This window comes from Callospermophilus lateralis, unplaced genomic scaffold (genome assembly GCF_048772815.1).
Source record: "Callospermophilus lateralis isolate mCalLat2 unplaced genomic scaffold, mCalLat2.hap1 Scaffold_169, whole genome shotgun sequence".
Lineage (NCBI taxonomy): Eukaryota > Metazoa > Chordata > Mammalia > Rodentia > Sciuridae > Callospermophilus > Callospermophilus lateralis.
The window spans coordinates 2,429,240-2,501,328 of NW_027512767.1; the positions used below are offsets into that span (position 1 = coordinate 2,429,240).

At 38.1% G+C, this 72,089-nt stretch overlaps 1 pseudogene; it reads right to left on the reverse strand.

The window, feature by feature from the left end:
* Positions 1–18,571: 18,571 nt before the first annotated feature.
* Positions 18,572–20,185, reverse strand: LOC143387204 (protein FAM98A pseudogene; annotated as a pseudogene).
* Between the last annotated feature and the right edge of the window lie 51,904 nt (positions 20,186–72,089).

Below are 72,089 nucleotides of genomic sequence, written 5' to 3' on the forward strand. Positions count from 1 at the left end.
TATAAGAAACCTATAATAAATGATGAGTATAGAAAAAAGTCAATTTTAAAAAATAATTTAAACCTTTTTCTCTTTTTTGAAATCAATCTCTAGCTGCATTTTTGGATCCTTTTCTCATCTTGTAAGCCAAAAATATATACAAGCCAGAAGTTTGAACTTCAAATTTATACATGAGATATGTTTATTAACTATAAAAATTGAAAATCTTTAGAAAGTTAAGTAATACAAAATAAAAACCCATAATGGGAAAAATTAATTAATATTGATGAACATTTAAAAAATTAATAATCACTAACTCAAAAGGAGTTTAAATTAGTATTTATTTGTGAAAACTATTTTGCTGTTGAATATACATGATACTCCCCATCATAGACTTACTGAAATTAGAGCATATGTGATCATGATAACATGTAAGTATGCAATGGTACTCACCAAAATACTTGAAGCCCAAGGGCATGGCTCAATACAATATACATCTTTGAAGAGATAAATAATAATCTTTAGGAAAAATGGTCACTGGGGCCAGTCACATTTCATAATATATCCAGTTTAAAAAAGAGCATAAAACACTATGTATAATTTTTACATAGGTGCCTTATGCAAGTGGTATTTCACATGTGTAAATTTTTAGAAACAAAATATGTAGAATTTATGAGAAAATAAAAGTCACAAAAAGCACATAAAAGACAGAATTATACATTCCATGTAAATAATAAAACATCATTAGAAAGGTGATAATTTCCACCAAATTAACCAACAATATATCTCACCAATACTGCTATGTAGAAATATGAATATATCACAGTGAAGTCTACTTTTATGTGTATTCTATGAAGCAATAATTTAAAAAAAAACTATAAATAAATGTACAATAGAAAAAAGTAGGAGAATAAGGAAAGGGGAACTACTGGATACTGAAGGGGAGAAAATTATATTTCATGTTCTATGGTTATGTCAAAATAAACCTGACTATTAAATACAACAATAATGCAATAATAAAACAAATCATCAACCTTTACTTTAAATGAAGTAAGAAACCAAAGCATAAATTTTTAAAATTCATCTACAAAGTTATATGTAACTTTAGCCAAAAACCTTTTCAATTATAAGAGCAAAAAAAAGAACTTATCATGGCCTACTACTCATATATACTGTGAAAATATAATATTACAATAATAAAGAATCACAATATAAATAAGATCCCCATATGAATACATATGTATGTAAAAACAGTATGCTTTATTGCAATAGCAAATTATAGATAAATCAAACCATAACAAAAATAATCTCAGCAACTTAGCTACAGCCTTTCTCAAAATAAATTTAAACCTGTTAGGGCTGTTTACAGGTGAAGAGTCCTTGCTTCCCCAATGCTGAAGTATAATACCAGAGAAGTATGCCAAGGCATGTTTAGAGTGGAAAGTAGAAGCTTTATTAAAGAACAGTAGAAAAGACTTCTCCCCAGAAGAAAAAGGGGACCAAAGATGTAGAATCCTTGAAAGGGATTTTTTTTAAACTAAGGTCTTTTTAGCATTTTTATAGCTAAGGTCTTTTTAGCTTTTTTATAGCTAAGGTCTTCTTTCAGATATCCCACATTCCTGCCACATTGGTGGAATGTAGGTGGGAAGACCCAAAGTGTGGAGGACAGGTGGGCTGAAGGAGTATTCTGGGCAGGAAGGGCTTTTGGATTAGCATCTCCATGTTTGCTGTGAGCTGCTTCATTAAAATTTCCTTGGGATGGGATCAGGGCCTTGGGGACATTTTCAATTCCCCTTATCCTGGACCAATCCTCAATACGGTGTTCATTCTTGATTTTACTGGATATTACACCCTATTTACCTAAGTACACTAACTACCTATCTGTAAATCTGGCTCCACTACCAAGAATATGGCTAAGTAGTACAGTATCCCTGAGTTCACCTAACTTTAACAAAATAATAATAATAAAGAAAGTAAAAATAAAAGAATGTCAAAATGAAAATTAGCTAGCTAAAAGCAAAATTAGGTACCCCAAAATGACAGCTCCTTTCCTGCAAGAAAATGGACCTTTGAGATTTTATTCTGATAATTATTCCACCTGTCAATCTCCAGCATCTGGTAAGACACTGGGCTGCAAGAACACACCTGCCACATAGTATTTTATGCAAATGCTGAGGATGCCCTTTGAGCATAAGGAAGGCAGCAAAGAGTCTCTGCCACTGACATATTCCACACCTGGTTGGCCAGTAGGACTGAGGACATAGTGGCCCAGTGGTGGAGTTAAGCCTGCAGACTCCAGAGACTGCCCAGAGTCCTAATCTGCTAGCTCTTGTTTTCAACACAGCCAGTCTTATGGTTCCAATAGTTTTCCTCCCCCAGCCTCCCTTGCTAGGCCAATGCACACTCACCATTTCCTGGTTCTCAGGAGTAGGGCTACTTGGGATCCTCAGTTCCTGCACAGCAGAACAACCCGTGAATCTGAAGTGTGAGACTACAGATGGCAAAAATGGAGGACTCAAGAGACAAGAAGTGAAAGCCCACTCTCCTCCTCTCTGATGACACACATGATTGGACAGTTCCCACAAAATGCTCTTGATTGGAAGGGCTTCAGATCATGAACATTGAATTTGAGAGAAATGAGCCGTTTTTTTGAGTGACAGGGAATATTATCCAATCCAGCCATGAATAAGGGCTAGAATCTCAGGTAATTGAATGCTGTGTTTTTTTTTTTTTTAATCTGAGAAATGTACCCCAGAGTCTCAGGCTGCTGTTATTTTAAGGCAAGGTTGTTTTCCAATAAGTGGGAACTAACCCAACCAAAAGAACATTTTCATTTAAACTTACATATAAAGTCATTTCAGTTTATGGATTATATATACTTGTATATTATTCAGGAATTAATATAAAATAATGATAATAAGTATCCAATTTTATTTAAATTTATTTTTGATCTATGTTCTTTTTAGGTGGCAGATTAAACTTTGAACTGGGAAGAAAACCCCTAAAGTAAAAATGCCCCAAAAAAACAACACATAAGGGGCTGGGATTGTGGCTCCGCAGTAGAGTGTTAATCTCCCATGTGCAAGATCCTAGGATCAATCCTCAGTACCACATAAAAATAAATAAGTGAAATAAAGGTATTGTGTCCAGCTACAGCTAAAATAATACATAAAAAAATAAGGTACAAAGTGAGAAACCAGCCTCTACCTCAGAACAAAGACTGTCCAAGGAAGGAGGCATGACTCTTGTCTTTGGAAAGACACACAGAGTACTCCTAGGCTCATACCCACCCTGCTGAGTTGTTCATCTACAAATAACAGGAGAGATCTGCTGTGCCTGGTGTCCCTGACTCAGTCAGGCTAGGTGGGCATCCATAGCAGCCCCCTAGCAGCCACCAATCTGCATGAGACAGGGAAAATTTCTGGGATTCCAAATGAAACTTCCAGTACTTTATGGTGGTTGACAACATTTTGGGAAACCATATAGTTCAGCATATACTCCCCTCATGGCCTAAGCCAATCTGTTCAAATGAATCCCCATCTTGTACTAACCAATCACGCTTACCCAACTTGTTCCCACCAGTGAATGTGCTAATCATGTTTTAGAGTTGTTTATGATTTTCCCAAGATGTGTGATGATTTGCTAAGAGATGCTATGATGTATGTGAGGTTCCTGCCTTCCCCAAAGAGTTATAAAACTGCTGCAAACCCCAGGATCAGGGCCTCTAAGCCACCAGTTTCTGTGTGTGTGGAGGACTGAGCTAGCTTGCAATAAATACCTCTTTGGTGCTTACATCAATATTGGTCTCTGGTGGTCTTTTGGAAGTCCTGCATTTGAGGATAACAGTCTCTCCTGAAACCCATGGGAAAAGAATTCAGCACTCCAGTTCTCTAGGACTGTAGTTTCATAGCACAAAAATTTACAAAAGGGGAGTGACTTAAGAACTTACACGAATAACAAGATTTTCACAAGCATAATAGAAAGACACGTAGTAGGTTAATGGTCTAAATGGTTTAGCATGTAGGAAGTAAATTTAGATCACAACATCAGAATTTATGATGCACCACTAAAGTTTCAGAGTGAGTTGTTATTTGGTCAGGGAAAGCCACAATTTATGAGTCATCACTAAAGTTTCAGGGAGGGTTTTTAATCTCATCAGGGAAAACCAGACATGAATGAGTTCAAGGCACTGGCAGGCATTACAAGCAAGTTTACAAATCACAGTAATTTATAATGAAGCAGAAATTAACTTTTCATGCCTTTGTGATGAGATGGCTCCCAATCTTAAAAGGAAATTAGGCTGGATTTTTTCACTTGCTATAGCCATAGCTTTTAAAGTATATGTTTCATACGTTAACAAGCATGAGAATTAAATTATTAATATTAATTACTACTAATTTTTTAAAAGACTGAATAAAATAGGAAATTAGATATTTGTTATTAAATGCATAAAAATTTTGAATAATATATTGATAACATAAACATGGAAAATTTTGACAATGATAAAAAGACATTTAATATAAGAAATTCAATATTATAAGTCCCTCATGTTCAGGGGGTCAGTCCTTCAATTATTTTTTTTCATTTTTTTTAGGTTATTTTGAATTACACTACTGCAAATGTTTGTTAAGTATACAAATTTAAGATTTTTGTATTTTGTAAAGTAGAAAAATGGCAAATTTGAGCTCCTTTCAGGATTTTAAAACTTATAAGCCATGTGGGGCATCTTAGCATTTTTTTTTCATGTTTGCACACAGTCCAATTCTAGAGAAGAATGAGTTGGAGATATAGTCTAATGTTCTGAGCAAAAGAGAAATTGCCTTGGGATATTTCTAAAGCTTTTAACTTTTCTAAAATTTAGAATTAGAATTTTTGGTGATTTGAAAAAAAATATTTATTTAAAGAAATGAATTGGTTGAAATTAATTATTTATCTTCCCTGCATTATTTTTCACTTTCATTAATTTTTTTAGAAGAACTAACAGAACAGAATTCCAAAAGTGTTTCATGTAAATTTAACGGTATGTTTTTTATGATCAAGATAGAAAGCAGAAGCAAAACATCATCTAGTTTGGTGGTTCTGCCTCAAACTAAAGAGTTACTTATTTATTTCTACTATTATTTACTAGGTTCCTGAGGTTGCAGAAATCACCAAACAACACAGAGAAAAGTCTTTTTAGTTTGTTTCTCACAACCAATTCAAGCTACAATACACTAGTATCACTGTAGTTTCAGACCAAAGGGTGTTTCTAAATAATAAAAATATGTATACATAAATATATAAAAATATATAAAATAAAATATAATATTAGATAGATTTTTTTCCTGGATAATCATTTTGTACATATTTCGCTTTAGACACACTTCTGGGAACAAAGTGTCACAAATAAGACATAAATCCTACATTGCTACACATAGTAATTAAGGCACATACTAAGACCTTGGTATAAAACTTGGCATGGAGACATAAATAACTAAAGAACATCATAGAAAATTATACCTAAGTGCTAAATAGCAAATTTATAGTTTAAATAAATTTATAGACAAGTTATCATACCAAATTTTATAACTCAGTTGCTGCTAATATACAGAGATAGAGATATTTATTAAGAGATGGTTTTATGCAGATTTTTGGTTTAAAAAGGAAAAGATCAACTAATGGAGGTGATTTAAACATGAGCAATAATATTTTTCTGCATTCAGTACCTTTTTCACAGATATATGAATTATAATTAATTCCAGCCAGTAAAATGCAGAAATAGTACAAAGATTATTCACTAAGAGTAAAACTACTTAAAAAGAGAACCAAAACTTCCATTCCTGTCAAAATGGGTATTCCAGACAAAAATACTGCTTCTTTTGAATTATTTTTGTAGATATGATTTTTTGTAATGAATATTTTGGTGATTTTTTGCATATTCCTTAATATATTTATGCTTCACATTTTCTCTTTTGTCCTATTTTACTACCTATATTCTGAAAGAAAAAATTTCTAATTCCTAAACTCCCTTGATATTTGAGATATTTATTTGATTTTCAAGCTTATATCATTTCTATAATGAATACTGTGATTTCAGTAAAGAATGACTGTTTTTATGCACCTGGATCATTTACAGGAGTTTTCTTGTGTACTTTGGTTTTATTTACACTGAAGTAAAAAAAAAAAAAGGTTAATGTTAAACCAAAACACAAAGAAAAGACCACAAACTCAAATTTTTAAATCAAGATTGTATTGTGTACACGAAATCTGGCCAGGTCTGTCTCTTACAAGATTCCATGCTAGAGATCATCCCCCTGATCTTCAGGAAAAAGTTTTTACAGCACAAAAAGTTACAAAGGACGTGGGTGTCTATGGTACATACAGCTAAAAAGATTTTGACAATCATAATACAAAGGAAAATAGCAGGTTAAGGATCTACATGGTTAACATTTCAAGGTAGAAAATAAATTCAGCTCCAGACACTAGAATTTATGAGCTGCCACTGAGATTTAGAGAGAATTGGTACTTGGTCAGCAGGAGTCAGAATTTATGAGGCACCAGTAAGGTTTTAGAGAGGGTTGTTATCTGGTAAGGGATAGCCAGGCATTGGTGAATTCAAAACACAGGTAAAAATTGCAAGCAAGTTTAAAACATCAAAATAATGTCATGCCAAAGAGAAATTTTAGTTTTCTTACACAAAACAGAAATAAACTTTTTACCTCTAAAATCTCTAAGATTTAATTTTTTTGTATTTTATCATATCTAATGGCTTCTGGCATTCCTTTGTTCATGACCATAAATGCTTCTCTTGTGTGTTTATGGGGCTTCCAAAACAAAAAATATAGATAAGCCCTTCTCATAGGGAAGATGTTTCAAACATAGCAAGTAACTGCCCTTTAACCCACAGGGTCTGACAACCATATTATAGGATATGAAAGACCCTCCAATATGCTTGTTCTTCCAACCATTGTTTGCAAAGATTGACAAAAGTCAATTCATTGCACAGAATAAGTGAAGTGGGTCTCTGCTCTGCAGTCCAGAACAGGTGGTAAAATAGCCCCCAAAGTGAGTTTAAGACAGGGCTGTACATGACAGAGCTGACAAAATCCTAAAAACAAAAGAAAACATAAATTCAGAGAGAACGATACCCACATAATCTCATTTGACAGAATCAAATTCATAAGAGGAAAAGAGGACAGAGGTAAATCTAAAGGGATTTAACTTTATTTTTGTTTTCTAAATTGCTATAAATGTCTCCCAGGATTATAGAGTTCTGGATCTCCTCAGCTACTACTTTATCATTACCTTCAACCTACAATGCATGAGGCACACTGAATTTACCCTCATACTCATATACTTATCACTTCTTTTTTCTATAGTAATGGATATGTATATGAATATATTTTTTTCCACATTTCCAAGATTCTACCCTGAAAATTTCTGTGATATCACTTCCCTGAAATGCATTTTTATTATTTCATGTCAGTTCATCTAAGTACTCCATATCATGTGTTGGAAAAGTTGAGACAACTCTAAGGCCCTTCTTATTTGACTATAAACTATAATTGAAAGTCAACCTCAGTACCTCCAAAGAACTTAAGTCCCATTCACCTTTCTCATTCATAGTGCTTTATTTTTTAAGTAGGTAGCAGAAATTTTATTTTGAAAAAGAGTAAGTGATTTGAAGCCATTCAGTGTACTTTAGAGGATCCCCAAAACCTATGGTTGTGGTTCTTAAACAACCTTACCACTGAAAGATCTGGATTACACTCCAGATTGGACACTGATACTCGGCTTCCATGGGAAATGGTTTCTTGGTTGTGAATATTGTCTTTCCCTTTCCCCTGTAGTCTTGGAAATGTGTGGATTGTGTGAAGTTTTAGAATCACTATTTTCAACACAGTTAGCATGGACCCATTTGATAAAAGAAGACATCTATATTCCAAAAAAAAGACCCTTCACCAAGCCCTAAAGAAGTGATAAAGTAATCTCTGGAAAAAATAACAGTCATCCATTAGATTATTTTTTAAAAATACTAAGAATAAGTTTAGTTAGTAATACATTACTGTACTAGGAAAAGTGATATAAATGCAATTTTAATTTTTAAAGTTGTTTCTGACTACTACAAAGAGAGTATAAAAATCTGGGTACATGGGCTGGAGTTGTGTCTCAGTGGTAGACTACTTTGCTAGAATGTGCAAAGCACTGAGTTTGATTCTCAGCAATACATATAAAGATTTTTTTGTTGTTTCATTTTTTTAAATACATGACAGTGGAATGCATCACAATTCTTATTACACATATAGAACAATTTTTTATACCTCTGTTTGTATATAAAGTATGTTCAAATCAATTCCTGTCTTCATATATGTGCTTTATTTTTTAAAGAGAAAGAGAGAAAGAGAGAGAGAGAGAATTTTAATATATTATTTTTTTTTTTTTTTTTTAGTGTTTGGCGGACGTAGCTTCTTTGTTTTTTATGTGGTGCTGAGGATCAAACCCCAGCCGCACGCATGCCAGGCGAGCGCACTACTACTTGAGCCACATCCCCAGCCCCATATATGTACTTTAGATAATAATGTCTATCACATTCCACAATCCTTGCTAATCTTTACACAACACTCCTACACTGGCTACTTCACATAAACTTGCCTCAGAGATTTAATGCATTAATCAAATAGATTTTATTCAGCCTATTCAGTACTGTTGGAATGGCCATTATAAAAATCTAAAATTGTCATGTGTGGTGGCATATGCCTGAAATTCTAGAAGCTATGGAAAATGACACAGGAGAATTGTTAGTACAAAGACAGCCTCAGTAACATAACAAGGCTACAATCAATTTAATGAGAACCTGTCTCAAAATATAACATAAAAAAGAGTGTGGATGTATCTCAGTGGTATGCACCTCTGGGTTCAATTCTCAGTACCAAACCATACAAAACCAAGCAAATATTTCATAATTAATAGGAATTCCAGGGTACACAAATATGTAAAAATATTGGTGACAATATAAATTTAATAAATATATTTTTATAAAAGTGTTAAGGTTCTTTAAAAGCCCCAAATAAAAATGACACAAAATCCACTAGTAATAATTTGGGGTAACAGTGCAAAATCATACATGCCTGTACTCCCAGTGGCTCAGGAGAATAAGAGGTAGAAAAACTAGGGATTTATTCTCAAGTTAAAGACCAGCCTCAAGAACTTGGCAAGGTCCTCTGAAATTCAGTAAAATCCTCTCTCAAAAATAAATAAATAAATAAATAAATAAGTGTTGGAGACTGGTTATGTAGCACACTGGTAAAATGCCCTGGGGTTAATCTCCAGTATTTAAATAGATAAAAAAATATATAAATAATAATTCTCAGTAAAAAAGCCATACAATCCAGTAATAATAACTCTGGGTATATATGTAAAAAATTTGGAATCCTTTTGCTAAATATATTGCCACACATCTATTTTTATTTTACCTTTATTCACAGTATCAAATAAAAGGAAACAAATAAAGTACATTTTAAATAGAAAGTATATCAGAAAATGCCTTCCAGCTGCAAAGCATCCAATTAGTCCATCCCATCAGAAGCTACACACTTAAAATTCAAAGTGGTCCCTAGAAGACAAGACTCAGAGAGTGGTGTTTTCTAAATACTCCAAAAAATTTTGAATCTCTGGAAACCTTGTTTCAGATATTCTAAAACTCAGTACTAGGTCATATGGGAGGTCAGAATAAGAACACAAGACATAGTAAATTCTTTAATGGGGAATCTTAACTCAGACACTGACAACCAAAAGCAGTGTTGGAGATAAAAAATAGATTCTGTTTCACTGATTTCTGGGTTATGGATTCAAATCAAATATATTTTAGAAAACAAGTTTAAGGCTACTGGTTAAAATCTACGTAAAACAGGTATTAAAAATGTACCAGGAGCTGGATGTGTTGGTTCAAGTCTGTAACCCCAGTTGCTGAAGAGGCTGAGGAAGAATTATCAAAATTTCAAAGCCAGCCTTAGCAGAAGAGAGGTACTAAGAAACTCAATGAGATCCTGTCTCTAAATAAAGTAAAAAAAAAAATATATCCTGGATATTTGTCTTAGTAGTCAAGTGTCGGTGAGTTCAATCTCCAATATCCCCCATAAAAAAATGTACCAGGAGGTCGGGGCTAGGGCTCAGTGGAGCTCACTTGTCTGGCACATGTGAGGCACTGGAATATAAGGTCTATCAACAACTTTATATATATAGTACCAAGATATTGGCATGGACTCTGATCTAATTTGCATGTACTTTAGCCCTTAAGATTGAAGTTGTTTGGGGCTGGGGATGTGGATCAAGTGGTGGCGCACTCACCTGGCATGCATGCAGCCCAGGTTCAATCCTCAGCACCACATACAAACAAAGATGTTGTGTCCCCCAAAACCTGAAAAATAAATATTAAATAAAATTATCTCTCTCTCCCTCTGTCTCTCTCTCTCTCACAAACACTCTCTCTTTAAAAAAAAAAAAAACATTGAAGGCATAGTGGTGCATGCCTGTAATATCAGCTGTTTACAAGGCTGAGACATAAGGATCATGAATTCAAAACCAGTCTCATCAATGGTAAGGCACTAAGCAACTCAGTGAAACCCTGTCTCTAAGTAAAATACAAAATAGGGGTAGAGATGTGGCTCAGTGGTAGAGTGCGCCTGACTTCAATCCCTGGTCTCCCCCCCCCAAAAAAAATGGGGCTGAGTAAATAGCTCAGCTTGTAGAGTGCTTGCCTTCTAAGCATGAGGCCCTGGGGTCAATCCCCAGTACAGAGAGAGAGAGAGAAAGAGAGAGAGAGAGAGAGAGAGAGAGAGAGAGAGAGAGAGAGATTGAAATTGCATGTAATTTAAATTCAAGTTAGTCCCACTTTTATTTTTTTCCTGCCACACTAGAATAAAAGAGTTTCCTGAAATATTTGGAATGTTTCTGTGAGTTATTTATTTATTTATATATTTATTTATTTATTTATTTTTATGTGGTGCTGAGGATCCAACCCAGGACCTTGCACATGCTAGGTGAGTGCTCTATCACTGAGCCACAACCCCAGATTGTCTGACCATAAATAAGTAAACAAGCAAATTACTAAATAAATAAACCCTCAATTGATGACCCATTACAGTTTTTAAAAATCTTTAATTGGGACACATAAACCTCATTTAGGAGAGATTCATTCTTTTTATTTTTTTATTTATTTTTTTTAGGAGTTCTTAATGTTTTTAATAACATCTTGGTTGGTTGGCTAGAAGATTAAAGTAACATTTATTTTGAACTTGATAGATTTGTGAGTAGTGCTTTCAAGAGTAATGATGTTGCATTCAAATACTAACATTTTCTCCCCAGTTAATTTAGTAACACAAAAAAAGAAGTTATTTTTTTCCTCCCCTTCTTTGGGGCCATAACTCGCTTTCATTGACATACTTGTTTCTCCTGCATTTGAAATTTTTATTATTGTAATTAAATGGTACTTTATTTTTTTTGGTTGTTCAAAACCTTACAAAGCTCTTGACATATCATGTTTCATACATTAGCATACATTAGCTTGAAGTGAGTTATGAACTCCCATTTTTACCCCAAATACAGATTGCAGAATCACATCAGTTACACATTCACATTTTTACATAATGCCATACTAGTAATTGTTGTATTCTGCTACCTTTCCTATCCTCTACTATCCCCCCTCCCCTCTCCTCCCATCTTCTCTCTCTACCCCATCTACTGTAATTCATTTCTCACCTTCTTTATTTTCCCATTCTCCTCACAACCTCTTATATGTAATTTAGTATAACAATGAGGGTCTCCCTCCATTTCCATGCAATTCCCCTTTTCTCTCCTTTTCCCTCCCACCTCATATCTCTGTTTAATGTTAATCTTTTCTTCCTGCTCTTCCTCCCTGCTCTATTCTTAGTTGCTCTCATTATATCAAAGAAGACATTTGGTATTTGTTTTTTAGGGATTGGCTAGCTTCACTAAGCATAACCTGCTCTAGTGCCATCCATTTCCCTGCAAATTCCAGGAATTTGTCAATTTTAGTGCTGCATAATACTCCATGGTGTATAGATGCCACATTTTTTTAATCCATTCATCCATTGAAGGGCATCTGGGTTGGTTCCACAGTCTAGCTATTGTGAATTGTGGTGCTATGAACATCGATGTGGCAGTATCCCTGTAGTATGCTCTTTTAAGGTCTTCATGGAATAGTCTGAGAAGGGCAATAGCTGGGTCAAATGGTGGTTCCATTCCCAGCTTTCCCAGGAATCTTCATACTGCTTTCCAAATTGGCCGCACCAATTTGCAGTCCCACCAGCAATGTACATCCTCGCCAGCACTTCTTGTTTTTTGACTTCATAATGGCTGCCAATCTTACTGGAGTGAGATGGTATCTTAGGGTGGTTTTGATTTGCATTTCTCTGACTGCTAGAGATGGTGAGCATTTTTTCATGTACTTGTTGATTGATTGTATGTCCTCCTCTGAGAAGTTTCTGTTCAGGTCCTTGGCCCATTTGTTGATTGGGTTATTTGTTATCTTATTGTCTAATTTTTTGAGTTCTTTGTATATTCTGGATATTAGGGCTCTATCTGAAGTGTGAGGAGTAAAAATTTGTTCCCAAGATGTAGGCTCCCTATTTACATCTCTTATTGTTTCTCTGGCTGTGAAAAAACTTTTTAGTTTAAGTAAGTCCCATTTGTTGATTCTTGCTATTAACTCTTGTGCTATGGGTGTCCTATTAAGGAATTTGGAGCCCAACCCCACTATATGTAGATCGGAGCCAACTTTTTCTTCTATCAGACGCAGAGTCTCTGAATTGATATCAAGGTCCTTGATCCATTTTGAGTTAACTTTTGTGCATGGTGAGAGGAGGGGGTTCAGTTTCATTTTGTCGCATATGGATTTCCAGTTTTCCCAACACCAATTGTTGAAGATGCTATCCTTCCTCCATTGCATGCTTTTAGCCCCTTTATCAAATATAAGATAGTTATAGTTGTAACTTTGTGGATTGGTCTCTGTGTCCTCTATTCTGTACCAATGGTCCACCCGCCTAATTTAATTCTGCTTTATTTTCCTGTGAAAATCTCAGAATGATAAATTAAAATGTTTTAAAAGTGCCCTCCAGTTCTTGAAGAAAAACATTGTAAATGATGCATACATTTAAAATAAAAAAATGGGAAAATGATTAATAATGCTGAAAGTGGAGTTTTGAGATGAACCAAAATTTCTCAGTTTGCATATTGAATCTGGGTTCTTGTCTCATAAATTTTGAAAAAAACAATCTATTTAAGCAAGAAGAAATAGAACACCCACCATGTGGTATGAGAAATGATACCAGAAAAAAAAACTCATTTTTGTGCTATCTTAGATATTTTCTGATGGTTTTGGGCAGAACAGGAAGCATAATGCATTTAGAATAGGCTTTGGAAAAGGCATCCTGACTACCATATGAGTTCACATTCATTCTTTCTGTGACCCATCCTTTTTTCTTCAAATTCAATCAGGAATCACCCCTGGGACAAAGGACTTTGTTGAAGGTGTTTCCACAAGTGGGCTTCAAGGTCTTTTACATTTGAAACAGGCCTTAATGGTGCTCATTAACATCTTTCAGTTAGCCACCAGGTGTGTTTGAGTGAGGCCCATTATCCGCATTACATGGTCTTTATACTATCTATTCTATTTTATATGTATTCTCTGTGAACAGAGAACCCTAGTTTTGGATATGTGAACAGAGAGCTAGAAAACTAGGGGTTTATTCTGAGACCTATGGAGAGCTAAACTGAAGTTCTAAATTTCAGATTTTTGTTTTGGATTTGAGATACTGCTTCTGCTACTTTTAGAAATCTCAGGACTCAGGAAGGGAATGAGTTAAAAGCCAGCATTATCAAATTTCTGAGGCCCTAAGAGACTCAAAGGGACCCTGTCTCTAAATAAAAATATTAAAAAAGGGGTGGGAATGTGAATCAGTGGATGAACACCTCTGGGTTGAATTTCTGGTACCAAAAAGAAAACAACACATGCACACAAAAATAACAATAATAGTAATAATAATAATAATATAATAATAATAATAATAATAATAATAAATAAATAAACAAACCAACCAACCCTCATGAGTAAGAAGCCCTAAAATTAACAGCCTCTCTCATGCAAGAATTCAATAAATGGATTTGGAGTTCTCTCTTGATAATTATCTCAGTCTTCACCATGTAATCTGGAGACATGCTGGGTTCATGGCACATGGAAGCCCACAAAGGGCTTTAGAAAGAAGGTGAAAACACCATACAATTATGGAACAAAATGCCCAGATTTTCAACTGCTGATCTAAGCCTCACTAGACTTGTCAGAGGGAGGTGAAGGCTAAGCTACCACAGAGAGACCCTCTGGCCACAAGACACTGGAGAGGACCAGGAGGAGTCCCTAGGCATGACTGCCAGTTTCCACCATTGCCACTCCTGTCAGCTTTAAGCCACCTTCCTACGCAGTCTCAGTATAACAAGGCACTCTTACCATTTCCTGGATCTCAGGGTTCTCAGCATTCTCCCTGTGGTTTGTTTTCAGATTCTGCATAGCACAGACACCTGAGCTCCAGATCCAGGACAGAAGCCTACAAAAAAGATTGAAAAAATGGCGGGCTCCAGACACCAAGGGAACAGAAGATTGTGGAATCCCGCCCCCTCATCACCGGCTTTGTGAGGATTGTACAGTTCTCACCTAAGTGACTGATTGGTCAAGGCTTCTGGCACCTCCTCCAACCTGAGCCAAGTGGGCACAGAATCAAAGTCTGAATGACAGGCTGCTCCATTGTCATTGTTAACCGACTACAGATGAGGTCTGAGATTGTAGCTTAGTCAGTAGAGTGCTTGTTTTGCTGATATAAGGGCATGGATTCTATCCCCTGCTCTACATGAACACACTCTCCCCCCCCCACACACACACACACAAGATTAAGTAAAAGACTTTGGGGACTAGGGTTATGAATCAGTGGTAGAGAACTTCCCTAGCATGCATGAGGTACTGGGTTGAATACGAAGCACCACATTAAAAAGCCACCCAAGAGGGGGATGTGGCTCAAGTGGTAGCACACTTGCCTGGCATGTGGGAGGCCCAGGTTCGATCCTTAGCACCACATACAAAGATGTTGTGTCCGCCAAAAACTAAAAATAAATATTTTTTTAAAAAGCCAACAAACAAACTACTATTGGTACTGTGTCCATCTACAACAAAAAATATTCAAGAAAAAAAAGACTGTGTATTGGACTTGTGCACCCTCACTACAGAACTCATAAATACTTTTTATAAATAATATATACATATATGTCTTCAGACAGTGTATAAAATTATCCTGTGATGTCTTTTAAAGTAACTTATATTATAGGTATGCTTCACAACCCTAAAATCCTCCCCACCTCAATTATTATTATTATTATTATTATTATTATTATTATTATTATCATTTGAGGTCTGTTAATTGCATTAAATGTCTCTGTATGGGGTTATTTTAAGGCAAAGTTTTCTTCAAATAATAGGACCTAGCCCAGACAGAAATGTATTGAGACTTATAACTGTTTATAAGGTTAAAGCAATTTGTGAAAAAAAATATATATATATATATTATAATATATATTAATATATATATTATGAAAATGGTTACTTTAATATATATTTTTAATTACTTTAATATATATATTTTTTAAATTTTACATTCTTTGTCTCATAAAAAAAACAGTTTGAGCTTTAAACTTATTAGAAATGTGCTTATATCCCTTCCCCCAAAAAAGTGACTCACAAGTATGATTCAAATTATTGACTCATAAATTTTTGATCCTTTATTTTAACTAGTGAAGTCTAAAGATTTTCTTTCTATTTTCACCTTTAAATGAAGCCCAGTTTTATAGCTTTCTTGTTGTGTAACTGATCTTTAATGTTCTGCAAATTTTACCCCCATTCTGATCACTTTGGACTATTGATGTTTTGATGGAGGGGATCTCAAAGTGGTTATGCACAACGTAGGAAATGGATATAGTAAGATATAAGACTGGAGATTGCTGAGTTTGTAGATTTTGCTATACAAAATAAGTATTGGTGGATGATATGGGGGTAGGGAGAAAAACAGCAATGAAAAAAAGAGGAAAAACGAACAGTAGAGGGGTTCACATGCTACAAGTCTACAATGATAGTGTGAATATAGAGGGTAGTGTTCTTGGAAGCAGCAATACAATTTGAGGGAAGGAAATAGGTAATTTTTTGCACAGTTCCCAAGTGAGAGAGACAGGTGAATGGGTTCTGTGTTCAACTCTTCCCACCTAGGAGTGGAATTTATAGTTCATAGGGTATGTCTCAGTAAGTAGTAAAACACCATTTCTGTGTACCTTTACACTTTTTCATGGCTACAAGCTGACTTTGACAATTCCAGTCACATTACATCTTTGCACTTGTTAGCTATTCATTAATTCATTCATTCATTACATTATTTATTTGTTTTTTATTAATTCACTTTTTCTTTAGTTGTCATTGTTTTTACATTACTGGTGATTACATAATTGCATGAATATTCTCAATGTTGACTTTTTGTTAAGTATTGTTTTATGTGTTTATTCATACATTTACTTTTCATTGAAATGTTTTTCCTTTGCCAAGCCTGATTTATATTAGACCTCAGTCTTCATTTATGAAGACTAGATAAAATCACATTATTCCAAATAACTCAAGGATTTATCATCTTGGCAGAACCCTAATCAGCCACTAAAGTTGTCTGGGTCAACTAAAAGCTGTGTTAAAAGTCCTCTTTTTTCTTATATACACTTTAATAAAGAATTCCTCTCTCATTTTTATATTATGGAGAGTAGACTAACTTCCCAAGCAGTAGTTAATAACCTAGATAATTTTTCCAACTAGCTCACTATTACTTTTATTTATTTTATTTATTTTTTTAAAACAGAACTTAGAACTTTAATGATGAAACATTTTGAACATTTTAGAATGGCATCTGTTAGCTGAAAAACAGGCAGGTGAAATTAACAAAAGGATCAATGAGGTCTTTCAAAGATGGTTTTAGTTATTAGAAGTTCTTAGCAGTTAAGTAAAACATTTTCAATGGTAAGACATGATTTTTCTGAAAGTTGGTTTTTCGTTAAATAAATGTATTTTCAATCCACTTCGTTTTAAGACCCCCCCCCCCTTTTTAGGAAGAATGGAGAAAAAAAAACTCCCAAGATTAGAGACATTGATTTATCTTAGGTATGGCAACAGCTACACCTAGTGGCTGGAGTTGCATAATGCATTTTTCTAGCCCTATTGTTATAAAAGTAAATTCAGAAATGATCATTTTTCAACTTATTTAGGGTTTTAGGATAAGTGTGACATTTTACTTAACTATGTTTTAAGGAAATACTCAAGAATCTTTGGGAACAAAATCTTTGGCTCATAAGCTTGACCCAAGTATCCAGAATTTTTAGTATTCAAAAGTAGCTAAAATAAAACTCAAACCAAAGAGAGAACATACACATACTTTATTGCTCACCTTTCACACAAAGCACACCTCCAGCCATTTTCTTTCACAGCTTGACAATGTTTATGTATACAAAAACCCAGCAAGAAGCATCATGGCATGTAGATTTCAGTAAAGGAGAATGTAAAACATCAACTCAGCTAGGCTTTTGTTTTCTGCAGCAATAATAAAGGGCCTCCTGCACTAAGCAAAATCTACCTTACTTTGTAGTGCATTTCTTCTGTTACAAAAAAAAATCTCCTGCCCGAAGCAAACTAACTTGTATTTGCTGAGCCAGTGGTATTAACTCGTGCATAAAACAAATTTCGGTTTGCTATTTCTTCTAGCAGACTTCAAGTAAAAACAAGGTTGAACAAGGAACTTGTTTTGGATGGATGCAGGTCAGCTTGAGTTGCTATACTTAACTAAATGCCTAAATGTACTATAGGTTCACAACTTAGTTTGCTTTTATAGTCTTTATGGAATTTGGCCGTGTTCAAGGTTTTCAGAGTTGAGCATATGGTACAGTATTCCATCAACTGAATAAGGCTACTGAATGTGCTATCTGCAGAAGAGCTCATTTAATAGGAACTGACCTAATGGGTCTATCATGAAGCAAATGTGGCACAACCTCTCTGAATAAAATGCCAATCAGGGCAGAATTGTGCTCAGAAAATAGGCATTACAATATTTTACACAAAACACATATAAATGGATTGTTAATATGAGGACGATTTTCTAGTAGTAAATCTAAAAATGTCTAGGTGAATCCTCATTTTCAAAACTGCATTTTAAAAACTACTTAATTCAAGTAATTTCTTCAAAAAAAGTATGCATGTTCTGACTGTGGAATTAGTCTACTGGTCAATTAAAGACAACTTTAATTACCTTTTAAAAACTTTTTTTCATAGAAAGGAGAGATGTTGTATGTGTTTCTCAAATAAACACCATTATGTAAGTCCATTAAAAACAACAACAACAATAACAACAACAACAACAAAAAAAGCAGAATCAAAGGAAGACCTACAATGTTTATGCCAAGCAGGAATCTGCCTGCCACCACCTGTGGTCTCACGTTATTCAAAATAGATGCTGGACTCAGGATTCTGAAACTAAGTTTCTATTATTTGAGTTCTAGCAAAATGTAAGGTTCTGTAGCCTCCACTAGTATAATGTCTTCCCTGTCCAAATCCAGAATGATTATACTGATAGCCTCCATGCTGGAAGTGTTGTTCAAACTGACCCCCTTGGTGGTAAGTTTTGCTCCCCCTTCCTCCCCACCCACCTCCCTGGCCTCCATGACCACCCCGGCCTCCACGACCACCTCTTCCACCACGACCACCACCTCGATCACTGTGGTGCCCACCATCTTGATATATATTGTCCTGCTGGTATCCACCACCCTGGTATCCACTTCCTGTATATGAAGATGTTTGGAAACCACTATAACCACTGCCTTGATAATTACTACTGTGGCCACCATGATAGCCACCTGACTGGAAACCTGAATCTCGATAACCACCATCTTGGTAGCCGCCTCCTCCTCCTCCTCCTCCTCCTCCATTCACACCATCTGTCCAGCCTCCTTGATGCTTATTTCCTCTTCCTCCCCCTCGGCCACCATGGTCATAGCCACCACGTCCACCTCTCCCTCCTCCTTGTTCATGACCTCCACGTCCACCAAATGAGGAATGTTCATAACCACCTCTCCCTCCTCCTTGACCTCCTGCTTGCTGCTGGGGGTCATCTTGCCTTTTCTGCCATGGTGGCATTTCTGGGGGTGGAGGTTCAATTTCATTGGGTCTACCAACTCTGTCAGGTACTCTGCCCATCAACACCTTATTGATGGCACAGGCAGTCTTTTCTCTTATGGAACCACTGCTTGTCCTTAAAATCTTTGACAAGTCTTGCCTTGCAGCCAAAAGATGAGCAACAGAAATAGTGCTTTTAGGAGATAAGACTGAACGCTTCGGCTGATAAACCTTGGCTAATTTTTCTGTCTGACTCTTAGCTCTGTCAGATCAGCCAAAGGACTGAACAGTGACATCCAAACGTTTTATTAGCAGCTTTCTCCGAACTTCATATTCATTAGCTATGGCTTGGTTAATTGCTTCTATCTTTTCCCAGTGGGCTGGTCCCATTGGCTTCTTCAGTAAAGGCTTTCCCACATGATTATGTGGAACTTTTGCTAATGTTTCCTTTAATTTTTTTTCAATCCCGCTGAAGAATTGGAACATAGTTATATTGACTGGAGGTTTGGACATTCCTAGAGCAATACATATGCCTTTCAACTCTTGAAAGACCTCACTACCGCCTCCTTCTTGAGCTTTTTTTGGAGGAGCATTCACACAGAGCATTCTGGCAGCTTCTAGTTCTGAGATGAGGTATGTGAGCAAAAGGAGGCAGTTCTTCTGTATGAGAAGGCACTTGGTCACATCCCCAGAGGTCAGTGAAAGATATGGGCAGTTCATCTCCCCTAGTAGCCCACTCACCTCAAGCTGGAATTCTTCAGCCCCACTTGGACTGTTAGTTGCTTGAGCATTTTCCTCTAGTTTACAGAGCACTCTTAATTCAGATACCAGCCAAGCACAGAGTTTGGTAAACTCGGGGGAACTGGCTCCAGCAGAGACTGCTTGAGACAGTGTGCCATCATCCAACAATGGGCCCTTGTAACCTAGGTCTTCCAACGACTCCAAGATGTCAGTCTCCATGAGGTCACACTCCATGCTACTGTGGTATTCAAATTTCCGAGTTGTCAGGTTCCCCTCTTCCCTGGCAACTTACACTCGCGCATGCGCTCTCTCCCCGGAACTCCCAAATCCTCACTATTACTTTTAAATTATTCACATCCTTGACACTAAGAGTGTCACTGATTACTTTTTTTTTTATTTTTTTCAAGATCTCTCTCTCTCTCTCATATTACAAAATGAAATCAAATATGTTTTTTTACTAAGAAACACTCTCAGCCTTTAATAAAATATTCAATAAAGAAAAAGGGTTTCACTGATTTTCATAGAGCCTCACTAAGTTGCTGAGGCTGGCTGACTTTAATGTTATAGAAGTTTGCAATATATATAGCATGAATATAGAGGGTAGTGTTCATTTGACTGTTTCTCTTGGGGACTGTGCCAGAGTTATCTTCTTCTTTCACTTTTACCTTATTTTTTCCTCCAAAGATTCTACCCTTTACCCTCATACTACCATTGATACACCATTAGACTTTTTAAATCTGAACTCTTGAGTTGGTCATTCTTTCCCTCTTTCCTTCACAGCACTTTTTTCTCTACCGGTACCTATTTCATCAATACTTTTTCATTAATCCTCACTACTACATACTCAGTATCCACCAATCGCACATCCTGACCCATCCCTGTTCTGCCTTTTCCATGGATCACTTTGAGATCCCCTCCACCTAGATATCAATAGTCCAGAGTAAGGTCAGGTAAGGGTGTTATATATATGCAGATTTTTAAAAGTCATTTACATAACAATAAGCCTATTAAAATTGGGATGTATTTTGTCTTGGGTTAAAAAAAGAAAACTACAGACTGCACTGTTATACTGAATTGTTTAAAATTCGTTAATCTCAATAATTTGGAAAAAGAAATTCTATAAAAAGGAGAATAAAGAAAAGAACATAATACATAAAATTGAATAATTTGAAGACACACCAAGTGTACATATCAAAGAGTGTCATATATTGGTGCTTTCAAAGACAAATTAATTTGAAATAAATGTAGTTAATGTGAGATGTAGTAATCACTTATTAATTATATATAATAGTAGTATACATGTATATGTACAAAATGCATCTCATAAAATTATGAGTATACATTGCAAAAAATGAACTCTACAGTAATTTTTTTTTTTTAATTTTGCTGACAACACTATAAATACCTACATCTAGGTTTATGTGTTACTAAATGTTCAGGATACATTTTGTACTTTATAAAGTTTTACAACTCACCAACAGACCTTTTTATTCAATTTTTGAAAGGAGTAGTATTTATTTTAATACTAATATTATTAAATAAATAAGATTTAATTTTTAAATATTTTTAAATTATATATGACAACAGAATGCATTACAATTCTTATTACACATATAGAGCACAATTTTTCATTTCTCTGGTTTTATACAAATTATATTGACATGAATTCACTTCTTTATACATGTACTTTATATAACAATATACGTCATATTCCACCATCATTTCTAACCCCACAATCCCTCCCCTCACCTCCAAACCTGCTAAAGGTAATTTTGATACACAATGATGTATGCTATGAAGTTATAGAAAAGAGTATATACCTTATAATAATATGAACAAATAAAGTTTTGTAACTAATACATAGCATAATAATAATAATAATAAACTTGCCATTTAGACATTAATAAATTATACATCTAGCACTACTGACATCTTTTCAAAAAAGAATTGACATCTTTTCCAATAAAAGCGGGGGGGTTATTTGTAGGGGAAAATGGTATTCTATGCTTTCTTAACATCAAGAATAAATTATTTTCAGAAGTAATTTATATATATATATATATATATATATATATATATATATATATATATATACATATTAAAGAGTGAGTGAGAGAGAGAGAGAGAGAGAGAGAGAGAAATTTTAATGTTTATTTCTTAGTTTTCAGCGGACACAACATCTTTGTTTGTATGTGGTGCTGAGGATTGAACCCGGGACGCACGCATTCCAGGCAAGCACCGTACCACTTGAGCCACATCCCCAGCCCAGTTATATATATTTCAATATAAAAATAAAATAGAATCAGGTTCCATGGCACACACCTCAATCCCATTGGATTGTGATGCTAAGGCAAGATAATCCTGAGTTTAAAGCCAGCCTTAGAAACTTAGCAAGGCCCTAAGCATCTATGTGTGACCCAGTTTCTGTGTGCCCCTGATTTAAATTTCCAGTAAGAAACAACAGCAAAGAGAATACAAAGTATTGATGAGGACACAGAACAAATCCTCATGAACTAAAGATGGAGTAGAAATTGCTGTTATTTCATCATGAAAACTATATATATATATTATATATATATATGAAATACTCCTCACCAAGCAGCTTAGACCTGTAGAAATTATAGTTTGTGTGTACCATGACAGTGTTCATGTGTGTGATAGCATAAGACTAGAGCTATACTTGTCAATACAATAGAAATCTGTGGCATAGGAGGAAAGAGGAGGTGATTCAGAAAAATAAAAATAATAAAGTTTGAGAAAAAATGGTTTCTGGAGCCCAGAAAGATTTTTGGTTTAATTAGAGTACAAAATACCACATAAGTATTATACTGAAGTTACATCTGTTAAATACATCACATGTATAATGGATTTCAAGGAAAATATGTGGAACTTATCACAAACTAAATACAAATTTACAAAAGCACATAAAATAGCATGTGCATAAATAAAACTAATCAATACAAAGACAACTATTTTAACTCAATTTAATATATAATATTTTCCTATCAAAATTTTAGCATGTTTTTCTTTAAATACAAGAAGAGAGCTGAACCTGTTGGTGCACAATTGTAATCCCAGTACCTTGGGAGGCTGGGACAGGTATTGTGAGCTCAAAGCCAGCATCAGCAAAAGTGAGGCCCTAAGCAACTCAGTGAGACACTGACTCTAAATGTCATACAAAATAGGTTTGGAGATGTGACTCGATTTCCCTGAATTTAATTCCAAGTACCAAATAAAAAAAAAGAAAAGAAGGGACCAAAACATTATCTAGGAAATAAAATATATGTATAATACCCCAAAACTTTTAATAAAAAAATAAATATAGTTATTGTTATGAGACACATTTAATGTATATTATGAAACTATGTTGCAATAATACAGACCAATATATCATAATATGAATCAAATCTGAAACCATATGTAGATCAATAGCATTGTTAAGAGCAATTAAAACATATTTTTTTTATGTTACTATGTCCCTGATACACAGGTAATAATGCCAAAACTACCAATTGCTCCTAGAAAGCTTTTGTGTGTGTGTGTGTATGTGTGTGTCGATGTGTGTACTGAAAGGCATATGTAAAACCGATCATATGAAAAATAACATAGACATGAATGAATGAATCTATGCAACCTAAAGTTAGAATTGGGACATAGTGGCAAAGTTCACTGTTAGAGTGTGCATGCAGAATGTGCAAGATAGTCAGTTCCAACCTTAGCAACACTATAAAAAGCAAATATTAAGAGGAAATGATGTTGAAAATAAAGCAGAATAATAAATGAGACACTCTCCCTCCATCTATAGATACATTTAAGGAAAAAACTACTGTGAGTGTCTCTTTGGCAAAATCATGAATGAGTAGAGAGATTTAGATACACTGGATATTAGTCTGGTCTTAAGAAATGTACCACATTTGGTACAAAATCCCCAATTACCATTATCACCTCTAGTGAACAGAAATGTGAGAGAGGGGCTGAGGATGTAGCTCAGTTTTTAGAGTGCTTGCCTTGTATGCACAAGGCCCTGGGTTCAATCTCTAGCACCACAAAAAAAAAAAAAAAAGAAAAGAGAAGAAAGAAGGAAATATGAAAGAAATGATACAAAAAAATGGTGATATCTAGGAGCCATAAAATCCTTCACAAGTGTTTCATAAGCTGTGACCAAGACACAAAAATACCCAAATATCAAAGCTGTCAATTTATCTCAAAAAAAAAAAAAAACTGCCAGCATATTTTCCCAATTGCTATTGCTGACAGATGAAGTTCACTCTACCTTGTATTATAGGTAAAATAGGGAGGAATCCAGTAAACTACTCTTAGCTTGAGTGAGATTTTAGCACTTCCTGAATCCTGCCCCAACCCTGAAAGACTAGTAATAAGGCCAGAACTACCAATTCCTTTTAGAAAAAGTTTTTGGTTTTTTTTTTTTTTTTGTGTGTGTGTGTATGTGTGTATTAAATGTTTCAAATTTAACATATTTTTTTTATGTTACTATGTCCCTGATACACAGGTAATAATGTCAGAACTACCAATTGCTCCTAGAAAGCTTTTGTGTGTGTGTGTGGATGTGTGTGTCGATGTGTGTACTGAATATCTAAACTTTAACATGTTTTATTTATGTTACTATATCCTGAAGTTCCAAACTCTAGAACAAAGGGTGATTGAGCTTATGTAAATCTCTGTAGATTTCAAACAATGAATTTACATTCTTTTCCCAGCACTTTTATGAACTATGATACCAAACAGCAGTTCAGAAAGGAGGTTAAAAAACAATGATCCCTGTTTATTCCAACAAATCTTTACAGAATAGTCCTACATTGGCTACTTCATATAAACTTTCCACAGGGATAAAATGCATCAGTCAAAGAGATTTTCTGTAGCCTGGGCAGTGTTGTTGAAAAGGTTATTATAATAATCTGAAAGAGCTAGATGTGGTGGCAAATATACTAGAGACTGGAGAGGCAAGTCAGAAGAATTATGATTTGAAAGACAGCCTTAACAACATAGCAAGGCTATAAGAAACTTATTGAGATATTAGTGATATATCACCTGTCACAAAAAAAAAAAAAAGGACTCGGGACATAACTCAGTGGTAAACACCCCCGGAGTTCAATTCCTAGCACCAAACCACACCAAACTAAACAAATATTTGTAAAATAGTTGGGACTCCAGAATATAGGTGTATATGTATAGATAAAAATTTTAGTTACAATATAAAGTTAATAAAGATGCTTTTGAAAAAAATTTCATGGTTCTTTTTTGCTGGGAGCCATCAGCCAAGTAGGTATGACAAATTCCTTGCCAGCTTACTCCCATGCTGTCTAGTGGAAGGACTTCTGAAAGGTGACCTTGCTCAAGGACCAGGGCAGGATCCGTGTTTAGGGTGTTCCCCCTTTAGAATAGGGCAGTTTAGCATAATAGGAGAGTAGGGTGTTTCCCCTTTAGAATAGGGCGGTTTAGTAATAGGAGATTAGGGTGTTCCTCTTTTGGAATAGGGCGTATCCTGCTGCTGAGTTCCTCTTGAGTGCTTAGGGTCAGACAGTATATTTTGGGAGACAGAAGCCCATGCGGAGTGGATTTAGGCAGGAGTGGATTTGGGCGGATTGGATTTGGGCAGAGAACCTGGATTCCCCCAGAACGTGTTTGTAGACGGCCGGTATGAGTTCGGGAATAAAGAATTGCTGTTTGAATCTACAAGCTGTGTGGAGACTCGTGATTTGTGCCCAGCCGAGAGACTGCGGCACTTTTTTTTTAAGAGAGAGAGAGAGAGAGAATTTTAATATTTATTTATTCCTTTTAGTTTTCGGCAGACACAACATCTTTATTTGTATTTGGTGCTGAGAATAAAACCCAGTGCCACACGCATGCCAGGCAAGCGCACTACCACTTGAGCCACATTCCCAGCCCCTATCATGGTTCTTAAGAGCTCAAAATAAAAATGCCATATAATCCACTAATAATAATTTTTTTTTGAAGCAGGGTATTATTGTGAATGTCTGTACTCTCAGGGGCTCAGGAGGATGAAACAGAAGGAACTTAAATGCAAGACCAGCCACAGAAACTTGGCAATGGCTTAGGTGACTCAGTGATATCCTGTCTTATTAAAAAAAAAATAGGGATGTAACGCAGTGGTAAAGTGCCTAAATAAATAAAAATAAATAACAATTCTTGGTTTAAAAAATGCCCTATAACCCAGTAATTATAATTCTGGATAAATATCTAAAGAAATTGGAACACTTTTGTTTAAGAAATTACTTCGCTTCCATTTTTATTGTAGGTTTATTCACAGTATCTAATAAAAGGAATCAAATGCAGTGCCTTTTAGATGCAAGGTATTGATGAAAAGGTTTCTTCCAGCTGCAGATCATCCATCTACTTGCCTTAGAGGCTGCTTACTTATAATTGAAACTGCTCCCTAAAAGGCAAGACTCAGATATGGATTCTTCTGAGCACTCCAAGAAATTTTGGTACCTCTGGACAAATTCTGTAAGACTTTTCCAAAACTAAGGAATAGGTAAAATTTGAAGTTTGGAATGTGGACAACATACAGTAAATTCCTGAAGGGGGAATCTTAATTCAGACACTGTGATAAGGTGTCTGGTCTGGGGAAGAAAGAGGAAGTAAAATCAGAGTTTGAGATAAAACTAGACTTTGCTTCACTGATTTCTAGGTTATTGATTTAATCCAAAGAAATATTGTAAAAGGGTTAAAGCTACTAATTAAAATTTATATAAAAATTGTATTTAAAAAGTACCAGGAAAGAGCTGAAGGTGTGGTTCAGTGGTACAGTGCTTGCCTAGCATATATGAGGCCCTGAGCTTAATTCTCAGCACCACATATAAATAAATAAAATATAAATAAATATTAAAAAAATACCAGGTAAGAGTTTAGGGTTGTTGCTCAGTAGTAGAGTGCTTCGCTAGTATGGATGAGGCAGTCTGTTTGATACTGGACCCACATTAATAATAATAATAATAATAATAATATAATAATAATAATAAAGATAAAGATACTTTGTTCATCTACAACTAAGAAAAAAGTACAACAGTGCTATGGCCTGTAACCTTCTAATTATCTGTGTTCTAATTAAGCCCTTGCAATTGAACTTTCTTATTATTTAAATTAAAGTCCAGTTCCACTTTTATTTCCAGCCACACCAGGACAAAGGAGTTTGCTTGAATATTAGGAATGCTTCTAAATGTCATTTTAATAAAGTTGTCTTACATATTTAAAAACTCAGTTGAAACAAACTTGGTGGCACAGGCCATAATCCCTGTGGCGCAAAAGAATTATACATAGGTATCATGAGTTCAAAGCTACCCTCAGCGAAAGCAAGGCACTAAGCAACGAAGTGAGATCCTCTCTCTAAATAAATACAAAAAAAGACTGGGGATGTGTCTCAGTGCCCCTGAGTTAAGTACCTGGTACAAAAAAAAAAAAGAAAGAAAAGAAAAGAAAAAATTCAATTGAGGACAAATACATTAAGGAAACAAACAAACAACAATAACCAAAAAAAAAAAAACAAAAACAAAAACCTTAGTTTTGGACAAATTACCTACACTATTGTGAGGATGGCCTTAAGCCTGGCTTAAAAAACTCCGTTTTAAAAACTTCAGTTTGAAACATGCAGTCTCACGAGGCATGCCTAAAGAAGCCCTGAAGTATGGCCTTCAGACATAAACAAATCACTTCCCCTCACTTTGATAAAGAGAGTGAGGCCTCTGGCAGGTTGTCCTCACCTAATAAGAGGGAAGGGTGAGAAGACAAAGGTGCAGACCACCAGACCAGATGTTTCTGGCCCTAGAGTAAATGATGTCATGGAAAAATCTGGTGGTAAGTAACAAAAATTGAAAAAAAGGTAAAAAAGCTGAAAAATTTAGTATAAGGAGTAGAGCAAATGAACAGATGTTCAGCCAGCTCAATAAAAAATGCACTTGAGCTGGGGAGGCTGATGAGGACTTGGAATGACATCTCATCACTTCTCACCGTTTGTATTATCATCACCACTGTTAAACTCTACAGCCACACCTTTGTGAGAGGGAGAAAGGTAAAAAGATTATGTGATGTTCTTCTCATGTCATGAAAACTTAATTTCAGTGGGGAGAAACCCAATGGGGAAAATAAAACCAAGAGGCAAGATCTCCCACACACCCCAAATATATACTTTTAAGAATAAAAATTTTATCAAAATTACTTTAAAATTTCATTTAATGGGCTGGGGATGTGGCTCAAGCGGTAGTGCGCTCGCCTGGCATGCGTGCGGCCCGGGTTCAGTCCTCAGCACCAAATACAAAGATGTTGTGCCTGCCAAAAAACTAAAAAATAAATATTAAAAAAAAAAATTCTCTCTCTCTCTCTCTCTCTCTCTCTCTCTCTCTCTCTCTCTCTCTCTCTCCACTCTCTCTTTAAAAAAAAATTTCCTTTAACTTTTGTACTGCCTGGTATTATGAGAAAGCAAATTTTATTTTAAACTTTTAAGCAATGTCCTAAGGCATTAATATTTTCCCAGAGGGAAAAACAATAAAATGAACTAGTATAATTTAAAAATTACTAGTATTCATAATAAAAATTAAGAAGTACAGCTTAAATCAATTTAATAACTTAAACCATTATATCCAAAATATTATTATTATTGAAAATATAAATTTAATAATAAATAAATATATTTTTCAAACTTCATCCTATAATTCTCTCTTGACCTCTCAGGGATATCTATGTTCACCACAGCTATATTCCATGTTTGAGATCTATAAATATCCTGACATCAGCAAGGTGAAAAAAAAGGACAACTCAGTTCTGTGTGATAGTTTATGGAATAAACATACCAAACAACATTCTCTCAGGGCCAAAAAACAGGAGAGACTCTGCACTTTGGGAGAGAGCAGCCATCTACAACTCAGACATGTGCAAAAGTGGACACTGTTTCTCACAGGATTCTGGTCACAGATCCATTTTCATTTTAGATATCATACTTTAACCAAAAGAGATTGGTATCACTGGAGAGAAGACTCTAGGTCATCAGATCATCAGTAACCCAGAAACTAGAGTCTAAACATTTAAAAAAATATTTTGCAGTTTATCTTTAGCCCAATGCAGGGTTGTGACTTCAATTTTATCTTTCGTATGGGGTACTCTGAGAATATCATCAAACATTAAAGTCATAGAAGTCTACACATATTTTCATATAATTCAATAAATCCTGTCAAGAGATTAAAGTTTAAATTTAAATTAATAAAAATTTAACCAGTACCTATATGGCACAATATGTTTTTCACATAACTTCTGTTCCACATGTGATTGAATCCTGGCATTCAGCTTATGTTTAGTGAATTAGATATGTATCACTGAATAAGAAGAAACTATATAAAAATTATTGTCTCAAGTGTGAGCTTATCATCAATTAAGGCTGGGTTCATATGGGATCTTTTTACTGCATTCGGTGATAGTTGGTAAGGTTACTGAACTTCAGAGGGAGATATGGTTGCCAAAAAAAGCACCCTTCTTCTTAGAATCAAATAAATTAAGGTGGGCTCATTCTCATAGAGGTGACAGTGTTATGAAAGTAAAAACAAAGTATTCAAAGTGTTTCCTGACTAATACACTTTCATAGTCACAGACTTACATAAGTCACACACACAAAATAAGAGCTCAGATCCAAAATTTGGGAAATATACTCAGCACTTCGGCTACAAGAGGAGTAAAAACACATTGTCAACTTTATGAGTACAGATAGGGCTAAATAATTGCTAATATGTTGACACTTGGTATCATTCTGCTTTTTGTGATGGATGAGGTTTACATAGCTGTTCAGTGTGAAAGAATATTTCAAAGATCTCATGAATATTAAGCAACTTTACTGGAATTCAAGATCAATTCTGTGTGTCCCCAAAGCCACAACTCACATCCTCTAGATTGCATTATTGTCAATCTTTCATTATTGTCTTAGAAATTAGATAGTGGCACAAAAAAGCAGAATATTTTTTGTACCATGAACTGGACTCAGAACACTTTATCACAAGTCACATCTCCAGCCCATTTGTTTTTAAAGACAAGGCAAATTCTCACTGAGATGCTTAAGTCCCCACTGAGTTACTGAGTCTAACCTTGAACTTAAAATCCTTCTTCCTCAGCCTCTTGAGTCACTTAAATTACAGACATGCATTACAATATTTTTCTGGTTTATGAATAGGCAAAATTGAAATGACAAGCAGAGAAGCAGCTGTTATAATCACCCCTTTATTAATTCTGGCTTACTTCCTAAGGTTTAAATATTGAAACCCATATTTCAATGTATACTGAAGGTAACATTATCTATTATAGTCAACAGTCTGTTGATCTCCATTTTATCCAGTGAATTTTTTACTGCCTAAACTTTGACTTAATTTGAAAATGTTACTCAATATGTTTGAACTTCTGGTTTTTCTTCTGGCATTATTAGGATACTAGGTTCAAACCATACAGCCTATGGGAAATTATGGTGTGGTTATAGCTAAAGAGAAGACTATATGATAAATAAAATTTTAAACTCATGTGGATGAGGTATTTTCTTTATTTCTTTATTTTTATTTTCATGCAGATGAGGTATTTTCTTTATTTTCTTGTATCCTTGGTGAATAAGATACAGAGTACACAGCCAAATTTTAAGTCATACAAAGCAGGCTCTATCTCTAGTTAATAAAGAAAAATATCAAATACAAAAAGTTGTGTTGCAAAATCACATAGCAGTTGGTTTGTTATCAGCAGCACAGAAATGGGTTTCTGCCATATTTAGTTGTATATATATCATAGATCACAAAAATCATATCAGTATGACTTCAATATATATGATATCTTTAGATGCAGCCACACAGCAGTTGATCAATGACAAGTTGCAAGAATGTTGAGCTTGTTTAGGTACTATCTGGAGATGGCTTATAGTAATCCTAGACAGGAGGATTGTGTTCTAGTCATATCACAATACAGCATAATTTTTGAGGCCTGTGGATACAGAGCTCTTACCTCCTTGCTAATAGATCATTGCAGAAGACTTCAGGTGTATAGATTTTTTGATGATGAATCCTATAAGCGTGGATCATTGGAAAGGCCAAACATGGCTATAGCTACTCTGAGGCTGACGCTTCCAACAGGTTACTGTTATTATTATTATTATGATGATGATTAATATTATTATCATTTATCTAAGTAATAAATACCTTGATTAAGTGTATACATTCATTGTCATAAACATTTTCTTCTGAGCATGTGTTCACTATGTAAAATATTGATCATGCACATTTGTTTTCTGGCCTATATATGAAAAGGCCTATGGAATGATGCAGGAGTCTGAGGGCTGAATACTCTGGAATACCTGGGAGCTATTGTTACTTCTGCATAAGCATGACTACACTGCCAAGTCTTCCTCACATCTCTCAATTGCTAGAGACCAAAATTTTACATCCTGGGACTCAACACCCACACAGCAACTTGCATAGTCTTTAGAATATTTGCAGGTGAGAGATATCTCAGTCCTGATAGATTAATGGAGATTTTTAGGGGAGTAGTGGCACCTATGGACATGAAGAAGCATACAACATTTAGTTGCCTCAGTCCAATTACAGTGAACTCCTGTGGAGAGTGGTGACATAATGGGATTAATTCCTTGTAAACAGCAATAAGGATTCTGACTGCATTGTGTGCAAACATGAACCTTGAAAGTTGAACTATCAATGAATTGCTGAAGTCCAGGCCCCAGCCCCTGGCCAAAGAAAAAAGTGGCAGCAGTGGCATTGATGATTTGGAGAAGTAGTCAAATGAGTCATGTGCAGCTGCTCTGGCAATTGGATAAATAGTTTCTATAGATCTGACAGAAAAAAACTGATGCAAGTGTATGAAAGACTACCAGAATGAGAAATTTCAAGATAATCAAGAAGTATAGGAATCCAAAGTATATCCAGTAGAGTAAGATCTCTGTATTTTGAAAATACCCATCAACATTCCCCATTGTGATGATTGAGTCTGGGGAGAAGAAGAAGGATAAAGGCCTTCAAGTCCAGTCAATGGATGATGCATAAAAAGAAACAACAGCAGCCAATGGCTCCAGTGAACAACTGGCATGACCAGCCCAGGTATCCAAGTTTACCCCATTTTACCTGTTAAGCAGAACTGGTGGACTTAAAAAATAATTTACCCAGGTGGCAAGAGAGCAAGATTATTATTTTTGTCTGTAAGAATTAGGGATAAACAGCATTCTGTGTTGCACCTTAAGAATGGAGAGGTTAGCATTGTTCCTTACAGTAGAAGTTGTAAAATACTCAATGCCATGAGGCATTTAACGACAAAAAAAGACCAAGTATGTTAGTACCTGGGCAGGCTTCCAGAGGGCTGAATTTTTAGCGAGTAGCTAAGGTCCTAAACACACATATTCAATCTATGTACTCAAGGTCAAAAACATTTGTTTGTGAGCATGCTCTTACATCAGTAAAATATTGTTGATGTGCCTTCTTTGTCTGATCTGCATAAAAAAAGTTCTATTTAATAATTTGGGGGGCTGAGTGATAGAAGCTAGAGGTTGGTTATGGGCTATTGCTGCCTTCAAAAGTAGCATGCCTACCATCCCAAAAGTTCTTCACATCTTCTTTCAACTGCTTGAGCCCCAAGACTTGCTTTTTTTTATATGAGTTCCTGCAAAACAGCCACAGATGTGAGATCATTTTTAATTTGAGACTATCACCAAAAAATAAAAATAAATAAAATTAATTAATTAATTAATTTTAAAAAAGAGACTATCACAAATCCTCTGCTTTATGCAAGGAGTATTGTTTTGTAGACATACTCCCAGATAAAATTCATATAGTGGAGATTTAGTATATTATTTATTTTAAATTACACATATGGCCTTAATGTTGTCTCCCCTCACTTTTTTATGTAGTGTTTCATATTCTCCATTTACAAAACTTTTGTGATATAGATACAGTCCTTTTGTTGCAGTTTCCATAGCATTCTGCATTTTCATCATAACTGGAATAAAATATGTCTATTTTCAAATTTATCCTGATAAGAAATTTAAAAAATATTGCTTGTTCTTGATTTTTCAATTCAATTTTCAGCAATTTCCCAAGTTTATTTTAAATCCTTACTATAAGCTTTAGAAGTTTTTCTCAAACATATTATCCCCATTGAATAAAAAGTTCATCAGATGTAAAAATTTTGTTTTTCTTTTTTTATTCTTTCTTTTTTTTAAAAAAGGGGAGAGGAATAAATACTTAACCCAGGGTAGTTCTCCTAAACCCCTACATCACCAGGCTTTTAAAATTGTATTTTATTTTATTTTTAGTTTTCACACAAAGTCTTGCTTAGTTTTTTAGGGCCCTCTCATATTATTTAGGCTGAATTTGAAATTGTGATTCTTCTGCTTAAGTCTCCCAAATTATTAAGATTGCTGACATGAGCCACATATGTGTGCAAACCCCCTCCTTTTTTGAATGAATGTCACTACTTAAAAATGTCACTACTTAGAAATAATGATAAATCATGGCTTCTTAAAAGAAGTAAGTTTTGCCTTTGGGTCAGGCATATTTGATCTTGATATGTACTTAAAAGTTGTGGGCACACAACAAAGCATCTTTCTAAGATCCTTTCTCAAAATTAAAAATAAGAAAGAAAAAATTAAGGATATAGCTCAGGAATAATAACTCTCTCAGTTTAACCACCAGTACTACACTCATATAAACACACATACACACACACACACACACACACACACACACACACACACACACACATTTATGGGATTTTGAAAATATTTTTTGACACTGAACAGCTGTATAAACCTCATCTATTTCAAAAGGCAGAATTAGTGACATAATATGAGTAGTCCTTTAGCCTTATCTGTGTGCAGAAATTTGGTAATGGGATTTTACTCCTACTCTAGCCAAATGCAGAATGCATTCTCCAAAATTTGGGTCAGGGCTTCTCTTCTTTTTTTATGGCTTATATAAAGTTGTGGCTATGAAAGAGTACTAGTCAGGTACCTAGTCAGGAAACATTTTTTAATGTTTTTGCTTTTGTTTTTAGAACATTGTCCTCTCAATGAGAACAAGCTCACCTTAATTTATTAGATTCTGAGATATCATGTGAAGAAGATTCAGGGTGCTTTTTTTTTGGCAGCTAGATCACCCTCTGAAGTTCAGTAATCTTAACAGCTAAACATATGTAGTAAAATTATTGCAGATGAATGCAGTTAAATCCAAATGTTAACTAGTAAGTTTTAGAGTGACTTCTTATACAGTTATAGACAACAATAAACACACTGGAGGGAAAGTGTCAGGTTTTAATCATATGTGGTAAAGTGAATATCTGGAAAACAGCAGATACCTTGTAAGAAGTATTTTAATTTCTCTTATTTAAGTTCATATCCCCAGCCCTGATCCTTAGTCTTTTAACAATGAAAATGGAACAGCCTGCCTTTTGGACTTGATTCTGGGCCCAATCGCCTTAGGTTGGAGTCAGTGCCTGAAGACTTGTCCAATCAGTCTCTTAGGTGCCATTCTTTTAATCATTTTGTAGGCTTTCTGTCATGGATCAGGAGCCCAAGTTTCTGTGGTAAGAAGAAGCTGAAAACAAATCACAGGGAGAAATCTGAAAACCCTGAAAGCAAGAAAATGATAAGTGTGCCTTGTTATCTTGAGACTGGATAAGTAGGTTGTTTGAAGCTGGCAAGAGTGGCAATGGTGGAGAATAAAAATTGTGGCTAGGGCCTTGTTTTGAGGGGCCACAATTGTGATATATGCAGTACAGGAGAGAAATAAAGAATTTCCATGGACTTCTGCCTCTTTCAATGCTTTATTCATTCAATTGCTCAACGTAATTTCACTCTATAGGTTCTTAATCAAGAAAACAATTCTTTTTTTTTTTTTTTTAGAGAGAGAGAGGTAGATAGAGGTACAGAGAATTTTAATATTTTTTTTTTAGTTATCGACAGGCACAACATCTTTGTTTATATGTGGTGCTGAGGATCAAACCTGGGCCGCAGGCATGCCAGGTGAGTGCGCTACCACTTGAGCCACATCCCACGCCCAACAATTCTTAATGCTAGGTACTGCAATAGAAATAATCCATTCACAGCTAAAAATTATAAATTAATTCTAAGCACTGCAAAGCACATGTAATAATGACAGGTAATTACAGACATTCCCTCTGCATGCTAATTTTAAAAGTCTCAAGCCTTAGGCTTTATGTCCAGCATATGCACACTCACTCAGACCAGGGTGATTAAGACAAAAACCAAGACAGGGCTTTCCTGGTGTGGAGCAGATGACTGGTTGAGGAGAGGATGATCCGGAGAAGTTGAAGCTCTCACCAGGGTCCAGAAAAGGGCATTGAGTTGGAGAGTGGTGAGTACTCTGCAGCAGATCAGGAAATAAAGACAAGTGATGGGATGTCAGGTCCTCATCAGGCTCTCCAGCTCAAGTGTATCCTTGTTTTGGCTGGCTGAATCCCTGTTCACTAGCTCTATTATTTACATAAAATTTTGGGCTTTTTGACCCCCCTTGCAATCTTCTTCAGCTACCACCAGATTGCTCCTTTATCATTTACCTTGGGGTCAGAAACATCTTGTCTTGTGGTCTCCACCCTGATATTTTGCCTTTCTCTCTTATCAGGCTAGGACAGCCTGCCAGGGGCTTCACTCTATTTATTAGGTTGAGAGGAAATAACTTGTTTGAGGCCATACTGGAGTGCTCTGAGTGTGTGCCTGGTGAGACTGCAGGTTTGAAACTAGAATTTTTAAAATACAATTGTGTAGGCTCAGGCCTAAGCCATCTTCACAGGACTCCTCAGAGGGTCTCTGTGGCAGATCAACCTCCATCCCCCAATTTACTAATCTAGTGAAGCTTAGATCAGCAGTTAAAAACCTGGGCATTTTGTTCCATAATTGTATGGTGTTTTCAGCTTGTTTCTAAAGCCCTTTGTGGGTATCCATGTGCCATGAGGACAGCATGTTCCCACATTGTGTGGTGAAGACTGGAATAATTATCTGAAGAGAACCCCAACTTCATTTGTTGTTTCCATGCACAAGAGAGATTGTACTTTTAGAGCTTGTTATGGAGGTTTTTTGTTTTGTGTTTTGTTTTCTTTTTAGTACCAGGAATTCAACCCAGGGGTGTTCAGCCACTGAATCACATCCCCAGCCCTTTTTAAATATTTTTATATGGAGACAGGGTCCCTTTGAGTTTCTTAGGGCCTCATTAAGTTGCTGATGCTGGATTTTAACTCAATGCTCCTCATGACTCCTGAGATTTTTAATGTAGGGGAAGCAGTATCACAAATTCAGAACAACAATATAAATTCCAGAACTTCAGCTTAGCTCTTCCTAGGTCTGAGAGTAAACTTCTAGTTTTCTAGCTCTCTGTTCACATATTCAAATCTAGGGTTAAATTTTTCATAGTGAATAAGTATAAGATAGAAGGGATAGTAAAATGAGAGTGTAATCAGGATAATGAACCTCATTCTACCACAGCTGGAGGCTAACTGGAAGCTATGTTAATGAGCACAATTAAGGCCTATTTCAAATGTAAAAAACCTTAATGCCCACTTTTGGGAACACATTCAACAAAGTTCTTTGTCCTGTGGTGAAGTTGCAAGAGGAAATATGGATCACTGAAAAGATGAAAATGAACCCATATGGTAGTGAGGATGCCTTTTCTAAAACCTATTTTAAATAATTTTTTTCCATGTCTGCTGAAAAACATCTGTAAACTTTTAAAATGGCACACAAAAATGAGTTTATCTGGTATCATTCCCCATCCCACATGGTGGGAGTTCTATTTTGACTTGCTTAAATAAATAGATTTTTTTTCAAAATTTGTGAGATAAGCACCCAGATGCAATTGGCAAAGTGAAAAATTTTGTTTCATCTCAAAACTCTACTTTCAATATTATCAATGACTATTTCCCCATATTTCATTTTATTTTTCTTCAAGAACTAGAGAGCATTTTTTAAAGATTTGATTTATCATCTATGTAGGAATGGTGGAAAAGCTCCATAAACTCAACAAGCAGGACTGTAGAGGCCTGTCACAAAAATGAAGGGGGAAGTGGTAAAGGGAGAGAGGGAAGGGGGAAGAGAGGGGGAGGGGTTTGGGGAGAGGGAGAGGGAGAGGGTGTTGATGAGGAGGAGGTGGGGGAGTGGGCTCTTACTTCTTTATTGGCTGAGAGTTCATGCCACTTTGGGGATTTGGAGGTGTGCCATTGTGCCATTTAAAGTTCACACGCCATTCAGTGTGTCATGGACCTGAGCTCCTGGAAGAGAAATCCTCCAGGCACCATCTTTTTTTTTTTTGAGAGAGAGAGAGAGAGAGAATTTTTTTGTTTTTATTATTATTATTATTATTATTATTATTATTATTATTATTATTATTTTTTTAGTTTTCAGCGGACACAACATCTTTGTTTGTAGGTGGTGCTGAGGTCAAACCTGGGTTGCACACATGGCAGGTGAGTGCTCTACCAATTGAGCCACATCCCCAGCCCCTCCAGACATCATCTTTACCAACAATCTGAGCTTTTTACATATGAAAAAAGCAGAATAAAATTAGGTGACGTTAAAAAGAATTAATCTCTTCTAAATGAGGTAGTGTAGTTTATGTGTCCCAATAAATGTCCTCAATTCATTTTGTTTTTCATATGTAAGACCATTTTATTAAAATGGCCCTGACCCATAGAAACATTCCAAACATTTCAGTAAACACCTTTCTCTGGTGTGGCAGGAAAATAAATGTGGGACTAACTTAAATTTAAACTACATGAAAGATCAATCTCTCTCTCTTTCTTTCCTTTTTTTTTTTGTTTTTGTTTTGTTTTGTTTTGTTTTGTTTTGTTTTGGTACTGGGAATTAAACCCAGGGCCTCATGCTTAGAAGGCAAGTACTCTACCAGCTGAGCTCTATCCCCAGTCCCATATTTTGGGAGGCAAAACCAGAGAGTAAAGTCATGGGCACTCTACCACTGAGCCACATCCCTACCCTTATTTTTTTATTTTTACTTAGAGAAAGGTTTTCACTGAGTTGCTTAGCTCCTCACCATTGCTGAGACTGACTTCAAATTCAGGATCCTCCTATCTTAGCCTCTGAAGCAGCTGAGATTACAGGCATGCACCACCATGCATGGCCAACTTCAATCTCAAAACTAAATTACACAGCAAATTAGGTCACAGGCTGTCAACAAATAGGTACACTATGTAAAAAAAAAAAAAAAAAACAACTATTTTTTAGTTCTTAATAGACCTTTATTTTATTTACTTATATGTAGTGCTTAGAATTAAGCCAAATGCCATACAAATCAACTACCACTGAGCCCCAGCCCCAGTCCTCTGGTACATATTTTTTTATGGTGGATACTAGAGATTGAATTTAGGAACACTTGACTACTGAGACTCAGTCTCAGGGTTATTTTTTACTTCACTTGAGATGAGGTTTCACTGAGTCATTTAGCACCTCACTTTTGCTAAGGCTGGCTTTGAACTTTTTTTTCCTTCTGCCTCAGCCTCTCCAGCATCTGGGATTACAGGCCTGCACCAACACAGCCAGCCTTTGGTATATTTTTAATACCTATTTTAAATAGGTTTTAACTAGTAGCCTTAAGTCGTTTCTAATATATGTTTTGATTGAATCAATAAGCCAGAAATCAGTGAAACAGAGAATCTAGATTTATCTCCAAAACTGTTTCATCTATTAGAGTGTCTGAGTTAAGATTACCCATTGAAAAATTTACTGTATATTGTGGTTTCATCCTGACCTCCCATATGTACTTTGTTCTGAGTTTTAGAACAGTCTGAAAAAAGGTGCCCACAGATACCAAATATCTTGGAGTACTTAAAAAACACCAGTATCTGAGTCTTGCCTTTTAGGACCAGTTTTAATTTTAAGTGTGTAGTTTCTAAAGGCACTAGTTGAATAATCTGCAGCTGGAAAGCATTTTTTGATAATACCTTTTTATCTAAAAGGCACTTAATTTGTTTCCTTTTATTAGATACTGTGAATAAAGATACAATAAAAATAGAAGTGCAGCAATATCTTCAAAAGAATTTCAAAATTGCTTTACATACATTTTCATAATTTTTAAATTTGTTTTGAATTTAAATTACATGAAAGTTCAATCTATCTCTTTCTCTCTTTTATTTTATTTATTTACTTATTTGTTGTACTGAGGATTGAACCCAGGGATTAACCCATGGACATTTTACCAATGTGCTGTAAAGGTCAGGTGAACATCGGAGGAAAAGACCACCAAGAGACTGTCTCATGCAACAGAAAAGGGTTTATTGGGGGTCCAGCATGCTGGGGCTCCAAGCCTACCTCAAAGAGGTAAAGAGCAAAGAGCCCCGAGAACAGCTTGAGTAGAGCTTATATACATTCTTTGAAAAGGGCAGGGACTTCACATACAACATAACAAATCACCTCACGCCGCAGGAAAGTCAAACAACAACTCTAAAACATGATTAGCACATTCACTGGTGGAAACAAGTTAGGTAGGGGTGATTTATCAGTACAAAAGGGGTATTCATTTGAACTGATTGGTTTAAGCCAAGAGGGGTGTATGTGCTGAACTACATGGTTTCCCAATTTGTTATCAACCACCATAAACTGCTGGGAGGGTTATCTGGCATCCCAGGTATTTCCCTGACTCATGCTGATTGGTGGCTGCTAGGGGGCTGCTATAGGTCCCCACCTAGCCTGACTGAGTCAGGGACACCTGGCACAGCAGATCTCTCTGTTATTTTTAGATAAATAACTTAGCAGGGTGGGAATGTGCTTAGGAGTGCTCTGTGGGTTTTTCCAAGGACAAAAGCCATGTCCCTTCCTTGGACAGCCTTTGCTCTGAGATAGAGGCTGGTTTTTCAGTGCTACATACCCAGTCTCCACCGCTTTTGTTTATTTATTTATTATTGAGACAGGGTTTACTGATATGCTTAGAACCTTGCCAAGTTTTTGAGTCTGGTCTCTAACTTGAGATCCTCCAGTCTCATCCTTCTAAGCCACAGAGAGTACATGTATGTACAACCATGTGGTAGTACCCCAAATTATTACTAGTGGATTATGAAGCATTTTTATTTTGGGCTTTTAAAGAACCTGAACACTTTTATCAAAATATATTTATTAAATTTATTCTGTTGCCAACATTTTTTACATGTTTTTGTACCCTGAATCCTTATATTTATTTTTTTAAATTTTTGGTATGGTGCTGAGTATTGAACCCAGGGGTGCTTTCCACTGAGCCACATCCACTGTCCTTTTTATGTTATATTTTGAGACAGGCTCTCACTAAGTTTCTTGGAGCCTTGTTAAGTGAATGAGGCTGTCTTCAAACTACCAATTCTCCTGCCTCATTTTCCTGAACTTCTAGGATTTCAGGCATGGGTCACCACACATGATAATTTTAGATTATTATAATAGCCATTCCAACAGCACTGTTCAGGCTCCAGGAAATTCATTTGATTTATGAATTAAATCCCTGAGGCAATTTTATGTGAAGTAGCCAGTGTAAGAGTGTTGTGTAAAGATTCCTTGGGAATAAGCAGGGATTATTTTTTTAACCTCTTTAGTGAATGACTGTTGGAAACCATAGTCATAAAAGTCCTAGAAAAAAAAATGCAAATTTGTTTGCAGTTTACAGATATTTGCACATGTCCAGTCGCCTTTGCATCTAAAACTTTAAACTTCAGAACATAATAACTCAAACAAAATTTGTTAAAGTTGAAACAGTGCACAAACAAATTTCTTTTAGGAGCAATTGGTAGTTGTAGAGTTATTACTGTCGTCAGCAGAGTAGGGCCAGGGCTCTGGAAGGTCTAAAATCTCACTCAGGGTATTGGTGATTTACTTTATTCTACACTATTACACCCACAATACAATACTGTCAGCAATAGTAGTTGAGAAAATATGCTGATAATGTCTTGAGCTAAATTGGCACCTTTGATATTTGCCTACTTCTCTGCACTTATCCCAGCTGTGTAATTAACATGGAACCAGAATGTGAATAGGGTATTTTCTGGGCTTATTGTTTTGGGGTCAGCTGCTCCTTTAGGGTGGGGGCGTCTGAAACCAGGCTGGTGCAAGTATTTTTGTGTAATATATTTGTTTGCTCTAGGTGAGGTCTATCACTTTAAATGACAAAATATTTAGAGTAATTTGCTTGGGCTTATTTTTCATACACTTCACAGTTTACATCAAGAAGAAATCCTGCAGTCTGGATGGGCATAAATAACCGAGCCACCACAAAGCCTTGTAGGTTCAAACAGAAACTACTTTATTTCAAATTTCACTGGCACTGCACGTGCACTTTTTTGCGAACGCCAACCACATGGCCCTTCCAGCAACCCCCCACACTGGAAATCCCTCCTCCAGCACTTCCCCAACCAATGGGAACTCTCTGGGAATCCCCACAAGAACTCCAAAGTACCGAAGAACTCCAAAGTAGCTGGTGCCCGAGGCAGCAAGAGCCGCCCCATTGCCCGACAGTAAAGGTCAAATATACAATACAATTAATCCAGCATCACAACAATTATATATAGCTTAACTCAAATCATCATCTCAATGGTTGGCTGGAGTCACATTTCAAACATTCCCTCTTGCAAATGCCAGGTGTCATTCTGACTGGCCATTGCTCTCAACAAAGAACCAACAGCTAGAATTTATTTCAACACTCCTTTACATACAAAATATAGGTTGAAATAGAATATGTTGGAAGTTTAATCAAGGTTTATTTATTAGAGAACAGGCTGATCTAGAGAGAATGCAAAGTACCACCAAGTCCTATGTTTTCAAAACAAAAAGAAATGTGAGCTATATAGGCATGCAGAAGATTTTTTTTTCTTTTTTCTTTGTTTATTTTATTTCATTTATTAAATAGAAAGCAAATAGAGAAAAAAGGAAACCAAGGTGGGATATATAATTACTGGAAGGACTACGAAACATCAAAAAATAGAATCTAGATTTCAGAAAAGAAAGATTTGACATATTGTATTTGAAGATGTGGATGGCATGAGTGTCCATGATAAGAATGTTGTAAGCTTCTTTAAGAAAAATGATATGGTGAAAGAAGCTTATGTAACCCAGATCCTTACTTAAGCCATTTTCTGCCCACCAAATAAGCCATGCAGGGTAAACCACTGCTTGACTCTACTGCTGAATACTGAATAAAGAAAAGATTGCCAATGAGCTGTTTGCTTCATACCTTCCACCTTTGTCATGTTTGTGTCATTTATGCTATTGTTAATCAATCCAAAATTATACAAACATTAATGACATTTCAGCCCCTTTGAAATTTGTCAGTGAATTCCTGACATTTTGACGGAGGCTCACACCAGGCCTAGCAGGTGCCCTGGAGAAGACTTGGACCTGGATGTCAGCATTAGAACCTTATTTTCCTCTTTCTGAAATTAATCAATATTTTTAGATGACTTTCTGGCTGGAGGCAGAAAACAGCAAGCATTTCAGAAGAGTTGAGTCAGCTCAGAAATGTGTAAAACCCTGCTGGGCACTCGGGCTCAGTAGTTGACTGGTCAGAAATATCTGCAGTGGCCTCATGATGGCAGCCTTTCTCAAAGAAAGATCAACCTGGGTGCTTGCCCGGTTTCCAGGTAAGTCACATGGATCCCAGGCATTGGGTACTCACCTGCCTTCCTAAAAAACCTGCAAAGCCACTACCCAGGTGTTCATTCTTAATAGTTGCTGAACACTCTGTGCTTTTCAAGGTGAATAAATAAATAAATAACAGCATCATGACTGCTCACCCCAGCCTGCTTGTTTTATGCAAATAGAGTTGATCTGTTTCAAAACGGAGCTAAGTGGGGCTGGGATCCTGGCTCAGTGGTAGAGCACTTACCTAGCATGTGTGAGGTCCTGGTTTCAATCCTCAGCATAACATTAGATAAATAAGTAAATGTATTGTGTTCATCCACAAATAAAAATTATTTTTAAAAAAGAGGCTAAGTGTTCTGTTTTGCTCCCCAAGTGGTGCAAAAAGTCACATAATCCTTAAGAGAGACTCAAGAAAGGTGTGAGCAGGGGGCAATGGCAGGAAGAAGTCCAAAGCTGAGGAGGGACTGACTCCTGGCGCTCAGGTCTTTCTAGAGGTAAGAAAAGGGACCCAGCACCTCCCTGGGAACCGCGCCCCAGCGGCAGGCGGCTGGGTCCCCTGTCAGCCAAACTGGACCCGTTTCCAGAGGGTTTCTCGAGGTCCCCAGTCCTGGGAAGGCAGTGTTCCCCTCTTGGTCTTTCTTCTTTTTTTAGTTCCCTCGGGTCTAGGGTGGGCACCAGATGAGCAAGTTGCCTCAGGAGTCGGAGTTCGCCCATGCCGGGGCCAGAGAACAGGCCAGAGGGCAGGCCAGAGGGCAGGCCAGAGGGCAGCAGAGCCTGGCAGCAGGGGAGGCTGGAGCTCCCAGTCCCCTCTGTGGAGAGAGCAGGAGGCCTGTATTGACTGCGGGCTGTGCTCCGGGCTGGGCTCCATGCATCAGGCCTCTTCCCCGGATCGCTGGGCTCCGCAGGTTCCAGGGCTTGATGGTGTCTCTGGCACTCTGTTCTAGGGCTCTTACTTGTTGCTCTCCGTCACTGTGAAGGGACCAGCGTCGGAGCCCGCATTCCTAAGGCTGTGGGTGCTGCCTGCTGTGTGCCCTTGAGGCCAGGCTGCCTGGCTTCTGGAAAGGACCACAGCACAGTGTCTGCTCCAAGACCCTGAAAGTGCCTCATTGGGGAAACTGACTCCAGTATGGAGCTCCTGGATCTAAAGGGATCTCAGGGGACTTGTGAGTTGGGTCCTGGCCTGCAAAATGTGGGTCTTGGGAGGAGTTGGCAGACCTTAGGTCAGGCGACAGCAAAGAAGCCCCCCAGTTTACTCTCTGGGCTGGCTGGTCAGGCACTGTAAGGTAGGGACACCTGGGGCCACCCGTGGGAGATCAAAAGGATGAAAACAACACCTCTATTCCCGGGATGGCAGAGCCTAACAGAGGGGCATTTTCTAAAAGATGAAGAGATGGAAAATGGTCAAAACTAGTATATTTTAAACTTGAAATGAAAGCTTGCAAAATTTTGGGACCGTACAGTTGTGTACCTTGTGCCTGAAGAAATATTAGGTCATTCACTCCCTTCTACTTTTTTAGTTTTTGTTTTTATTTTATTTTAGCAAAGAATCGGTTTTGCCAGCATTTTCCTCAGGAGCTGAGCATTACCCACAGCAGGGAAGACAAACTTACAATTCTCAGGATGATTTTTACTTCATGTCTGGGATTTAGCACTTCTTAATGTAGAGGAAAATCATTTCTTGCTGTATTTTCCATGTGTGATTCCTTCCCTTATCCTCAAGGACCTGGTGATATTTGTTTATTGGATTCATAAGCATCTATTTAAATGTAGTTTTTGTATGAAATACTCCCAGTTGCCACAGGGTGTAGTTTTTCACAGAAAGCTGCTAGTGGCTTCACTTTCCAAGAATGTAAGTCATTTCCTTTCTTTGATTTCAGGAAGTTGATATTACATAGCATCTGAACTTTGTGGGGACAATTTTCCATAGTACATCTGTCACTAAAAAGGCTTTTGGGTTTCCTTCCTAAGAGCAGTGCATAAATTTTAACCAAGAAATGTTAAGGGATAAGAAGTTTTTCAGCATCTAGAGTATTATAAGACTACTGTAGAAATAAATTTTAACAACCAAGACCTACTAAAAGCCACCTCCAGATGGTACCCAGACAAGCTTTTCATGCAAATGATCATTGGTCAGTTGCTTTGTAGCTGCAACTTCAGGAAGCATATGTACTGAAGCCATACTAGTATTATTTTAATCATCTAGAATACATATGCAACTAAATCTGTTACATACTTATCATTGTGCTGCTGTTAACAAACAAAATGTCATGTGATTATGCAACACAATATTATATATCTGATTTTTTTTTCATTCACTATAATTAGATCCTTCAGTCTATGACTTAAGGCTTGTGTTGTATGCTCTCTCAAAGCAATTGTCTGCATCTTAGTCACCATAGATGAATTTAAAAAAAGAAAAAAAGTACCTCATCCTTGGGAGTAACTAGAGTTACAGGAATGCACCATTAGGTGAGCTTGTATACTCAACTTTAAGAATGTTACAAAATAGCCATGTATATGAAAGTTCATGAAGTTTTGCAGTATAATATTGTTATCCTTCCAAGGTATTTCTAAGAATTCTGTGTGCTTTATTAAAAACATCAAGGGAAAATGAATATGTCTTTTTAAACCCAGAACTTGAAATGACACTGGACTCAAGAGATCAAGTTTATGAAGATAGGAGTTATGTGTTATGGCTTCTGTTTATCTGCAGAAGAGCTGTCAAGGTGAAAGGGGTTGTGTGAGAATGGCTTTAGGCCTGAGCCTAAGCAACTCCTGTAATGCCAGATTCATGGGACCCCAATAGACCTCCAGGAGCTGAATTTAATGCAACCACACAAGAGTGTTTATTGTAAGCTCAAGCCTGGACTCACAACCATTTCAGATGCAGTGATACCAAAGAGTGAGTCTCCACCCTTAGTTCAGTGAGGATTAATAGATTTTGGGGGTACTGTATGCATCACAACATCACATAGCCAATCATTTCACATCACAGAAAAGTCAAACAACAACTCTTAACATTGATTAGCACAGTCATTTGCAGGAACAAGTTGTGTAAGGGTGATTGGTTAGTTCAAGTTGTGGATACATTTGAACTGATTGGTTTAGGCCATGAGGGGTTGCAAGAGTGTATATGATAAACTTGCATAATCATGTTACCAATCAACAAAACCACTTGGAAGGTCACCTAGTGATTCAGGTATTTTCTCTGTCTCATTCTTTTTGTGGTAGCTAGGGGGTTGCTATGGGTCCTAACCTAGTGTAACTGAGTCAGAATCACTTGGCATGGAAGATCTCTCCAGTTATTTACAGACAAACAACTCAGCAGGTTGCGTATGTGCCTAGGAGCACTCTGGGGTTTTCCATGGATAAGAGTAACTCCCCCCTTTGGACAGGCTTTGCTCTGAGGTAGAGGCTGGTTTCTCATAAATGGAGTCACATCAGTTTTTCACTCCATTTAAAAAACTCCATTTTGAAACCTGAGGTCATTATTAGAGGTCATTTATCACCAGGAACACCCACAGAGCCCTCTTATATGGCCTCAGACAAATTACTTCCCCTCACCCCGATAAACTGAATAAAGCCTCTGACTAGCTTTCCTCTCCTGATAAGAGTGAACAGGTGAGAATATCAGGATGGAGACTACCAGATCAGATATTTCTGACCTCAGGGTAAATGATATCATGGAGAAATCTGGTGGCACCTGATAAGAATTACAAGGTGTGGTCAAAAAATCCCAAAATTTAGTATAAAAAATAGAGTGAATAAACAGTGATTCAGCCAGCCTAAACAAGTATGTACTCCAACTGGAGAGCCTGATGAGGACCTACACTTACATCCCATCACTTGCCATCATTTTCCTATTCTCTGTGTGATCTTCACTGCTCTCAAACTCTATCGCCTTGTCTGGACTTTTGTGAGAGCTGCAACTTATCCCTGTGACTCTCTCCTCAACTGGTCGTCCACTCCACACCAGATGCTCATTAGTTCACAACCTTGTAGGTGGCAGAAGACATTACAGTGACTAAGCCTTTTATCTCTCCTACTCTTGGCTGTGCCCTTCCAAAGCCTGATTTTAGGTAGTTTTTACTGAGTCTCTGGAAACAAAGAATTGAGAAACAGAATGCATCAGTGGAACGCTTTCCAGCACTCATCCTGGTGAATATATGAATAGACTGCTGCTTGCTTTGCAGATGGGCAACATTTACTATGTTCCTAAGTTCCTGTATTTTTCCAGAATTTTGGCCAGTCTCCAGAAGGGGCTTGTGGTTTTGTATCCAAGATATGTACCAGCTCCAAGCTCTGTGAAATGGGCATGTCCTGGATTGCTGAAAGGAATGCCAAGCATCTCAGAAAATGCAGAAATCAGTGTGACCTTTAAGGCTCTCAGTGGAGAAAACCTGCTTGGCTAGATAGCAACCCAAGTAGCATGATCAGGAGCTGTCAATGACCTAGTGTTCATCTTGTGGAAAAGTCTGTCCCTGGGCTTCTTTCTTACCTATTGTTCAATTCCCCTGTGTGTCAGGAAGGTCTTTGCCTCAGGCCACCTTTTTGCGAAGCCTCAAGAAAATAGTCTCAAAATGGAAATAAAGGGGTCTCACCTGTGGCTCTGTGGTAAAGTGCTTTGTGAAGGGATGTCTCTGAATCAACCTGTTGGTACTGTGTGAGGCTGTGGATTAGATTCTCAGAACCCCATGAAACTAAATAAAGATCCCATGTGTCCATTAAAAACTAAAATTACAGAAAAGACCAGTAATTTTGGATTAAGTCTCTCGCCTTTTTTTGGTAAGGCTCCTGACCTCCATTTAGTGAAAAAAGGGATTCTTTGGTCAAATGAGGTGTTCCAAGCCCTGCAGTAGCTAGCATATAAGTGGTTAGGTTTATTCATGACTCCAAGACACATAAAGAATCTACCCCCAGCAGTCAGTAGTCCTCTAATTTGAGAAGTAGGGCAGTATTAAACAAAGTCTTCTACTTAATTTCATCTAAAATTAGTGAGGTTCCCAATGAAGCTACAGAAACAAAATTTCTATCAACATTCTCTGTTGATAGAAATTTTTATTTGCCAAAGTCAGTTGTAGTCATATCCTATGGAGTGATAATCATATCCTTTCACTAACTTTCCAGATCTGGTGTCTATTTCTCAAAGCCAGCTTCCCAGTTCCTTCTCTGCCTCAAGGCCTCCCATTCCCATGGGTGAGCGAACTGCCCCTTGTCTAAGGCAGTGTACTCTCACTTGAGTAACTCCTCGTGCTCTGTCTAGTGAGTGTCTCCTTCAATTATCTGTTCACAAAAAGAACATGGAACTACAAACTTTGTCATTGCATCCATCTGGCAAGAACACCTTTCATGACTAGAAGTTGAAAACAACTAGAAATAGAAGAAAGAAAAACATCTGGATCATATGATGTATACTTGTAATCCCAGCTATTCAAAGTCCAAGGCAGAAAAAACATAAGTTCTAAACCACCCTCAACCCCTTGACCAGATTCTGTCTCAACAGTTTTAAAAGGTCAGGATTTAGTTCTGTGGTTGGGAGAATGCCTGCCTAGCATGTGTGAGACCATGAATGCAATTCTTGATACTGAAAAAAAAAAGAAAAATGATAACAACAACAAGATAAATATCACACATAAGAAATGACATTCTAATACATTAAATAATCAAAAAATAAAATATTTTCTTCCCCAAATGGAAAGAAGACAAATTTACATGCTTTCACTTGTTTTTTTTTTAATATATTGGAAATCCTGGCCAGATCAATAAGCAAGAGGTACAGGCAGAGGTCATGCCAAATGGAAAGGTAGAAGTATAATAACCTCTGTTTATAAGTGAGATAAAGTTATATCTGTAGAATCTCCAGATTCCAAGAAAATAATCACCACAATGAATAAATTCAGCAAACGTGCCAATACAAAACCCCACACACATAAACTGTGTTTCTACACACTAACAATAAAAAATATATGGAAAGAAAATCAAGAAAACAATTTCATCTGACAAGTAAAATAAAATGTAATATTAGACCCAATGTAATACTACCCAGTCAAGTAGATCAAACATGAAGACTTTAAAACAAGCAATGAAACTTAGAATAACACCAAAAAGTGAAAGATATCAAATGATCATGGGCAGAAACACTTAAACTTGTTAACATATCAACACTACCCAAACAGAACAGAAATCTACAGTTTCTGTTCAATCCCTAAAGAATTCCTAACTTCTTTTTTTCATGAATACCATTTTTATTTTATATTTTCATTTACTCATATTCATTTTATATGAAAGTAGAGAATATTTTAATTTATTCATAAAAACATGGAATACATCTTATTCTAATTAAGATCCCAGACACACAGGGGGAGATCTACTCTGGTTCCAGCTGGAGGCTGGCTCCTCTGCTTCAGCCAAAGGCCAGGGAGGCCACGCAGAGGGCTGTGGGGAGGGGCAGCAGACAGCCTAGGGCCCCTGGTGGGTGAGCGGGGAGGGCGGGGGATGGACTCCTTCAGAGCGTGCGCCCAGCAGCCATTAACAACCCCCCCCACCAAGCCTTCTACCCCGAGCTCCTGGGGACCTCCTGCCCCGTGTGGGTCACACACCCCTCACTCCCACCTGGAGCAGGAGCAGTGGGGTCCCCCGTTGGTCTCCCTGGAGACACAGGACAGGTGACAGGAAGGATCCTGGGGGCAGAGACAGTCACTGAGATGACCACAGTGAGCCATCTCAGCGCCACGCCACCCACAAGTCCCAGACTCGGACACCAGTGAAGACCCACCTCACAGGGGTGAGGAAACCACCGGCCAGGACGTCCTGCTGCAAGGCACATTCCTACCCAGAGGCGACAGGCTGGTCCCCCTGCCCTACCCCAGGGCCCACGGGGAGGTGGGGTGCAGAGGGGTGTCCACCGCTCCCCAAGCCCAGCAGTCCTTACGCTCACAGGAGAAGGGGACACGGTGACCCTGGACTGTCACCAGGGAGGGTGACGTGGAAAAGGACAGGCAGTGCAAGGGACCTGGCAGCAGAGAACAAGGGACAGAAAACAAAACTGGGGCCCAGGGCTCAGGAGAGGGGACGACAGAGGCCCGCGAGCAGAGCACAGAGCTAGGACCAAGGACCCGGAGGACACAGGACGGGCAGGGAGGGCAGGAGATGGCCCCTGGAAGGATGTCAGGGAGGGAAAGGCCGGAGGCCACCAGGGGAGCCTGGACAGATGAAGGGGAAGGGACAGGGGAGGCCGCAGGTGGAGGAAGGAAGGGGTGCCAGGGCCAGAGGTAGAGGTCAGTGCTGGGCAGTGTCCCCATCACCTTGGGGACAGGGTCCTCTTGTCCTGGAGACCCTATGCAGCCTGGACACCTGCAGCCAGGAACCTCCATCCACCCTAGTTCCCACACACAGTCCACTTCCCACAGGGGCCTGGCCCAGAACTCAGGGCCCAGAGCAAAGGCGGAGGCTGGCCTCCCTGGAGCCCTGGAGGCCTCTGGTTCCCTGGATCAGCAGAACCCGGGCTTCTGCATGAGGCCGACCCCTGGGGGATCTAATGCTCTGCTCTTTCTGGCTCCTGGAGGTGATTTGCATACATTTGCATACCCCTGGGGAATTAGGCTACTGGCCTGGGGGCATCTGGGCTCCCTTTCGCTGGGAGACAGGGAGCTCTTAGGGCTCTAGCTGTATCCTGGGGGTGCCCTGGCAGGCAGTTTGACCTGGAAAAATAGACTGTGTGTGTCCCCCACCCTGAGGCCACTGTTCACCCCAGGTCTGCGCTAGTGGGGGTAGATCTCAACAACTGGGTTCTGACCTTTCTCATCCTTCCACAGCTTCTAGAATCTCAGAATAAAGGCCAAAATTCTCCTGTAATCACAAGACCAACCCCTACCAGTTCCTGGTACCCGCTCTCTCTCCATCACCACCCACCACCCACGGTGGAACTTCTTCCTCGGAGGGCCCACTCAGCAGGCTTCTGGTCACCACAGGACCCTTGCAAATGCTACTCCCAGCGGCCACCTTGCGCTTCCCTCCTCCTGTTCACTCCCTTATAGATGGTTCATTCTTTGGATTCCGGGGAGAGTGCCACTTCCTGGGGAAGCCCTTCCTGTCCTGTCTGCCTTCGTGCTCCATTAGGCCTCAGTTCCCTGGTAAAGGAGAAATTATCACGATGACGTGGAGGAGCTCATGCCCACTTCTCCCCCACCAGACTGTCAGACTTTACTCCTCTCCTCACTGCCCTCCTGGTTCCTGCCCGCTACCCAGGGGTCCCAGGCAGTTAGAATGGATGGATGGATGGGTGGATGGATGGACAGATGGACAGATGGTAGATGGGTGGATAAGTGGACGGATGGATAGACAGATGGGTGGGTGGATGCACATGAGGACCATGGCCGCCAACTCCGGCAGTGCCAAGATCTTCAGATCCCATCAACTGGGAACCAGCCACGTTACTGTACATGAGCCTCATCCTGGTGACTCCCTGAGGTGGAGGCATGGGATCCTGTGCACCTACAGATGAGGAAGAAACTCCAGGGAGACTCCAGAGACCAGGCCACAGGGTAAGGACTTGGCAGATTGAGAGTCCACCTCAGGGCCATTTGGCCGGTCCCCAGCCACCTGCGCACATCCCCAGGACCCTGTGGGTGGTGAGCTCACCAGCAGGCACACAGCCTCGGCCTCGCTGGGCCACACCCCTGCCTGTGTGCACCACCCTGGTCTTCAGTTCTCGTGAGCACACACACACACACACACACCAGCACCCAGACTCTCGCTCAGTAATTCACCAACATTTCACCTGCACCTGCTCTCTGTGGCCTCTGGTGCCAGGAACAGACAGGGCGGATCCTGCCAGCCCCTCAGACTCTCTCTGGGGGACACACACCTGACTTCCACCCACACTAACATTGGTTCCCTGGAGCAAAGCTTTCTGCTCACACGAGAGTGGACAGATGGGCCAGGTGCAGTGTCGCACACCTGTCATTCCAGCAGCTCAGGAGGCTGAGGCAGGAGGACGGTGAATTCAAAGCCAGCCTCAGCCACAGCAAAGTGTGAAGCAGCTCAGTGAGATCCTGTCTCTAAATAAAACACAAACCAAGGCTGGGGATGGGGCTCCATGGTTGAGGGCTCCTGGGTTCAATATCCCGTAACCCCCACTAAAAAGAAAATGCATGAACAAAGAAGAGTTCACATTGATCCTCCCTGAAGCTCCCCACCCCACTCCGCCCACAACATCCAAAAATGGCCTTAATAGTCATTGCAGCCATGTTGATGCACCACCTACTATGTGCTAGGGACTGCTCTGCATTAAAAAAACCCATGAGACACACCAGTACCTCCATTTAAGAAAGAAACTAATGCACAGAGAGATTAATTAACTTACCCATGATCACACAGCTCAAAAGAGGCCCAGCTGGGTTTTAAACCCAGGCCTCTTGGTTTTCACCCCAGACCCCTCAGACCAAAGATGCAGTAAGTGGGAGGAGAACATCAGACGGATGATCCACCTAGGGCAGGAGAGGACTCGGGTGAGTGGAGCCTTCCGTGACATAGACAGTGTCCCCCCTTGGGGGCTGCCTCACCTGGTCCTGAGAGGCTCGCTTGGCCTGGGGGAGAACAGAGCCCCCTGCCAACCTGTTGGTTTAAGAGAATATTCACTTACCTGAGCTGCAGAGGAGGCGGGGCCATGTCTTGTCAGAAATCCTTAGAGGTGACCTCACTTTAAGGAAGCAAGCCTGTGGCCAATTGTCCAAGATTGATTACGTCAGGGGCCAGCACAGGCAGCCAGCATAGGGGACACCACTGCCTGCTCCAAACATGCTGCCTGCCCTTTGTAGAGATGACCCAGAGCAGGGCCCAGGGGCCTGGGGCACAGCCTAGGCACAGACCCGGTGGCTCTCGGCTGACATTCTCCCTGCCCGGGAGCTCCTGGAAACTGCCTTCATGGTGATTTTCAGGTGCATGGGTGGGAGGCACTGCTTGCTCCAGCCTCAGGGTAGGACAGGGAAGATTTCAGGCCTCATCAGACTGTGTGCTTGAGCAGGATGGTTGCCAGGAGGGGAAGACATCAAGGGCCTTCATCTCACAACAATTTAAGCATTGTTTGTTGAGCTCCTACAGTGCATCATGTGGATGTAGCTGGAAAGTGGATTTTTAGCATGTGCAAAAAACCTGAGGCAACAGTGGGCTTGGTCCATTTGAGGCTGTGTGGAGTTGAGGCTGGCCTGAGACAGGATGTGCCTGGGGATAGCTGCACCAGATGAGGCAGTTTGGGAGCTGATTAACTTCTTTCCCTTGTGTTCCACCTGTCGAAGAAGCAAGGCACAGAGATGAAGCTCTTTTACATTACAGATGAAGAGTCTGCAGGTCAGAGTGGTAAAGGCATTTCCAGGTTCCGAAAGTAATACATGGCAGAGCTGGAATTGTAACTCAGGTCTGCCTCTAGAGCAGTTTACCTGTCCCTTCTATCATGACTTTCTGACAAGTCCAGACCCACCCAAACTCAACCAATAGTTACAAAAATAAAATCTTAAATACAAATCTGAAAAAATAGCTTCTATATGTGGAAAAACATAAAACTGGTGAAAGAAATCAAAGATCTAAATGACGTACAAATTTGTTCTTTGATTAGAAGGCTCAATACTGTTAAGATGTCGCTTAGAGCATCACTAAGTTTTAGAGACTGGTTTGAACTTACGATCTTTCTGCCTTAGCCTGCTGAGCCACTAGAATTACAGGCATGTGTCACTGTACCCAGTTTAAGACAATCTTAAACCAAATCCCAGCAAGCTATTCTGTATAGATAAGTTGACACTTAAACTTATATAGAAAGGCAAAAGACCTAGAGTGTCCAACACAATGCTGAAAAATCAAAGTTGGGGAACTCACATGACCAAATTTCATGACTCACTATTAAGCAACTGTAGTGAAAGATAATGTGGTGTTAGTGAAATAACACACACATCTATGCAAACAGACACAAAGATCAACAAAACACAATGCAGAGTCCAGAAGTAGACCCATTGCAAATATAGTCAGTTGTTCCTTGATACAGGACCTAAGATCATTCAGCAGAAAAAGGATAATTTATCAACATTTGCTTATAAATGCCCATAAGCAAAACAAAAAAAACTCATAAAAACTAAACAAAGTCCTTATACCTTTTCCCCAAATTCATTCAAAATGGGTTATATACCTACATGCAAAGCATAAAACTGTAAAAATTGTATAAAACACAAGAGAAAGCCAAGGTGATCTTGGGTTTGTAGGGAGTTTTTACACAAAACAGCAAGAACACAATACATAAAAGAAAAAAAATGATGTTACACTTAATTAAAATTGAAGACATCTACTCTGCAAAATACACTGGGTTTGCTAGGTGTTGTCTGAACATACAATCCATAAATACAATGGTGTATTTTGCAGAGTAGATGTCTTCAATTTTAATTAAGATAGGACAAAAATATTTACAAAACACATACAGTAGAAAACTTATATCCAATATATAGAATGAACACTTAAAATACAAAAATAACAAGACAAATAATGCAATTAAAATAGGTGAAAAATTAGAACAGATGCTACATTAAAGATGATATATGGATGGCAAACAAGCACATGAAAAGATGCTCAACATCATTTATCATTACGGTATTGCAAATTTATATCATACCACATGTGTACATAGGATGGCTGAAGTTCAAATCTGATAATATCAATCGATGGTGAAGATGTGGAGCAATGGGAATGTCCATTCATGGCTATTGCTTATGCAAAATGGTACAACAACTTTAGAAAACAGTTTGGTGATTTTGTACAAAGCTAGTTGTTGTCTGAAGATACAATCCAGTAATTGTATTCCTAGGTACTTAGTCAAATGATTTGAAAATTTGTGCCCACACAAAAACTTCCTCACAGATTTTATAGCAGCTGTACTCATATTTGCCCTAAAGTAGAAGCAACAATAGATCCACCTGTTCTTGATGTACCTATTCATAATTGCCCAAACTAGTAAGCAACTATACATTCACCTACTTATCAATAGGTGAATAGAAATAAAAAAAAATCCATACAATGGAATATTATTCAATGCAACAAATAAATGAGCTATTAAGTAACAAAACAAGCCAGTCGTGGAGGTGCACATCTGTAATCCCAGCGGACAGGAGGCTGAGGCAGGAGGATTACAAGTTCAGAGCCAGCCTCAGCAAAAGTGAGGCACTAAGCAACTCAGTGAGACCATGTCTCTAAATAAAAAAAATACAAAATAGGGCTGGGGATGTGGCTCAGTTGTTCTTTGTCTCTGAGTTCAATCCCCAGTACCCACCCCTAATCCCCACAAAAAAAGAAACAGAACAACATGGGTGAACTAAGCAAAAGAGGTCATTCTGAAAGCCTACATATTATATGATTCCAAACAATTTGGAAATGTCATTCTGGAAAAGGCAAAACTATAGTGATGACCATATAATAAAAAGACGTGTGGTCACAGGGTCTCCAGGTGAGGAGGGTAAGAGATGAATAGGTGAAGCAAAGGGAACTTAAAGGTGGTGAAACCATTGTGTATAATATTGAAATTGTGGCTACATGACAGCATTATTCAAAAGCCACAGAACTTTACAGCATAAAGAAGTAATCTTAATGAAGCAAAATTTTAAAAAAATCTTTTAGGAGATTGGGGATTCCAGGATGGAATGCAGAATGTGACCAAAGAATCAAATTGTAGGGTGGTGAGAGGAAGCGGGGTTTAACCTAAGTAACTTTGAAAATCCACAATCTGTAAACCTGAAAGTAAAAGAAACTGAAATTTATTGTGAGAAATTTATTTTCCACAGGGGTATGGTTAACAATTCTTATACCACCATACATGTATACTGGAAGAATACAATTAAGTTAATGGATGTTCGATAGTTGGAGCCTGATTCATCACTGTTGTTGTTTATAGATAAACAAGAGAAGTAGACTAGAATCATCCACGTGATTACAGATTAGAGTTGAAGTCATCATCATGTTTAGCTTACTATATAGATACAGATAGTTACATACAGAAATATTTACAGATATACATAGATTACAATACACACAAACATTTTGGTACTGTTGGTTGATAAGGCCTAAAAGCAAGTACATCGTCATAGCAGTGAGCACACTTGTTACCTAGATCTTGGTTTCTAATACCATTCTCCAATAAAAGGAAACAGGGATGCTTGAAGAAGTGGCTGGTTTGACAACTGGAGCATGAAATGCACAAAATAGGACTGGAATATACTATGATTTCAGAAAGTATGGGAGTACCTCCCTCCACACCTAAACCCAAACACAGGAATAAATAAAAATACAAAACACATTTTTGGGATTTAAAGAACATAAGATCTATTTGAAAGAGTTCCCAGTGACCTGAGCAAATCTAGAAGAGTATTATATTATAACCCAAATATAAAAATAAATGTTCATGAGTCAATACTGATACAAATCAAGCAGAATGGATAAATCTCCAGGGCATGAGAATTTCAGGTAATTCATAAAAACATTCTACCCACAACTAGGTGAAGCATCACTCCCCACTTTTTAGTGTGACCTGCCCATAGGAACTCTTCCTAAGGAGTACACTATGGAAGGTGGAAATAAGTAATTTTATAATGTAGGAGACTTATGACAAATTTTGCCTCAGCTAGTTGATCACAGAAACATCAACAGTGACAAGACATGTTGATCGTATACTCCTATCATGTGATGGAAATGGCATTTACCTCTGTGATATTCCTTCCCCAGATTTATAACCTCAGTCGAATCATGAGAAAAATATCAGAAAAAAACTGTGTTAAGGCACATTCCAGGAAGTATCTGAGCAGTACTCCTCAAAATGATCAAGGTCATAAGTAGCAAGGAAAGTCTGAGAAACTGTCACAGCTGAGAGGAACCTAAGGAAATGTGATAACTAAATGGAAGGTGGTATCCTGAATGGCATCCTGAACAGAAAAAAGGATATTAGGTAAAAACTAAGGAAATATGAATAAACAATGTACCTTAGTTAATAATAATGCATTGATTCATTCTTTTAGTGTGTATAGTAATGTAAGTTGTTCATAATATAAAAATGAGGCATAGAGGGCTGGGGCTGTAGCTCAGTGGTAGAGCACTTGCCTTGCACATGTGAGCACTGGGTTTTATCCTCAGCACCATATAAAAATAAATAAATTAAATAAAGGCATGCTGTCCACCTACAACTATAAAATTTTTTAAATGAGGCATGCATTATGAGAACTCTCTATTTTATATTTGGAATGAATTCTTCTACCTTTCTGTTCTTATTTTTTGTTTTATGGTGCTAGGGATTGAATCCACTGAATCACACACACTAGGCAAGCACTCTACCACTGAGCAACATTCCTCTCTTTCTTTGGATTTTTTCCTATAAATCTAAAACTATTACAAAATGAAGTTTCTTGTAAAAGAAATCAAGATAAACCAGCAATGAGCAATTAGAAAGTAAATCGGGTAAAGAAGTGCCTTTCCCAAAAGCAACAGAAGTATAAAACACCTAAGGAAAAACCAGATAAGAAGTGTGAGAGACTTATAAAAATAAGACTCTACAATTTTACAAAAGAACACTTGAAGAGATCTAAATATATGGAGATACACTCATGTTCCTGGATAGGAAACTCAATATTGTAAAGATATCAGTTCTTTCCAAGACAATCTATAAATTTAATTCAATCACAGTCAAATTCCCAGCAGGAGTTTTCACAGAACTTGGCAAATTGATTAGAAAATTCATGTGTGTGAGAAAATGCACAAGAATAGCTAAGACAATTTTGAAGGGAAGAACAATGGAAAGGAAGACTTGCTTGACCAGACATCCAAATATTTTATACATTTCTAGGAATGAAAACTATGTGCTAGAGCTCTATTCAAAGTAGATAACAATGGGTATGCCATACATTCAGACCCATCAGAATGGAAAAGAGCCCTAAATAGCCAATTTGGCCTGAGGCAGGATGACTGGCCTAATAATCAGACCTAGCACAGCGATAGAGATAGGGAACAAGGGCACTGAATAGAGACCAGAAACACATCCATGTGTATGTTGTAATCTGGTGTTTAATGAAGGCGGCTTTTCAAATCAGGAGAGAAAGAATGGTCTATTCAATAAATAGTATTGAGGCAATTGGTTATCCATTTGGAAAAAAATTTAGATCCTTTCTTCACACCATTTAAAAGTGAAATTACAGACAAATTAAAAGCAGAAGATATAAAATATAAAATATGACTCTATTATGAGAAAATATTGAAAAGAATAGTTATAATATTGATGTAGGAGGAAAACCTTCTTTTAAAGAAACGACAGAAAGCAAAAAAGATTTCAATGAAAAGACTGGTACATTTGATGCCATCAAAACTCTGAAATGTCTGCTTAACAATAGGCACCATAAACAAAATTAAAATACAAATGACAGATTGGGAGACATGATTGGCAACTTTTATCCATGGTGATCTTCCTTCTGTTTCTCTAACACCCCCTTTATTTATTTTATTTTTTTTTTTTTGCTTTAGCACATGTAAAATTTCTATTCCTAGTGTCTGAAATGCTGCATCTGTGCTTAAATTCTCATGAGATCTGAATGATTTTCATTTTATCTCTTCATAAATGCCTTCCCTAACAGTCCAATTCAAGCAACCACTCCCCATCTTTCATTATCTACCCTGACACTCCTTTTTATTCTCCTCAGAACACTAACTGTTCCAGAAAGTGAGTCTGGGCAGGAGTATGGTAGCACCTGCCTGTAATCCCAGCCATTTGTGAACCTGAGGCAGGAGGATTGCAAATTCAAACTAGCCTCTGCAATTTAGCAAGGCCTCCTTCTCCAGATTACAACTGAAATGGACTGGGGATGTAGCTCATTGGTAAAGGGCCCCTGGTTCAATCTCCAGTACAAAAATAAATAAATAAGAAAGAAAAGAGAAAAAAAAAAAGAAAGTGAGTCTGTATTTGTTCACTGTTTCTCTGTCATGCCCATTAAACAGACTTGTTCTCTTATTTTCTGTATCTTCTGTATCCCCAGTGCCTACTACAGTGCATGGCATACAACAGATGCTCAATGAATATTTATTAAATGAACTAATGTACAAATTTATAAATTATAATAGACTCCTAAAAATAAGGCAAACCATTGAAAAAAAATAGACAAAAGGTTATCAATAGGGTATATGCAGAAAGAGAACTAGTCATTGGACATGTTAAGAGATATTCAGCTTCACAATTAATTGGGAAAATAAAATTCAAAAAAGTTTAATGTACATAGTTTGTATTGTTCATGGCAAAAAGCAGAGTGTCCCTGCCTTAACCTTTCTATACCTAATTCCAACTCTTTAGAGTCTAATATTTTTAGCCCATTTATTTATTTATTCATTTACTTGTTTATTTTTTAGTACCAGAGATTGAATCCAGGGGTGCATAACCAGTGAGCCATATGCTTAGGGCCTTCCTAAGTTGCTGAGGAAGGTTTTGAATCTTCAATCCTCCTGCCTTAGCCTCACGAGTTGTTTGAATTACAGGTGTGCTCCATCATACCTGGCTTCAGCACTTTTAGATGAAAAATATTTTACTGATATTTTCCTCTACATTTCTAAATTATATATTGATATATTCTAGATTTTCAGTTTTATATATTATCTACTAACTTCTTCTTCTAAAAGAACAGCTCCCTTCATCCACCTAAAGCCATAGAAGTCTTCCCTTCTTCCCATCATCCTGATATAGCTCTATTAATATGGAATTCCTTCCTATATATGTATAGAGTTTAATACACCACAGTGAATCTCACCATCATGTACACCCACAACACTGAGATCCTAATTGGAATAAGATATTTTCCATGCTTGTGTAATTATATCAAAAGGATTCTATTGTCATGTATAAATATAAAGTACCAATAAAAATATGAAGTTTCTATGATTATATGGCCTTTTTTGAATACCCTTTATGTTCTTCAATATTTTGTGCCTGCTTCATCTTCTGTGTTCCTATAACTAATTCAACCCCAAACTGTCTGCCAGAAAAGTAAATCTTATCTCAATATGTCCTAGCATTTTTTATTAGAGGTATCTCTTCTAGAATTCTCCATGATCCTTCTTCTGCTGCTTTTAGGGCTCCAGGATTGCAGCTTGGCTACCTATTATATAGAAAGGATGATGGTAAAAGGGAAGTCTTGGGACTTACCTTCATCCTAGGGGTCATCCCCATGTTTCTGTAATATTAGATTCCCTGCTTTCTGGCTTCTAGATCTCTCTCATTTTTGGATCATTCTTCATTATTTGATCTATTGACATATTTGAATAGTATGTATGTTTTATATCCCAAGAAAAAGAATCTCAAATTTTCCCTCCTGTGTGTTTTTGTATGGCTTCTTCATGGTCTGTGATGCCAGCTGAGGTTTCCAATACAATGAAATCAATCTGATGGAATGGGAAAAGATGATTCTGCCATTTTGCTATGTCTTTGTATATCAAATCTGGGGTTGATCATCCAGCTCTGCGGTCATCACTGATTTCAAATTTGTCATCCCAGTTAGGAACCACATGATGACTTTGAAGCACAACCTAATATACCTGGCATTTGCCACTCCTTTTTAAATTTCTTTTGGTACTAGGGATTGAACTGAGGGGCACTCAACCACTGAGCCACATCCCCAGCCCTATTTTGTATTTTATTTAGAGACAGGATCTCACTGAGTTGCTTAGTACCTCACTTTTGCTGAGGCTGTCTTTGAACTCATGATCCCCCTGACTCAGCCTCCCGAGTGGATGGGATTACAGATGTGTGCCACCTCGCACAGCTCCCTTTTGGTATTTTTGATGCCTTTGAGAGCATCAGCCTGGATATTCATGCACACCATGATGTTGTCATGGAGAGATGGTAGGAAGCATCTCAGTCTTCATTTTAACAGATCACATCCTGCAACAGCTTCTTGAGAGGGCTGCATGAAGAGCATATATCTTGAGAACCTTTCCATCTGAACATGTCTTTGTTTTATCCTCACACTTTATTGGTCACTTTGAGTATAAAATTCTAAGTTGCAAACCATTTCCTGGAAAACATTCAAGGACACTGATCCATTATCTTCTAGCTTCCAGTGTGTGGTTGAGGAGCTTGATGCTATTCTGATTCATACACTTGCTTTTCTTTGGGAACCTTTAGGGCTGCTTTGTAAAGTATACTAAAATTTCACCACAACGTGCCCTGTTATTTGTCTTTTTTATCTAGTGTGCTTATTGTGCCCTCTCAGTTCAGAAACAATTGTCCTTTCATTAAGAGTAATGTTGTTGAATTATTTCATTAATATTTTCCTACTCTCTCATGTCTTTCTTTTCCCCCCTCCATTGTATTACTTTAATTCACATATTGGGCCTCTTGGAGCCTTCTTTTAATTTTATTTATTTTCCATTTCTTTGTACTTTTGTCTATTTGCCATCAACTACACACACACACACACACACACACACAGAGAGAGACATTCAGTACTGGGAATTGAATCATTGAATTCAACGGCTCTTTAATACTGAGCTATATCCCCAATCATTTTTAGAGACAGAATCTCACTCAGTTGCCGAGGCTGGCCTCAATCCTGTGATACTCCTGTCTTAGCCTCATGGGTAGCTGGCATTAAAGTTGTGCACCCTTGAGCTCATAATTTATTTAATTTTGCTTTTATCTTATCATGTTGACAATTTGTTGATTCTCCTGTCTCTTCTCTTTGACTGCCTCCTGTTTTCGTTCTATGGATTCCTGTAGATTCTGGTATTGCTGAAGCATTTTCTATCCTGTCTATCAGGACTGTCTATGCAGCAGAATAATATTTTCTGCACTGAAAACATCATATTTGGACACATCACTTGTTTGGGTCAATGAAATATGAGTGGAAGAGATATGTTCTACTTTTGAGCAGAAGCATTGAGAGTCACTGTGCAATGCCTCCATCTTGCTTTCCCATCTGCTAGGAGCCTGATGAAAGCTCAAATGGAAGCTGCTGCTGTTTGGTTTGGATCCTGAGGGAAGACAATAGAACAGACATGCAGATAATATATGGCATGAGCAAAAGGTCACCCTTTGTTGCTGCAAGCCATGGAGATGTTGTAGTTGTTTGTGTTGAGTTTTCTTCTGTTCCCTGCTTTGTGTCTACTTCCTCTGAATTAAATTTTCTGTTTGTCTTAGTCTTTGTCTTCCACATTAAAGGATTTCCTAAAATATCTGGTCATCCTTGACTGTCCACTCATTTCTAAGAGTGAGGAACTGAAAGCTTATTGGAATTCTGTATGCAGACTGTAGGGTTTTCAACTGCACAAAGCAGAGTGAGTTTCCTGGAGTTTTGTTAGTTTTGATTTTTCAGGAGTACTGGAAATTGAACCCAGGTGTACTCACCGCTGAGCTACAACCAGAGCCCTTTTTTATTATATTTTTAAAATATTGATATTGGGTATCACTAACTTACTGAGGCTGGCCTTGAACTTGTGATCCTCCTGCGTCAAGTTTCCTAGTAGCCAGGATCACAGGTGTGTGCTACCAGGCACAGCTAGAATTTAGTGGACGTTTTAGGGGACTCCCAAATATTATTCCCCAGAGAGGAAGACTCCAGTGTCTGTCAGGGGAACAGATAGTCACAGCTGCATATGTTCCTGGAGCTGAGTGGGGCATGAACACCTTGCTGTGCAGCACGTGGATCATCATTTTCTTCTGCTGCAGTGATCTCTGCAACGTGCTTGGTATCACTGTGTCCAGCCTTTCTGGGACAAAGACCTCTAGCATTCTGTATATCTGGGAGAACAAGTTTGGAGGTCTAATTTTTCTCATTCAAACTTTAAACCACACCACTTTTTTTCAGTCCAATAAACTCCTGCTCTCAGAGACAGCTGGCGTGCCTCATTCCTGAATGTTTCTGAGGTTTGTGGAATAAATTGGTCTGCTACTGAGCTCCCCCCACTGCCAACTTGGGTTTACTCTTTCTCCAGTTTTCATACCTATTTTTCAGCTCCCAGTCATATATGATTATATGTATATAAAATTATATATTATATATTTAATCATAGATGGAACTTTATTTATTTATTCTTATGTGGTGCTGAGGATCAAACCCCATGCCTCACACATGCTAGGCAACTACTCTACCACTGAGCCACAACCTCAGTCCCACCTCCAAATCTTTTGTTGTATCTGTCTATATCCTTCTGCCTTAGTCTTTTAACTGAAGAACCTTCCAAAACCTCTGTGCTGCCATTTTGGTGGGACTTTGAGGGAAAAAACAGCACGAGCTCCATTTGGAATATGTATATATGTGCCGTGTTTAAACTAGAAGGACTGAGATGTGCAATGAAACCACAGGCAGATGCTATTTCTTCCCTCTCTTATTTGCACTATGCTTGATTCAACTTTGCAAGACCTTCCCCAGATTACCTTAATAATGGCTTATGATGTACCTATAGATGACAAAGAAGGAAAATGGGATATCCAGGGTCTGAGTAGGTCAATCTACCCTTCTCTTGAGCTAGAGGGAAAGTTAAGCTTCCATAGCAGACTACAGAGATGAGACGGATAGGATCTGTGGAGAATTCGGGTATAGCTTATAAAGGAGATTTGGGATGTTTCAAGATTAAGAGGAGTTTCCATTGAATGGAGTGAGGATTTCAAAGTAATCAGAGGGCTAGTGGATACCCCTGGAAGAATCAGCAGGCAGGAGGGCAAAGAGATTGGGAAGAGATGCTGTTGAATGGGAATGAAGCTTCTAGAAGAGCTGGAAGGGTTGTGCCAAAAGAACAAAGTGAAAAGCTAGTGCTTCTGGTTTTCTAGAACTGAGATCGGCCAAAGCTTTGGACTCCATTTGTCCCCAAATCAGGAACTCAATTCATTTCCCAGGGCTTGCATCCCTTCTCTTAAATAAAATGTGAGTGATTCTTCCTAAGTGGGTTCATTTTTTGATATGGCCAAAAATTACGAATACTAATATTTACACTCACATTCAGCCAGGCAGAGTGAGGAAGGGACCAGATACACCTGCATGTGTGTTCTCAGCCAACATTACCCTCTCCTCTTCCCACCTTCAGTCCAAGTCCTTGGTCCCTTATCTAGACAGTTAATGCCTTCATTCATTCATTCATCATTCATTCATTCATTCACTAAGTGCCAAGTGAGCACAAAACAGTGTTGTAGGCACTGGAGATGTAACAGGTAACACAACACAAAGATCTTCAGGAATAAGAAGGATATTTCTATAGTGGCACACACTGTATGTCTTATTCTTACTAAAACAAAGTGACTGCATTAGCTTGTTTGGGATGTGATGAAGAATCCGGACCTAATAAGTCAGAACAAGAAGCTGCTATGGTAACAATAGCTTCTCTCAATTTCCCTGCCACTCTGGTTGAAGCCAACATTATCTCTCATATGGATGACTGTTGTAGCTTCCTAGTCAATCCCCAGCTTCTCTCTTTCACCCCTCTCCTTTCCACCTCTATGCATGTCATCTGACAAAGTGATCCTGTTCATACCTAAGCAAGTGATTGTCATTTCTCTACTGAAAACCCTTTCCTGTCTCCCCATTTCATTCAGTGTAAGAACCAAAACCTCCCCATTGCTTGCCAAATCCTGTGCCCTTTAATGTTCATTTCTTCTCCAAATTCACCTATTACTCTCTGGCGCAGTCTCTGGCTGGGCACAAATCACGAGTCTCCACACAGCTTGTAGATTCAAACAGCAATTCTTTATTCCCGAACTTACACCGGTCGTCTACAAACACGCTCTGGGGGAATCCACGTTCTCTGCCCAAATCCACTCCGTTCTCTGCCCAAATCCTCTCCTGCCTAAATCCACACCGCATGGGCTTCTGTCTCTCAAAAAATACTGTCTGACCCTAAGCACTCAAGAGGAACTCAGCAGCAGGATACGCCCTATTCCAAAAGAGGAACACCCTAATCTCCTATTACTAAACCACCCTATTCTAAAGGGGAAACACCCTACTCTCCTATTATGCTAAACTGCCCTATTCTAAAGGGGGAACACCCTAAACACGGATCCTGCCCTGGTCCTTGAGCAAGGTCACCTTTCAGAAGTCCTTCCACTAGACAGCATGGGAGTAAGCTGGCAAGGAATTTGTCATACCTACTTGGCTGATGGCTCCCAGCATCTCCCCCCTTCTGATTAATTAAACAACAAGTAATGTGGCTTAAGGACCGTGCCTGGTAGGTTGTCCAGTTCAACATATGGCTCTTACCCGTCATTGGAAAACTGACCTTTAGGCGTCAGCCTCCTGTCTTAGGTTGATACCAATGCAACTGGATCATACCCGTCACTGACTACCGGTCCAGCATACAGCCATACTTGTGGATAGGTCTATGCACCAGTGGGGGGGTGAGGTTCTTTGCCTCACCTCTGTTGGCCCCCAAATTTGGCCTTGGTGCCAGTGGGGGAGTGAGGTTAATGTGGCTTAAGGACCGCGCCTGGTAGGTTGTCCAATTCAACATATGGTTCTTACCCGTCATGGGAAAACTGACCTTTAGGCAACTGACCTTTAGGCGTCAGCCTCCTGTCTTAGGTTGATACCATTGCAATTGGATCATACCCGTCACTGACTGCCGGTCCAGCATATAGCCATTGGCCCCCAAATTTAGACCATCACTAGCAGAAGGGAGGAGGATACAGAAATGCCACGACACCAAGCCAATTGACAGTTCCTTTGGAAAAATTGCATCATTGGTGACACCATCAGCAAAGATCACTGGTGACACCATCAGCAAAGATATGCCAGCATTACCACAATTTGCTGCACTAAACGTAGTTACATAGTCCAAGCAAGTTCTGTAAGCAGTTCAAAGGGGAGGAATCTATCAATCTGTCCGTCTCCTCCCAAAGTCCGTGTCCTCCCAAAGTAAGTTGACTCCTTGATTGAGCATACTTGTTGAGTTATATTCATTGGGATGAAGATAGGAATTCTGGCAATGATGCTAAAAAGACATTAACCTGAAAAGAATTATTAAATATAATGAAAAGGAAAGGTGAAAGTAAACAAACAGATCTGTTAACCTCCTTAAAAAACAATCCTTAACAGCTGTTTACCTGATTTAAATTAGTAAACAAGCAGATATGTTAAGCACCTTTAAAAACAATCTTTAACAGCTGTTTACCTAATTTAAATTAAGCCATTTAAATCACGTGAATAAAAAAAAAATAATAATAATTTGGATCCATTTTCTCATGAGCGCTCCTCATATATAAAATACGCACACACAGACATACAACACAAAACACAAATGTGCAAACAAACGTACAACACATAAGATAATAATAAAGGCCTTGTAGCTTTACCTAGGTGAAATCTCCATTGCAATGTTTGAAAACTCTATAGTCAAAAAAAATAAAACTGATCAGAAAAACATTAACCTAGGTTTGTGTGAGCTCAAAAAATAAAAATAGAACCTTATGATGTGGGAAAAATGCAATAATAAAATAGATATTGAAAAAAGCATCCTTGTTAATCACTGTTGCAGATGTAAGAATGGCCAAGCTGGAGTTCTGGATATCAGCTGTTGTGGATTTGAGTCAAATCATCTTCTTTTCGATTTGTAGAAATTGTTTTAGTTAGTCTTTCTGGAATCCAAATCGGCTGCTGTTCTCCCTGTGGAAACACACAAACAGAGCCCCGACTCCAGACAATCACTGGGTCTGGACCTTTCCATTGTCCTGTTAGAATATCTTTCCAAAGAACTTTAGGCTTATGCACATTTTTTGGATACATATGCCTTTCCGCAGCACTAAGTCCTGATGAATCCAAATTTAAAAAGTTTAGAGTAAAAAGTGTTATTTTAAGTTTATCTTTGGGGGATATATACCCCTTTCCAATTCCCTCTTTTTGTTTTAGTAAGTACGTTTTAATAGTTTGATGAGCTCTTTCAACTATGCCTTGTCCCTGTGGATTGTATGGAATTCCTGTTATATGAGTAATACCAAATGATGAGCAAAATTGTTTAAAAGAGGTAGAGGTATAGCCAGGACCGTTATCAGTTTTTAACTGTTTAGGAACACCCACAGTGGCAAAATTTTGTAAGCAATGAGCTATAACATCTTTAGTTTTTTCTCCGGCATGAAGGGAGCCCATCAAAAATCCGGAAGAAGTATCAACTGTAACATGTAAATATTTTAATTTTCCAAATTCTGGCAAGTGTGTGACGTCCATCTGCCAAATATGGTTAGGTATCAGTCCTCTAGGATTGACTCCAAGATTAACTTGTGGTAAAAAGGTCACACAATTTTGACATTGTTTTATTATATGTCTGGCTTGTTCCTTAGTTATTTTAAAACGCTTTTGTAAAGTATTAGCATTAACATGGAATTTTTTATGAAAATTCATAGCTTCTTCTAGTGTAGAGAAAATATGTATGTCATGTGTAGTTTTATCTGCTAAATCGTTGCCCAAACTAAGGGCTCCAGGCAATCCTGTATGTGCTCTAATATGTCCTATAAAGAATGGATCTTTTCTGTCCCAGATTAGACTTTGTATAGTGGAAAACAAAGAGAAAACAGTAGAAGAAGGGGAAATCCTACCAGCATCTTCAAGAGATACTATAGCATTAACTACATACTGACTATCAGAAAATAAATTAAATACAGAATCTTTAAACATTAAAAAAGCTTGTAATACTGCATTAAGCTCTACCTTTTGAGCTGATTGTTTGGGTACTAAAAATGTAAAAGTTTGATCAGGGGTAACTACTGCTGCTGTACCATTATTTGACCCATCAGTGAATATATTTGGAGCATTCATGATAGGGGTTTTTCTTGTCATTTTTAGAAAAACTACAGGATGCTTAGACCAAAAAGACAACAAAGGATTAGATGGTAAGTGATTATCAAATGAAACATTAGATTTACACATGATTATTGCCCAAGTATTTAACTCATTAGCTAACTCATCAATTTGATCCATAGTATATGGAGTAATAATTTTATTGGGAGAAATTCCAAACACTCCCTTGGCTGCTTTTATTCCTTTGAGTATTAATTGTCCTACAGCCTCAGGATACCTAGTAAGAATAGTGTTAGGAGAATAAGATAAATGTATCCACAATAATGGACCTTCTTGCCAAAATACTCCTGTAGGAATATTTTTTGTTGGTAGTACAATAAATAATAAAGGCAAACTTATATCAATTCTATCCAAATGTATATTTTCCATATATGTTTCAATAATTTTCAATGCCTTTCTTGCTTCAGGCGTTAACATGCGGGGTGAGTTTGGATCTGATGGACCTTTTAGAATATCAAATAAAGGTCCCAACTCTCCTGTTGGTATGCCTAGATAAGGCCTTATCCAATTTATGTCTCCCAATAACTTTTGAAAGTCGTTAAGTGACTTGAGTTGATCTACTCGTATTTGAATTTTTGGTGGACGGACCATGGTTGAGGATAATAGAACTCCTAAATAATTAATTGGAAAATTTAATTGTACTTTATCTATTGCTATCTCTAGATTATAATTTTTTAATAAGTTTGTAAGTGTGGCATAACATTCCAGCAATATGTTTTTATCTTTATGTGCCAATAATACATCATCCATATAGTGAAATATTTGTAGTTCAGGATTTTGATTTCTAAGTGGCTGGATTGCTTTATTAACATATATTTGACACATAGTTGGACTGTTAGCCATCCCTTGAGGGAGTACTTTCCATTCATATCTCTGATCAGGACCTTCATGATTTAATGCAGGGATAGTAAATGCAAAACGTGGACTATCCTCGGGATGAATTGGAATTGAAAAAAAACAATCTTTAATATCTATGGCTAAAACATGCCAGGTTTTTGGCAAAGCAGACAATTGAGGAATCCCTGATTGAGCAGGTCCCATAATAACCATCTCATTATTAATGGCTCTTAAATCTTGCAATAATCTCCATTTACCAGATTTCTTTTTAATGACAAAAATGGGAGTATTATGGGGAGATATGGAAGGTTGTATATGTCCTTCCGCTAATTGTTGTTTGACCAGATCATGGGCTACTTGTATCTTTTCTTTAGTCAGGGGCCACTGAGGAACCCACACTGGTCTTTCTGATTTCCAAGTAATTTTGATTGTCTCAGTGGCCCTTTCTGAAAATCCAACCCATGTCTGTCTGTTCCTTGATCTATTTGAATTGGTGCTGCTATACCTTGTCCTTGTTTTCCTAATCTTTTTTCTTTCCTAAAACCTTGTCTAGCCCTAGTAGTGGGCGCATTAGGATTGATGTTATTTGTTAACGTCAAACCTAATTGATCTAGGACATCTCGTCCCCATAAATTTATAGGAAGATGATCCAATACATAGGGCTGTATAGTTCCCTCACAACCTTCAGGATCCTTCCAATCTAATATCATTGCACTTCTATGGGGATTAGTAGCCACTCCTAGGCCTCGAAGCGTTTGAGTGGCTTGTTGTAATGGCCAATGTTTTGGCCATTCCTTACTAGATATGATGCTAAGGTCTGCACCTGTGTCCAGTAGCCCATTAAAGTCGTGTCCTTGAATATTTAGTTTTAACATTGGGCGAGAATCTAAATTTAAAGACAACATAGCCCAATCTACACCTGTGGAGCCTAATCCCCTGGAACCTCTTTTTACACTATGACTAGGAAATTTATTATGTAGGCTGGGTATTATTAACAACTGTGCTATTCTGTCTCCAGGTGAAATTACTGATATACCTCTTGGAGAACTAGCTATAATTTTTATTTCACCTACATAATCGGGATCAATTACCCCGGGACTTATCATAAGTCCTTTTAATGTAGATGAACTACATCCCAATAATAAGCCTACTGTCCCTTGGGGAAGAGGTCCTTTTATTCCTGTGGGAATGATTTGAATTCCCATCTCTGGAGTTAGTACTCTCTGGCAGAGGCGCAGATGTCCAACCCTGCGCTCCCTTGGGTTTGTCTGATGAGGGATTTAATGGACAATGTGTCCTGGGCACTACTCTGATGGTGTTGCTGGGTTCCTCCACTGCCCCGTATATTTGTGGTTGTGGGCCCCGGAGCATTGGGCCCGGCTGTCCGTTTTTTGGCAACGGAGCCTGATGCCTTTCTCCACGGTATCGTGGGTAAATACCTGGTCCTTTTCCATTTTTTGGTAAGGGAGTACCCTCTATGGTAGTTTGAGAACGGCATTCATTAGCCCAATGTCTCCCTCTACGGCATCGTGGGCAAATACCCGGTATTCTATTTCTTTGATACCTAGTTTTGTTAAATCCTCCTCCTATGGGGCAACTCCTTTTAAAATGTCCTGTTTGTTCACAATCATAGCATGTTTTTGGCCTGGTATCTAAAGCCTGTTGTACTGCAGCTGCCAAGACTTGCCCTTGTTCATTAATATCTCTACATAATTTAATATATGTGTTTAAATCTTCATGTCTCCATGGTCTAATAACCTCTCTGCAGCAACGATTTGCTTGGTCATAAGCCAGTTGTTTTATTAATGGCATTGCTTGTTCCGTATCCCCAAAAATTTTGGCAGCCGTTTGAATTAGCCTATCTACAAAGTCAGCGTAAGGTTCATTAGCTCTCTGTATTACCTTAGATAGCTGACCTTGTAAATCTCCATGTCCTTGTAAAGTCTTCCATGCCCTAACTGCGTCTGCAGCAATTTGTGCATATATAGCAGGATCATATTCAATTTGTTGCCGCTGACCCTCATAAGGTCCTTTTCCTAGCAACATTTCTAAATTTCTTTGAGGGTAACCGGCTGCTGCATTTCTCCTAGCTGTCTCTGCACAAAATTCCTCATTGGCAACCTTCCATAACAAATATTGTCCTCCATTTAGCACAGATTTACACATGCTAGCCCAATCTGCTGGCGTCATGTCCAAGTTAGTAATGGACTCGACCATGCTCACCGTGAAGGGAGCTTGGGGACCATAGGTTGTTACAGCCTCTTTTAACTGCTTCACTGTTTTAAAATCTAAAGCACGGTGAATTCGCTGCCCTCCTACCTGTTCAAGTACAGGGCATGCTAATCTTTGAGGTCCTGTCTCAGGATTCCATTTATGAACTACGGGGTTTGAGGGCCACTCAGCTGTCTCTATCGGTGGGGCTGTTGGTTGAATTAAACCCTCTTGTGATAAAACGGAGTTAGTAACAGCCTCCTGTTGTGGCCTTTTTCCTAACAACCCCTTTTCCTTTAAATTTTCTTCCTCTGTCTGACTAGCTGGAGAGACCTTCTCTTTTGCTTGATCTAAAATGTCTTTCACCATGTTCTGAACCTCTAACAATTTACTTAACATCTTTTCAGTTTGTTTTAATCTACTATAAAGATAACGCAACCCAATAAGATAACACAAAACAAAACCGAAACTGAATGAAGCAAAAACAGAATAAAAAATCGTTGTATCAATTTTCTCTTCCTCAGGGCCGACAAACTTCAAACCTTTAGTCAACCATTTTTTCCAGTTTGCCTGAGAAATTTCTAGGGATAGGCAGCTTGAAAGAAAAACAAAATAAATCAAAAGAAGAACACATTGTTTTCTGAAATGGTCACCCATTCTCTCGCCTTCCCTCAGGGGCGAGCAATTTCACTTACCTCCAAGTTTCAGACGTTCCCCGTACGGGCCACCAGATGCCGCAGTCTCTGGCTGGGCACAAATCACGAGTCTCCACACAGCTTGTAGATTCAAACAGCAATTCTTTATTCCCGAACTTACACCGGTCGTCTACAAACACGCTCTGGGGGAATCCACGTTCTCTGCCCAAATCCACTCCGTTCTCTGCCCAAATCCTCTCCTGCCTAAATCCACACCGCATGGGCTTCTGTCTCTCAAAAAATACTGTCTGACCCTAAGCACTCAAGAGGAACTCAGCAGCAGGATACGCCCTATTCCAAAAGAGGAACACCCTAATCTCCTATTACTAAACCACCCTATTCTAAAGGGGAAACACCCTACTCTCCTATTATGCTAAACTGCCCTATTCTAAAGGGGGAACACCCTAAACACGGATCCTGCCCTGGTCCTTGAGCAAGGTCACCTTTCAGAAGTCCTTCCACTAGACAGCATGGGAGTAAGCTGGCAAGGAATTTGTCATACCTACTTGGCTGATGGCTCCCAGCAACTCTCCACTTCACTAATCTTATTGCCTATTTGGCATCTTTTCTATACTTCACTCAGGCCATCAGACACCCCTCCTGCCTCAGGGCTGTGGTAATTGCTCTTCCCTCTAGTTGGACTACTCTTTCTCCATGGCTTGTTCCTAGAACTGCTTCAAGAGTTGACTTCAAATTTTCTTGACTTTTTTTGGTTTTCTTTCTTCTTCCTTTTTTTATTTTATTTTATTTTTTGGAACTGGAGATTGAATCCAGGGGTGCTTAACCACTGAGCCACATCTCCAGCCATTTTTAATTTTTATTTTGAGAAAGGATCTCACTAAGTTGCTTAGGGCCTTGCTAAGTTGCTGAGGCTGGCTTTGAACTTGGGATCCTCCTGCCTCAGCCTCCCAAGCTTTGGGATTACAGGTGTGTACCACCACACTGGGTTT